A 72,089-nucleotide genomic window follows, 5' to 3' on the forward strand; every position below is an offset into this window, starting at 1 on the left:
ATGTTAGCAGTTTGCTCGCTGTCCTATTCGAACTATTCGAAATTCTTTATCCAATGATTTGTTCTATTTCTGACTCATGCCGCCAAACCCACACAAAAAATTAGCTATATAATTAGGATTTGATTAAACGTTCGATTTCATCCTATAAATTCGCAACACTTCACAGGTAAACACATTGCTACCCTTTTATTATGTTTCTTCTATCTTACAACAACTTGAGCAATTTGCTTAATACCCATTCCTTGTTTTCAAACTTTAGTTTCTGTATTCTTTCATGATATCCATGACTATTTGCTCAATCACATCAAACAAGTACATCTCAATGAGGACAACATGCATTCACATGGATACACGTCAAGTAGCTGCACATTTGCAAAAATAAGTATAATTTCCACATACATGTTCATAGAACTCTGTTCTTGGAACTAAACAGCCCTTTGGACATATCATATAATTTTTCTTTAAGCATAATAGATGACAGTGTTATTCATTTAGTACCATCAATGAAGCAATTATGCACATGAGACAGAAACTTTGTCAGGCGGGTCCACGGAAAGCCTGTGGCGGGGAACACCACCAGTGGGCTAAGCTACAACAACCGTAGCAAGTGAATCCGAACCACGTCTCAACCCACAACCTTAAGGCATTGGGTTCATGGGTTCTTCCACTTATATACTCTTTACTTAGCCTATTATCAACCAATGTGGGACTCGTTGCACTTGAATATCTCAACAATATCCCCCTCAAGTGTGAAACCCAACATTGATATGCTCTTCCTCAACCGAGTACCCCAGGGCCCAAGTACTCAAACCGCTTCCTAGGCAATCACCAGGCTAGCACGAGCCCAACCTGGCTCTGATATCACTGTCAGGCGGGTCCAGGGAAAGTCCCTGGCGGGGGACCACCACCAATGAGCTAAGTGGATCAAATACACTAAGTGAATCCGACATCACATCTCAACCCAAAACCTTAAGGCATTGGGTTCATGGGTCCTTCCACTTATATACTCTTCACTTAGCCATTACCAACCAATGTGGAACTCATCACAGTGTAGCTTAGCCCATTGGTGGTGTCCCCCGCCACGGGCTTCCCCCTGGACCTGCCAGATAATGGTATTAGAACCTGGTTGGGCTCGTGCTAGCCTGGTGATTGGCTAGGAGGCGGTTTGAGTACCTGGGCCCTGGGGTACTCGGTTGAGGGGGAGCATATCAATGTTGGATTTTACACTTGATGTAACGCTTGGCCGCTTCAAGAATCAATGACTATCCCCACATACTAACACGAGACTTTTCAGTGTGCTTTTTCCTCACTCGCACACTTCTCGGAAAACTTCCCAAGAGGTCACCCATCCCAGAATTGCTCCAAGTCAAGCACGCTTAACTATGGGGTTCTTCTGTTCCGGGATACCGAAAAGTAGATGCATCTTATTAGTATAGGTAGTACCAATTAATTCTTATAAGCTATCCCAAACTATGCAGCTCATACATGCACAGTCTTTGGAATCTCTCTCTTTCGGGTGTCGATTCGATTCATTCATGCATGTAACCCCCCGCTGAAAGCTTGTCAGGAGCCGCTCATTGTTCGTGCCTCTTTGCACCGACGATCACTCCCCGCCCTCGTCAGCGCTCGGGATGTTACATGCCCACCAGCTTTCGCCTGGTTCGTCCTCGAACCGCACCGTACTGGAAGAGAGGCCCTGCTCTGATACCACTTGTAACGCTTGGCCGCTTCAAGAATCAATGACTATCCCCACATACTAACACGAAACTTTTTAGTGTGCTTTTTCATCACTCGCACACTTCCCGAAAAACTTCCTCGGAGGTCACCCATCCCAGAATTGCTCCAAGTCAAGCACGCTTAACTATGGACTTCTTCCGTTCCGGGCTACCGAAAAGTAGATGCATCTTATTAGTATAGGTAGTACCAATTAATTCTTATAAGCTATCTCAAACTGTCAGGAGCCGCTCATTGTCCGTGCCTCTTTGCACCAGCAATCACTCTCCGCTCTCGTTAGCGCTCAGGATGTTACACTTGAGGGGGAGATTGTTGAGATATTCAAGTGTAATGAGTCTCACATTGGTTGATAACGGGCTAAGGGAGGTGTATATAAATGGATGGAACTATGAACCCAATGCCTTAAGATTTTGGATTGAGATGTGGTGTCGGACTCACTTGGTCTTTTTGGAGTAGCTTAGCCCATTGGTGGTGGTCCCCCAACAACGGTCTTCCTCTGGACCCTCCTGACAATGGTATCAGAGTCAGGTTGTGCTCGAGCTAGCATAGTGATTGGCTAGGAGACAAGTTAAGTACTTGGGCCCTGGAATACTCGGTTAAGGGAAAACATATCAATGTTGGGTTTCACACTTGAGAAGGAGATTGTTGAGATATTCAAGTGAGATGATTCTCACATTGGTTGGTAATTGGCTAAGTGAAGAGTATATAAGTGGAAGGACCCATGAATCAATTGCCTTAAAGTTTTGAGTTAAGACGTGGTGTCGGATTCACTTGCAACGGTTGATGTAACGTAGCCTATTGATAGTGCCCTCGTCACTCACAAACTTCCATGCAGTGGATTAAGTTTAAAATCAGTTGGCTACCAATGTTGCTAATGTCAAAGAAGATACCTTGGGTCCAAAAGAAACTCCGATGCCAACTCGTAGGTCAGTAGCAGCTCCAAGATCAATGATTTTGAATGTACGAGACCCTGATCCAACGGTTTAAAAGAAGTCAGAGCTTAACATGGATTAAGGATCTTTTTTCTTTGGACAAAGAAAATTGACAGATTCTCTTTCTCTAGACTGAAGAAAACTTAAATAATGCACTAGATGGGGGAATTCCTCTGTGAGATTATCTTATTTCAAGGGGTTTAACAAACTTTTAAGTCTTTAAGTCATTAATCATCTGAATTTGATACCAAAGGACAAGGTAGAAAAATCCACAATCAAAGGGATTTTCAGAAGTGATTAACGTATCCTTACTTCAGACCACTAGGCAGTGTTGTGTAATCACTTTCAGGAATTTGATACTCCTTTTAGCTTTAAAAAAAAAAAACAGTGTACAATTAGCACTCAGATTTCAGAATTATTAATTTTGTTTCAAATAACAGTACACAATAAAAGAGATTAATGTGGAATCAATATAGCTCTTCTACTTTAGCTAACAGCTTCAGCCACATCCAATGCATAGACTCTTTTAAGCATTTAAGCAAGTCGCAAGAATGGGACATATAAAGAGAATCTTGTAAGTCACAAGGAATGAACTTCATGAGACTTCTCTCTCTTTTTGGAATTTTATTTTTGTTTGCTAAGCAAGGGAGGGCTATCAAGTAGGAGCTCTACTAGGTGGAGGGTTGACTTGTGCTGATAAAGAGAACCAAAAAGGTAAACCTTAGATTTTTGGATGCATGTCCCTGTTAAAGATTCAGCCATGGCTGTTCAACCATGGTATATATGGTTGTTGTTGTTGTTGTATTATATATAGAATGAGGAATTAGAATATGGGTGTATCATATGTAATTGGATTTATGCCTTTGTGGTTCGGCCATGGATATAAAGCCATGGGAAAAATTGGCAAATTCAATGGGTGTCCACAGGTACCATTTTTTGTTCCCTCTTTCTATACGGTCACCGAGAGGATTTTCATGATATCAAGGATCAGATTAACATAAACAAGCAAATGTTATTAAGCATAGATTACCTTTAATTCAGCATCACCCCCCCCCCCCCCCCCCTCCGGCACCCCAATACCTCTTTTATTATCTTTCAACTCAAACAAGCTAACATGGCACTGGCAGTCCAAAATATCACGTCTTTACCATGTAAACATTTGCACAAACAGAATGACAGCAGTAGTAACTAACAAACGCCCCAAGCCCAAAATGAAAAGCAATTTGAGAACAGTAGTATAAAAGAGACAGTATTACCATAATGAAACACATGATGGATCAATATAAACAATCCACTGACAACAAAACCACTAAAAGGAAGAATTGTTACACCCTCCAACTTCAAGTTGAAATCAAAATTTCACTCAAACACAATCGCAACAAAACAAAAGTTTGGCCAAAGCTCATACTTGCTATAAAGCCAGAAAATCAACAAGAGATAAGAGATGGCCGCTGAAAAACACAGTAATATATAGAGAAACAAGCAATGACACAAGGAGGAAAATGAAAGATCTTTACTTGTTGGAAATCGACAATCACACAGAATTGAGAAAACAGAAAAAGAGATAAGAGTAGAGAGATTAGACACTGGTTCACCCAATATAGGCTACGTCCAGCTTGTCTGTACTATATTCACCTCACCGCCACTCGTTACAAGTCTCTCGGTTTACAAGATAAATATAAATAGGATTACAAACCCTAACAGCAGCTATTCATGGGCCCAAGCCCAGACGGCTAAGAAAATTACAATAAAACAGAGGCCCACAACAGTACCTAGCCTCTACGGGCCTAGGGGCGCTGCCCCCCGGACTCCCGCCCGCTCACTTGGGAGCGGAACCCCAGTTTCCTTTCTGCTGACCCCGATAATTATGGCCCTCATCAACATGCGAAGTATGAGCCATACCCAACATTCTCCCACTTGGTGAATGCTCCGCATGTTTCTTCAATCCCAATGCAGCTTTACACCATTCAAACTTCTCTGAAGTCACTGCCTTGGTCAGAAAATCAGCATTGTTGACCTTTTTGTCAACCTTCTCCAGCAATACAACCTTCTCTTCAATCTTCTCTCTGATGAAGTGGTACTGTATGCCGATATGCTTGGTCCTCGCATGGAAACCTGGGTTCTCAGCCAAGAAAATGGCGCTCTGACTGTCACACCCAACGATCATATCTCCTTGTGCAAAGCCAAGCTCTTTGCACAACCTCTGTAACCAAATAGCCTCCTTAACAGCATGTGTCAAGGCCATGTACTCAGCCTCTGTAGAAGATAAAGTGCTCTGCCTCTTACTCATCCAACTGATAGCTCCGCCAAATGAAGAAACAACATATCCACTTGTAGACCTTCTACTATCAATGTCACCTCCCCAATCAGCATCCACAAAGCATCTCAGCTCTAATAATGCATGTCCCCTTGAGCCCTTCACGCCTTCATAGCATAACCCAAGGTCAGACGTATCACGAAGATAACGGAACAAACGCTTCACAGTCGTCCAATGCTCATTTCCTGGCTTGGACATATACCTGCTCAATACTCCCACTGCTTGAGCAATATCAGGTCGAGTACAAATCATGGCATACATCAGACTCCCAACTGCACTAGCATAAAGAACTGACGCCATCTCTTCTTTTTCTTCTTCAGTCTTGGGACACTGGTCAGCCGATAACTTAGAACCAGTAGACATGGGAGTCAACACAGGCTTGCAGTCAGTCATCTTGAATTTCTTCAGAACATCTTCTATGTACTTCTGCTGACTTATCCATAATCTTCCTTTGTCACGCTCCCTCTTAATCTGCATACCCAAGATCACATTTGCAGTGCCTAGATCTTTCATTTCAAACTGCTTTGCTAGCAGTCCTTTAACAGTGTTGATCATCTTCAAACTGTTTCCAACGAGTAACATGTCGTCAACATACAAAGTTAGAATAACAAAGTCACCTTCTAACCTTTTCACATAAACACAGTGATCAACATCACAACGGTCAAAGCCAAGCTTCAGCACATAAGTATCGAACTTCATGTACCACATCCTCGGGGAATGCTTCAGGCCATATAGAGATTTATTCAGCTTGCAGACTAGCTCCTCTTTGCCTCTTGCAATGAACCCCTCTGGTTGCTTCATGAAAATAACCTCCTCCAAATCACCATGAAGGAAAGTCGTCTTCACATCCAGCTGCTCCACCTCTAGGTCATATGCAGCTGCTACAGACAAAACCAGACTTATGGAATTTAACTTTGCAACAGGTGAAAATACCTCACCATAATCAACCCCTTATGTCTGTGAATATCCCTTTGCAACCAATCGAGCCTTGTAGCGTTCAATCTCCCCATTGGCACCAACCTTCTTCTTGAACACCCACTTGCAACCAATTGTTTTTCGATCTGCAGGTAGATTCACCAAACTCCAAGTTTGATTTTTCATCAGAGATTTCATCTCTTCTTTCATAGCTTCCTCCCACTGTTTGGCATCCTCCGAGCTCCTCGCATGTTTTACAGTGCTCGGATCATCACCTGTAATACTAAATGCACAAACATCATCACTAGCACACAAGATATAATTTTCAGGTGTATACCTCTCAGATGGTCTTCTTTCCCTCGTGGATCTCCTCAGCACTGGTGCTTCAACCTCAGCCTCGATTTCAGGAAATTCATCCTCTAACTCGTTATATTCAGCAGCTTCAGAATTCAAATTTCCCAATTCAACTTGTGAGTTTATCGTATCCTCTTTCAAACCCACATCCAACTCCACCGTCTGTGACTTTTCAGGAGCTTCAGGAAAAATTTGATTCAACTTAGATTCTCTGAATACAACGTCTCTGCTGTAAGTTACACTTCTAGTATCCGGATTCCACAACTTATAACCTTTGATGCCATTCTTGTACCCAATAAAGATACACTTTTCAGATTTACTATCAAGCTCGCTTCTTTTCTCCTTGGGTACGTGCATATATGCTTCACAGCCAAACACTCTGACATGAGATACGTCTGGCCTTTTTCCAAACAATGTTTCATACGGAGTCTTCTCCTTCAAGGCCGATGTAGGAGATCTGTTCTTCAGATAACAAGCAGTAGCCACTGCCTCCGCCCAAAACTCAGCTGCCAAGCCTGTACCGCTCAGCATACTCTGTGCTTTCTCCATGAGAGATCGATTCAACCTCTCTGCCACCCCATTATGTTGAGGTGAGTAGGGCGTAGTCTTCTGTCTTACAATCCCATTGCTCGCACAAAACTGGTCAAATTTTGTTGAGCAGAATTCCCCTCCATTGTCAGTTCTCAGCACCTTGATTTTTTGATCAAACTGATTTTCCACCAAAGCCTTGAACTCGCAGAATTTATCGAACACTTCATCCTTACTGCGTAGAAAATATAACCACACATGTCTTGAAAAATCATCAGTAAAAGAAACATAATACCTTGATTTTCCATGTGATGCTACAGGTGTGAGGCCAACACGTCGCTGTGTATCAGGTCCAGAATCCCCTCAGCTCTTCCTCCTATGGAATCAAAAGATACCCGATTTTGCTTCCCTTGCAGGCAATGCTCGCAAAATCCAAACCCCATAGAGCAGCTCGGAATTCCATCCACTAACTTCTTTGATGTTAGAGTCTCCAGACCTTTTCCTTCAATATGCCCCAGCCTCCTATGCCATAACATAGCAGTGTCCTCCTCCGCCTGTTCTGAAACATAGCTTTCACCACTGAATACTGTGCTACCCAGCAGTTTCCACAATTTATCATGACGCTCTCCTCTTGCAATAACCAAAGCTCCTCGAGTCAGCTTGCAAGAATACTTGTCACTGCTAAAATTAATACCAGCATCTGCCAAACTACCAACGGAGATCAGATTTCTGGTAAGCCCCGGAATATGCATCACACTCGGCAGATTCTTGACTGTCCCGTCACTCATCTTCAGCTTTACCTTCCCACGCCCCACTATTGCATGAGTCGTGTCATCTCCCATTCTAACTGTACCGCCAGAATATGATTCATAGGTGCAGAACCATTCCCTATGAGGTGTCATATGAAACGATGCTCCAGTGTCAATAATCCAGCCATTACAGTCACTATGACTGTCAAACGCCATGTACAAGTCCCTTGTACTATCATCATCATCCTTCTTTGTACCCGAAGCGGAAGGTTGTGAATCATCCCGCTTCTCAGGACTTGCGCTTTTACTTCTGCAATTCCTTCTCAGATGTCCAACCTGTTTGCACCTCCAGCACCTCATTTCAAATTTATCACGGGACTTTGACCGTCCCCTCGATCTTTCTCTGTGACCAGACTTTGATCTGTCACCACTCCTCCCTTTAGCAACCAGAGCCTCATTGCTGGTACCTTCAGAACCTACCTTTCTCATCTCCTCAGACAATAGGCAGCAACAACTATCTCAAACGACAGTTTATTAACACCAGTACCAATTGACACAATGATGTGCTCCTAAGAGTTGGGCTGTGAACACAACAAGGTGCAAGCTTTGTCTTCCTCATCCAGGTTAATGTCTATAGACGAAAGTTGTGCACAAACAGTATTAAATTCATTTAAATGAGCAGAGAAAGAATCACCTTCGCTCATCCGCAGATTGTACAGCCTCCTTCGCAGGAACAGCTTGTTCACGAGTGACTTGCTCTGATAGAGACCTCCTAGCTTCGTCCAGAGATCCTTCGCGGTCTTCTCAGAAGTTACATTCACCAGAACGTTATCTGCCAGGCATAACCAGATCAGGCTTCGCGCCTTTCGATCGTCTCTGGTCCACGCCTTCAACACCTTCGACTCAACTTCACCTGACGTTTCATCACTGACAGGTTTCGTTGGTACCGATGGCTTATCATCTTCGATCACGTGCCACACGTCCCTGTCAACGAGCAGAGCCTCCATCTTCAGCTTCCATAACTCGAACCCTTTTCCTCCGAACTTTTCAACCTCGACCCGTGATTGGCCAGTCGACATCCTCTCCAGATCAATTTCGCAGTTTTCTCTATGCACAGCAAAAACCCAAATTGTGAAACCCCAATCTGTCACAGGAACCCTAGTCGCAGAACCAAAGCTCTGATACCAAATGTTAGAAATCGACAATCACACAGAATCGAGAAAACAGAAAAAGAGATAAGAGAAGAGAGATTAGACACAGCGATTTACCCTGGTTCACCCAATATAGGCTACGTCCAGCTTGTCTGTACTATATCCACCTCACCGCCACTCGTTACAAGTCTCTCGGTTTACAAGGAAAATATAAATAGGATTACAAAACCCTAACAACAGTTATTCATGGGCCCAAGCCCAAACTGCTAAGAAAATTACAATAAAACAGAGGCCCACAACAGTACCTACCCTCTACGGGCCTGGGGGCGCTTCCCCCCGGACTTCCGCCCGCTCACCTGGGAGCGGAACCCCAGTTGCCTTTCTGCTGACCCCGATAATTAGGGCTCTCATCAGCATGCGAAGTATGAGCCATACCCAACATTACTGTTGTGCCTCTGAAAGTTGTGCTTTGGCTCAAACCACAATGGTCGCGACGGTGTATTGTGTTAAGTGAGAGCTAGAGAGATTCCGATGTTAAGTGAAACCTGAAAAATATCCAAATGATAAGAAAGGGAGAACAAGAAAGAGAGAATGAGAGGGATTTATCTCCACACAAAAAAAAAAAAGAATGAGAGGGATTATGTGAGAAATTCACCGAGAATGATTGTAGTGTGACAATAAAGTAGAATGCTAGAAAAGAACTACATTATAGAGTAAAGATTTATGTTAAGCTTGGTGCACGTTGTATGCACACTTCAAAAATAAATAAATTGAAGTGCGGTGTTGACACTGTGAATGAGAAGAGATTTATAATATTTGAAATTTTATTATATATTATGAAAAAATTAATTGATATTTTATTAAAATAATATAATAAAAATTAAAAATAGATACCAAATAAATCTCATTGGAATATATAAGAGATTTTTAATTTAAAAATATAATAGTAAATATTTATATCTTACGTTTCTTTGCCAAATTAATAGGTATTATAATTTTTGTTTTTCATTGAATATTGAATGTTAAATATAATATATACTATATAAATTAAAAATATTATTTAATATCAAAACGTATGCTAACATGTCGAAATTTAACATTTTTTAAAATTAACATGTCTGTGTGTCATGTTGTGTTGTGTCCTGAGTCGGTGTCGGTGCAACGTAGATTTGAGTACCTAAACGAGGAACAAAACTTTAGTGTACTTGGGTACTTGCTTTTTCCAAACGTGTAAGAAAAAAATTTCACTCTTAAAAAAATTTCCTTGCCACTTTGCAAAATTTTCCACATTTGAGAAAAGGGAATGAGAGTTTGCTACGACAGTCAAAGGAAATCTAGACTTTGCGCATATTCAAAGCAAGGGTTACCCGAGAAAGAAGCATTAAGATATCTAGGATTAATATTGAAAAAAAGGAGAGAGAATGATTAAGATGTAAACTATAACTCCGTCGACCCAATTTGTTATTTTACTTTATGGTATTAAGCACAACTAATTAATTTAATAAACTGTGGAAGTTATACTCATTGATTCACAATTATAATTATAAATAGGTGAATAAACTTTTTCTTCTTACTTCATTAAACTGTAATTATTACTTGCACATCAAGTTAATTGCATATTATACGTAATTTATTCAACTTTCTTCCTTACAAATTACATATATGCTTACTTACACATTTTATTATCTATGTCTTACAAGAGAATGTCCTTAAGTTTAATCTTTCCTCTTAGCCATTGATTACACCATTATACCTACTCTATTCTTCACATTTACACACGCTCAATTAAGGCATTACAACTCTTTTTATTTTAAAACGTCTACTAATTAGGTTTCATAATTTTTACATCCAAGAGACAAGTTTTTTGAACATACATTTTTCTCTACATAAATTCCTTTATGTCTTAATTAATCAGAATGATTCTCATAAACCCTAATGTCTCACACTCTCACTTAGAACGTACATTTCTTGTTATCTAAGTTATCATATTACTTACATCCTTGGCATAGTATATCTTCTTAGCGATCCATTAACTAAGTTACTTATTTCATATCATTTTTCTAAATTCAATAATTTCCTAGTCATCCATTACATAGGCTTCACCTTATACAATATCTATCTCAAGAGACATTCATACATCCAACATGTATAAACCATATTGCCTAGCAATCCATGACATAGGCGTTACATACATAACATAATCTCAGTCAAGATAGTATAGGTAATTATGCCATATGTCCTATAACTGAAACATCACAAGTACTCAACACCATAAGCTTATACATACTCTCTAACAAAAGTAAACAAGCTTATTGCAACATGGTATAGACAACCTCTATGCTCATCACAGATGTAAACATAGCATGATACGATAAATAATAGTCATGTCTCAAATGGATATACAAATATCAAATGAAGGTAATGTAACATGCCAATATCTCTAGGTCGGCCTCTTGCCTTAAGGTGCAACCATACCATAAGTCTTAACACCTGAAAAATGGTCCCTAAATAGGGTTAGAAAACAATCTCATAAACTAGGGTTCTCGAAGGATTCATTCGACCCCAAGTTCATTTACAGGTATAATAAGTATCAACAGAATATAAAGGGCATAATGCTGGATATAAAAAAATGCATGCGACATGTGCAAATATCAATTTCTACTGGCCAGAGAACAATGTAGGTATTATGCACGTCTGCAACCTACCTAAATGTATAAGGATTCTCCCCATACCCTACACTCAAGCATCACCATCTCATGTAGGTACACATTGTAACCCCTTATATATATCAACACATTATGCCATAAATCATTTTCAAATATTATAAATATATATATATATATATATATATATATATATATATATATCAGTGCATAAATCATTTTCAAAAAATATACCATTCACATAAACCAATCCTCATGGAGTTTGGTGGAACAAGTAAGGGATTAACCCTGAGAACCAAAAGTTTATCCTTAATCGCAACATACTCCAATGTACTTTAAGTATCCAAAGAACCACAACCATAGGCCCTCACAAAATCACAAACTATTTTAAAGATATAAAGGCAATTAGTAAATATAATAATTTACGACATTCATTTCAATATTGTCTTTTACATAGTCATTCTTTACGTGGCGACACCAACTTAAGGTGGGAGAAACTAATTCAACTCTCTAAGGTCTCATAACCTTAAACATCACTTACAAGCACAATAGAGTCTATAAATCATTTCCTTGAAGAACAGTCCAAAGAAACTAACTCTATTTGCGAATACGACAATCATTTCCTTTAAGGTTCACAGAGATTCAAGCTATCATTTTTACACATGTTCTTACTAGTTGTCCTTTAGGTTATTAAAATTCAGAATTTATATAACTCAAAGCTTGCTTTTTTCGTTAAAACACAAGAGGGATGCTTGGTTTATACCTTGGGCTCACCAAAATAGAGGAAGGAGAGGACTTTGGAGGCTTTTAATCCCCATTCCAACATTGTCCTACCATGAGCACAAAAATAACGTGGTGAGGATGGGTTATTTCACTACAAAGGAAGCTACTTGATGGTCCAACGTGTGTGTAAGTGGCTCAAACCAACAAAATAAGGAAAGACAACCCTTAATCCTCACCAAAACAGAATCTATGACACTCTAAGAAGAGATTTTTTTTTCCCTTCAAGATGGTGGCTTTTAAGAGTCTACAATGGTGAGATGGTTAAGTGGTAAAGAAAGATGGTGTATTTCTTGGTTTTCATGGAGGAATAAGAGGATTTCTAAGAGCAGAGGAAAGGAGCAACCCTAAGTGTTGGAAGAAGGCACTCTACGTGAGTATTATGAAAAATAAGATGGTGAGTGTGTTTTTAGGTCATATTAGTCGATCTCACTTAATTTAGCCGATATAGACACATTCATACCACTCACTTAACTCTCTATTAATTTTGGACAACAGAGTCTTGTAAAAATCTTGGATCATTATCCACTAATTTATTTTAAGCTTCAAGTAATTTTACATACCTATATTTTCTATTGTTAAACACACAGAATCCTCACTTTTCATTGAAAGTTATCTAATTTTAAATAATTAGAATTTTCTACTAATATTAACATAACTATTTTTTTGTCATTTTAACTTCATAAAATTTATGAAAAAATAATCACTAATTATCTTTAAGATTCAGTTAACTTTGCCCACTGTATTTTTACTGCAAAACACTCATTATTTATCTTTTTCTTAAAAAGGTGATTTAATTCTACTAATTAGATTTACCATCTAATAATTCTCATTTAATTATTATCTAATTTCTAAAATCTCTATTTAACAGCGTAGTTCTTACATAAACCATTGAATCAAAGTAGCTTAGATGAAATGACATAGAGCATCAAGATTTTTGTGTGATCAAAAATCTCTCTTAGGCTAAAAGAAATTTTTTATAAATTAACAATAAGAAATATTAAAGAGCTGAATCATGATTAACATAGAATCAACATGAGCATAAATTGAGAGTAGCGGATATGAGGATGTTAAAATAGATTTGTGGTTACACAATAATGGATAAAATAAATAATAAAATTATTCAACGAGAGGAAGAAGTTGATCGAAAGAAGTTCTTAATTACACAAATTGAAAATACGAAAGAACATCAGATGAGATGGTTTGGGCATATTTTTCGAAGACTCCTAGATGCTCTCGCAAATTACTCAAAGAGAGGAAGAAGTTGATCGAAAGTTGAAACTTACTTGAGGGAAAATAGTAAGATAAAACTTAATGAATAAAGAAATAAATTAGAGAATATCAAGACAAAATGAAGGAAATCTAACATCTTTATGAAAAAGGGTAGATCCATAATTGCCTATGTTACACATGACACTTTTTAGTCATATTTCCCTATATTTAATTTTTCTATATATTTATATCTATTTATTCATTTACTTTTCAAACAATCTTTTTTTTCTTTCCATTTGAGCTTCTCAACCATCAACTCCAATTAATTCGGGAGAAAACAATTTTGATTTTAATGTTATTTAAGTTAACTGTATGCCAGGTCAAAGGATTTAATGTTTCTTATGTTGGAGAATATAATTTTATCTCTATCTCCTACATACACATATAAGTGTGTGGGGCTCATGTTTTCTCTTTCTATCTCTTCTCCTCATGGGTCCACATTGTAACACCTCGTATGCATCCAGTTTGTTATCATTATATATGGTATTTAGTACAATTATAATCGCAGTAATTGATTATAATTACGGATAAATTTTTTCTTTTTCTTTTCATTCATCACCATTGATGAATTATGCATTCAATTCTATCAATAATTTAATTGTAATCTTTACACATTACTTGCAACTCAAGCAATCTGAACACTTTATTCTTGAAATTTTCCAAAATATCAAAGTGTGACAAAATGATGATTTAACAACACTTTCACCATTTATTTATGCTCCTAGGCATACTTTCCAACTGGAAAGCACGGGCACGCAAATTTTTTTAAAATTTGCGTATCGGACACAGACACGTTCAGACACGCTCGGACACGCGTCCGACACGCAGTCAACATTTAGGGACACGTGGTCAACTCTCTGACACGTTTCGACACGTTTTTCTGACACGCAGTCAACTTTTTTCGACACGCGGTCAACGCTCGGACACGCTAGGACACGTTTTCAGACACGCTCAGACACTTTTTTTTTTAAATCTTAATTTTATTTTGTTAACTAAATATAAAAAGAATAATTTATAAATTAATTTTTTTTCTATTATGAAATTTGACATGAAAAATTAACAACGTACGAAAAATTATTTATATTTATATTTATGTTATGAGATTTAAATATTTGATTGGTTATATGATTTATTATAGACTCTTATATGTATTAAATATAAATTATATTATATATATTAAAATTTTTATTTAATATCAAAATGTGTCCCAACGTGTCAAAATATGACATTTTTTAGAATTAACGTGTCGGCGTGTCGTGTCGTGTCCCGTGTCCCGTGTCCGTGTCCGTGCATCATAGCTTTCCAACATAAAAAATGTCTAAATCATACTCAAGCACCACCAACTCATGATTTTCTCATAGCACTGTTCATGAAAACCCAACATTGAAGAACCTTGATAAAAACATGAAATAGGTTGTGGAAACTCACCATATACCAATCTAGAATGCAGTGGTGATGCTTTTCCAAGCTTCTATGGTGTTAGAACACCTCTATTTCCCCAAAACACAAAATCACTCTACACTTTCCATGGAGATATCTTTCACACCAAGACTCCTCAAGTGGTTTTGTTTGGATGGTTTTGTTCTCCTCAATTTACCTTCCAACACCAAAGTATTTTACCAAGCAAGGCAAAAGCTAGGTTTTAAGGTTGGTTAGCAATGGAGGAGGCTCACTTTTCGGGTTGAAGAAAATGAGGAATCGAGGAAGATGATGTATTTGGTCTTAAACTTCTCACTTAATCACTTAAGCAAACTTACTTTATGCTTTTTGACTCTCTTCTTAATAATTCCTTCTATGTCCATTCTCTTTTAATAATATCTACTAGACATAACTTAGTACTTAAAATGTGTAATTTACTCATAAATTTCACAAATTAGCTTCTCGTTAATTTATCTCAAAGTTTTCAATAATTAGAGATGGTAAAACGGGCTCGGCTCAGCGGGTCAACTCGCCCCACCCGCTAAACGGGGCGGGCTGAGTTTTTCAACCAATCTAAAAAGTGGGGCGGACTCATTTTTTGGCGGGCTGAGACGGGTCAGTGTAAAATAGGCTCAGGCTGACGGGCCAACCCGCCCAACCCGTCAAACGAGGCGGGGCGGGCTAAGTTTTTCAGCCTACTTTCAAAAGTGGGGCGGGACGGGCTGGTTCATTTTTTAGCGGGTTGATGGCAGGGTGGGGCGGGACGGGCTGCCCACTTTGCCATCTCTATCGATAATTATGACTACAATGCAGTTTTTACCGTAAACTTACAATAATTGTACTTTTACATTGAAAAGTAACTTAAATTACATTTAATAAAATTATTATCTCATATAAGGGAAAATTGTTTATCATTTTAAAGGGTGTAAAGTTATGTCATTTTAAGTGAGAGAAAGAGATAGATAAAGGAGAAGAGAGAGTGGGCAAAAAAATATAAAGTGCGGATCTCGCCTCTTTGTGAGAGTGAAATGACATAAATTGTGTCATTTAAAAAGACAAACATTTTCCCCCTCATATAATCATGATTAAATAATTAATCATATATTAATTTAACCATTCTCAGGTTAGGGTTATTAAACACATGGGCCTACATATATTATAGGAGATAAAATTATATACTATAACATGAAAAACATTAAACTCTGAGTCATATGTAGGTAAAATGTAATTCATGTTAGCAAATTGTTAAACAATTCGGCCTAATCGGATTAATTAGTTCGTTGGTCTGCATATATTATTTATTTATATAATTGAATTTCAAAGATTATATTGTAAATAATTTATTTAATTTACTTTTATTAAAAACTTAAATTATTTGTAGACAACTGCGTAAATAATTTAAAAAGACGACATGAAATTTTAAATTATTGTGAAGTGGAGCATCCGTTTTCTCGCCAGCTTTATTTTTTAACGGCTCTATTGGAGATATGTGTCTCCATCCATAGCATTAACTACTTAATGCGGAATTGCTCAAGGACCTCACCAGCTCTCTTCCCAGTGGTGATTCGAAGTTCCCTGAACTCTTCATATTTGAATGGACGATAGAGGCGTTCATGATTAGTGTCTACCAACTCTTTTGGGGCCTCAACATAACCATACCTTGATGCTAACATAAATGTACCAAATGAATGACGAGTGGTTGTTTCCTTACATATTACACGATGCTCCATATTGCGAAATCTTCCATTGCTCCATGCCTATATAAAGATACATTTCAAGAGCATGCATGAAATTTACGAATGCCAAAATAACATTTAATATAAGTCAAAGTGCTATGTATGCTTACATGAGCAACATCTCCAATAATGCAAAGGAAAGACCCTGATTTGGGAGGGATAGCCACAAAAGAGCCAGAGTCATCCATCATCTCAAGACCACTAACATGTTCATCATCTTGAAGCAGAGTTATGAATCCTGTATCTGAGTGTAGTTCTACACCTAATTCACCTACAGTTTCTGGGGTGAAGTTATATTTGACCATCCTAAAAATGGATGGCCAGTCTTTAAAATCAGAACCCACCACGCCAACAGACTCAGCCATCTTTTGTGATATAATTGATGCCAAGTCATGAATTGCTTGGCCATATGCTTCTATTATGTGCCTACCAAGCAATAAACCCAAACTAATCAACCAATGTTATAAATATAACTATATTTTATATTATATTTTTTAACATTTCTCCTTAATAAAAGTTTATTGGATTTGATAGATGAACAATGCATCAAGCTCCTATTTGTCTATGTTAAGAAATTTTATAATATTTAATCGTTATTATTTTTAATAAAATAGGAAAGGGGAGGAGTTACATTTACAGTAATACCACATAAAGAGCGAATTTATCTAAAAAGTTTAATTTATTAAGTGAAAATCACATTAATAATTCTACATTATATTTGTCTAATAGAAAGGTTAGTAATAGAAATGTTAGTATTTTATAAAGTTATTTAATTTAAGCATACCAACAACAAAAAAATGTTAGTTAATTTAGTTTTTTTTTTTTTTTCGTACGGGAGCCTTTTAGAGGTATTAACATAAATCTCTACTTAAAAATTTTTTGTTAATATTTTGCGAAGTTATTTGACTTTTGTGAGAACACAAAAAGGATAGAGGCGCCTTACTTTTAAAAATTGTACAGGTTTAATTGTGCTCTGCTTTTTTTTTCTTGTAATTATTTCATAGAGTAGTTAATGAAAATGTGTTTTTTTTTTCAAAATGTTAAAAATCAAAACATAAAATAGAAACAACTGAAATATATTTTTTAAATTTGATTCTCAAATTAAAAAGTAAATATAATTTTTAAGATTTTAATGTTTCTAAAGTGAATGTAGATAAGTTATCTACATTCGCCCTAAAAATGACGTCATTTTGGATTGAAAAATTAAAAAATTATAATGAAAAAGACTATAATAACACTGAAATAAATTATAATTACAAAAATACCTTGATTTTCGCCTCAAAACGACATCATTTTAGGCTCAATGTAGATAAGTTATTTACATTGACCGTAGAAAAAGCGAACCCAATTTTTAAACTACTTTTACAAAACAAGTATTATCAAATCATTTTATTTTATTCTGAAAATTAAAAAATATTTATGGAAACAGAATTCAAAGAGCTCCATGATCTTTAAATTTGATTCTAAAAACTAGGAAAATAGATATAATTTTTAGAATTATTTTTACAAAACGGATATTATTAAATAATTTTTTTTATTCTGAATATTAAAAAACTATTTTTGGAAATAGAATTCAAACAGACCCAATACACCTTTTAAGTTTTGGTTTATCTTTTTATAGAGGACACTTAAGAATACTTGTTAACAAAATCAAAACATGAAAGAATTGTAAAAAAATAGGATTTATTGAGAGAGTAAAGGAACCTGTGGTGGGGTGGGAGATCCAACTCAGAGCAGAAATTGTGAACTGCTTGTGGTGATGAACACATGTCATATATTCCTAAGCCCTCATATAGAGGACTTGCTGCACTTGATGGCACGTAGCCACTGCCACTGATGACGGCTTTGTTGCGCTTTTTTGTCTCGTTAGGAAGGTCATGTAGATATTTAGCCACGGATTTCATATCAGCCATGAGTGTTATTGAAATAGGGTGGTTGATGATTCTGAAACACCCACATTTCTCACATGCCTCTCTTACTTTCTTGCACTCCTCTTCCTCACAAAGTTGCCGAAAATCCACAACCGGAACGCTATCCCCCATCTATGGACATAATTTTCAATACGAAATTATCATGAATCATGATACGAAATTTTCAATATGTATTGAAGCTGACTCGTTTTCAAAAAAATTTCATATTCGTGTTGACAAAACTTACCAGGAAAACATATATTATGTTATAAAACAAATATCATGTTATATGTATATCTACAAACACAACACTAGCTCATATTAATTTTATTCCTTTTAAATTATTTGTGTTATGTCATATCGTGTCAACAAAACAATATTTGGGTACACAAATTATTTGTGCCTTGTCCACTCACATTATACGCAGGATAAAATTCATATATTGTTTTTATTGTTTCTCCTATTCTGTACCAGGAAAGTTGTATTTTCTTATCTCAATATATAATGTAATTATTCTCTCATTGCATACAGATAAAAGTAGTAATATTTTTCAATTTTGTAAAAAAAATTCTACTCTTATCCGTAAATTTTTTCCTTATCGAGAGTTAAGGGTCGAGAGGTTTTCACGTTAAATAATGTTTTCAGTTTCTAATTTTTCTTAACTCTGTTTTTTATGAGGTATATTGCTTCCGTATACCCAACATTACATAATCCGGATTGCATATTAAGTGGTCATACACTTCTTCTTTGGTCTTCCACTTTCTAAAACAACATTTACTACATAGACATAATATTCTGCCCACACTAGATTGTTAATTGGAAGGCATAATCTAAAAAACCATTCAACCCAGCTTCATACTTGGGTGCATTGCATGGCATTTTAATCAAAGATTTATACATCATTGAATACAATTAATGTTCATCCATTTAGCTCAAAAAGAAATGCAATGTGTTCATGTTTCATTACTAAATAATCCTATATGGGTAAGCGCTATCAAATCCAAGATTGTAAAATTCATATTTTACTATAGCCTTTATTCTTGATCTAGTAAAATTTCAACAGCATCTCCCCTTAGTTCACCAAGCACACAACGTAATCTAGATGATATTATCAACTAAATTAGATATGTACCCAGAGAAAAATGGAAAATACTATATGAAATAACATTAGTAGATTAGAAAAAAAAAAAACTATATATAGAATATTAATAGTGAATTTTCAATCCTAGACTGTCCACTTTGAACAATTCAACAATGACTTATATATTGTGCTTAAAACAAAATACAAGTCATTATTGAACAGGAAACAACGGGAAATATATGAGCATATAATAAAAAATGATTTAGGTAATAAAAAACAGAAAAATGATAATAAAAAAAAAAGAAAAAAAGTACAAGGTAAAAGAATGATACCTTGATCCTGATAATTATCGAACACTCTCTTCTCCTTTTATGCAATGGGACTTCAATTTTACAGTAGGATTTCAATATCTACAGACAACATATAATATAGAAAACATGATAACAGTTAGATGAAAAATTACATAACAATTTTTAAAAAAAACATTAAAACTTATTATAATAATAATATATCTACACTAACACTACCACCCTGTTTGCGAGGTTACTCTTGAATTAGAATGTTGGAATTTCAGAATGTAGCTGCACCATGGAGGTTTTAAAAAAAAAAATGCCCAAAGAAATCCAAGTGCAACAACTGCTCCACCGTTAAACTGATCCCATTTTCTAATGAAATAAGTTTGTATCACGATGTTTTATGAAGCTCAAAGCTGTAACAGTAACACGAAGAAGGAGAGATGGGTCCTCATGATTCATGAACTACAGACCGCAGATTCATTTATTATCAATTATTAATATTATGAACTTGGAATGGGGACACTGAATAAAAGACAAACCTCATTTTCTTATTTTCAGGTTCGCCAATAAATGACCAACCTCACTTCGGTCAAATCCGAATTTTATACCAACCTCACTTCGGTCAAATCCGAATTTTATTAATTAACATGATAATGTTAACGGTTTGGTGTTTGTCATTTTAAATGATATAAGTTATGTCATTTTAAATGACTAACCTCCTAAGCTCTCTTTTTTAGCTTTAGTTTATAAGTAGCTTCTAGCTTAAAAATAAGATAAAAGCTGTTTGGAAATTACATAAAAGTTTTAGCTTAAAAATTACTTAAAAGCACGTATTTCAAGAAAATTATCTTTCTCTCTATCTTTATCACTCTTCATTTAAAAAAAAAAACACACAGTTCAAGAAAAACATATAAGAGCTTAAAAAAAAGCTCCTCCTAAGAGCTTTTAATTTTCAGTTTTTTTCTTCGTTATAAAAAAAAGAGCTTTTCGTTATAAGAGTTTTTCTCAAAATCTATTTGGCCTAGCTTATGCTTATAAGTAGCTTTTAGCTTAAAAATAAGAGGATCCAAACAGGCACTTAAAATGACATAACTTTCTGTTATTTAAAATGACAAATATTTTTCGCTAATGTTAATAAATAAATAAACACTTCGAACATGTCAGTTTATATCTTACTACCATAACTAGTTTTTAAAATCTCTTAATTAAAGGAAATAGTATTAAAAATCTCAAACAGAACCTATGGGACGGCGACGTTTCAGAGTGGGTTCCCTTCTTTGACAAAGACAACGGCAGTACTTACTTCCCCATACTCAGAGGCCAATGCCACAAACTGAATTTTTTTTTTTTAGGCTAATCTGTCCTATTGTTACTTTCTTCCCCGCCCTTATATGACAATATCAACTCTACCTCTGTATGGGAACAGTTTGCATATTTACAAATCAAAGTTGACAAAAAAAGAAAAAGAAAAAAGAGAGAGTAGATAATTAGTAATAAGGAGTGTAGTGTTTGTAAAGATAGATTGCTCTATAGATACATGCGAGAGTAGGAATAACGGAATAAGAGAGCCTGCGTCATATTTCATCCCATTGTTTTTTATCTAATTAATAAAAGGGAAATGTAAGAGTTTTTTTTTGCAGCAATTAATTACAATTATGTTTTTATGGTAAAATATAATTATAATTTTAAAAGTTAATTTTTTTTTCTCATCTCGTAAAGCTGTCGGCTGATGTGATGGAGAAAAACAAAATAATTTTAATATTATAATTATCTCTTATCGGTAAGATAGTTGTAATTAATTGTTGCACAAAATTTAAAGGGTTAAATGTGTATCATTTTAAAGTACACAACATAAGTTGTGTCCTTTTAATTTCTTATACTATGTACTACTGGTATTACATAATTATATTAAGAAAAGTTATTTTTTTTCTCTATCTATGTCAACTGAAGTGACTGAGGAGAAAAAAAAAATAATTTTTTATATTATAATTATATACTACTCGTAGTATATAGTGTCAAAAATTAAAAGTACAGAATTTGAGTAATTTAAAAACGATAAACCTTTTTCCCTAAATATAAATTTCATTCAAGCATCATACAGCATCAAAGTAGACTTTTTCTAACCCCCCCCCCCCCCCCAAAAAAAAAATCCTTTTTGTAAATTGCTATTCAAATACAGAGCAACAGCAGAAATTTCTACACGATTCTATTGTAAAATACAATCATTAGATAAATGTAATTTACTTCCTTACAACGAACATTAACGGGTCGTTTGGTAGGAAGTATTTTCTCGAATTTTTAAAAAATTGAATTTTTTTAAATTTTAAATTTTCAGATATTATTATAAACTGAATGCAAAAATTATATTTTTGAAAATCGAGATTTTCAAATAAAAAAAATTTCTCCTATACGAAACGCCCCATGCGAAGAATGATTCCTACAAATTGGTAAAATTAAGTCTTACTTTTCTCAAACTTTTTCCCTGTATTTCTGTTCCTCACTCATTAGTCCTTTAAATCCTCACCCATTGACACTGATCATCTGTAAAATACACACACACACCCTATATTCCTAGTCTGCCAAATAAAATAAAAGAAGACCAACGATTTAGTCCTCAGCACCAAGCCTTAATATAGAACCAAGTGGAAAGAGAGGGACCGTACTATCATAATCAGCGATATCAGTTATAAAAACCCACTGAATATAGAAAGGATGCGATCTGAGTTTTTGGGATCGAGAGGGTTTCAGGGTTCGAGATTGATTGGAAGAATCTGAAGAGGAAATGAGAGGGGAAATGATGAGATCTGGGTGATTGGGAAGTGAGAAAATAAAAATAAAAAAGCATAACATATGCAGATCTAAAAAGCCATAACAGATGCAGATGTGAGAAAATTTTATTCTATGATTTTACCTTCTTACTGTTTTCACTTTAAAGCCATGACAGATGCAGATCCATTCACGCAAATCTATCAACGAAAGAACTTTGAACATTATTCAATAATAAAAAGGTCAGATTCACAAATGTAAAAGGAAGAAGATTTTCTTGTTAGGATTTAAGAAAAAAAACCTTAACGCTGCACTGAGAAAACTGAGTGGTAGGATTTTTTGTTATTCCCTTTTTATAGATAATTTCACAGGTTATGTTTATTTTATTTAATACGAGATAAATAATTTTTTTATAAAAAAAAAAAGTTAAATATCATCACTCTTTTTTCTTTCTCCTTTTGGTTGTAGATTCCGCTTATAATTTTATTTCTACATTGTAAAATAATTTTTTTCCTACAACATACACTTATAATTTTATTACTACGACATAAGATAATTTTTTTTCTACGACAAAAAATATTTCCCTATTTTCATGCATCGAATTGCGAAATAAAAAGACTGTAGGATGCCTTGTGGTTCATGTCATCCTTCTTGTTCCTTTCGTCATGTTTGAAATACAAAACTTTTTTGTGACTTGCGCGTCTTGTAGCAGGTTTGTTTTCAAATTAATATCACTTTAATGCAATTGACTTAACATGCGACGACTTGAGCCGAAAAAAAATTAAATTAATAAAATAGAAAAAAGTCGGTACCTATTTATGGGACTGGAAATTTCGCACCTACTTTTGGGCCCCTTAGAGGTTAGGTTGCTGGGCGCAACTTATCTCATGATACACCTGCTATAAAATTTTCAACTATTTAGTTTTACTGTAAAATTTCGAAAAATTATTATTTTGTATTCAAATATCTGAATTATGTGCTTTTATTTTAAAGAAAAGTTTATTAATACTCTGCTTACCAAAAAAAAAAAAGTTTATCAATACTCTTATTATTACATATGTTTATGTGATTTACAAAAAGATATTTTTTTTTTTCATATATGTTCCTGTGTTTTTTTATTTTTTATAAACTATAAGGACATATGTGATATACAAAAAATCATATGGACATATGTGATTATGTAGCAAATCACAAGAACATTAATAAATTTTTATCTTTATTTTATTCAACGAAATTTTTATCTTTATTTGCTGTAGCTATTCTTCTATATTAAAAGAATATGGAAGAATAGAATAGCTACAACAAATAATTGTATAAGTAATTATATCAATTAAAAAGTTATATCAGTTAGCTTAATTACTTCGCGAAGTACATGGGTCCCGGAAAATAGGACATCGCATTTGTGAATATTCATGTAAGCAATAAACCATTCTCTACAATTCTCTTAAAAAAATTCTCTTTTCTTCCAAGAGTTCACGAGCTTGCTACTATCGACCTTCCACTCAAAATCATAAATTCATCACAAACTTCTCACACAAATACAAGGTTCACTACCATCACCTGCACTTAAAAATTTTATCTTAAATTTTGCGTACCTTTTGGAAATCGACAGACATACAAATTGAATAACGAAAAAAAGAAAAGAAAAAGAGATTTGACACAGTGATTTACCTGGTCCTCTCGATGTAGATTACATTCAGCTTGTCTGTATTATATTCATCTCATCCTCACTCGTTACAAGTCACTAAGTTTATAAAAGAATATAAATAGAATTTAGAAAACCTTAACAACAGTTATTCATTGGACCAAACCCAAACTACTAAGTAAAAGAAAATTACAATATGTTATAGGCTCACAACAACACCAAGCCTCTACGAAGTCGGGGGCGCTACCCCCGGACCCCCGTCGGGGTGGCTCCCCCAAACCCAAATTGTCTTTCACTGACCCTGTCAATAAAGATCCTCGTCAGTATTCGAAGTATGAGCCATATCTAACACTTTGATCACCTTCCCACATCTCTTTTTATACAAATGCATAATTAACAAACAAAGACATTAATTGAAATCATAAATTTTCACAAAGTGGAAAGGTTAGAGATTTTAATTTAGGAACAGTCTCTTTGCAAAACCATACAAATATAAGACTACATACAAGAATTATCCTCACCCCTGTAATCCTTAGTTGGAATTTATTGAAGAGTAGTTTACTTTTTAATAGCTTTATTGATAAATCTTTCTCCATTTGCGTCACTAGTTAATGCAAAAATGCTCAAGGATGTCACTAGTTTTCTTCCCTTGTGGTGATTCTGAATTCCCTCAACTCTTCATATTTAAATGGACGACAGAGGCGTACATGATTAGGTTCCACAAGCTCTACCGAGGCCTCAACATTACCATCCCTTGTTGCTAACATAAATGCACCAAATGAATAACGAGTAGTTGTTTCCTTATATAGTACACGATGCTTAACATTGTGAAATCTTCCATTGCTCCATACCTATGTAAAGATATATTTCAAGAGCATGTATAAATTAAGTTTACAAAAACCAAAATAGGTTTTTATTTTATCCAAAGAAAATTTAAGCCTAAAGGCTATATATGCTTACATGTGCAACATCTCCAATAATGCAAAGGAAAGACCCTGGTTTAGAGGGATTGCCAACAATGAGCTAGAGTCGTCCATCAACTCAAGACCACCAATGTAACAGCCCGTTGTACACCAGTATTGTTAACATTGATTATGATATTAAGCGCAGTTACAATCACAGCAATTCATTTATAAAAATGAGATTAAACTTTTTCCTTTTTATTATGCGGACATTTAAAATAATAATAAAGCGTACTAAATAAAAGTTGTGACCGTAACTGAAAACTAATTGCGGAATAATAATATAAAAGGTCTAGATATCATATAATATTTCTCTCAAGTCACTAAGGGGTTCCCATAAACTCAGCCTAATTCTCACTCTTACGGTTTTAAACTATCTGAACATAGTTCTGTATTTCGGTTACTGAGCATAATCTGTTTATTGCGTACCTCTCATCTTTTAGTATGTTATTTTATACTTAATTATCTTTCTAACAATCTATCAAGCTCCAAAAAGTTCTCGTTTGCTCCGGTTATCACCGTTTGAAGTAAGACAAGCAAATCTGCCAGCCAACCTCAAACTGCACTCCAAACATCCCTCACTCTTTGAACGATTACGGACAGACCACTCTACCAATTTCTCTCAAATTTTTATATAGAAAACCAGACACCTCAAGCTTCAATTTGACGTATCATGCACCTAATTTGATCAAGAAACGAAGGACGAATAATTTTCCCAAAAACAGTCAGTGACAGCCCCAAGTGCATGGGACTTTTGGGCAGTCTGTGTTCTCTGGCTTCTACAGGGCAGCATGCTACTCCTATAGTTCTCAAACTTTGACACAAGGTAGTTGATATCTCGAGCTTCACAATGGTGTATGGCACGTTCGTATTGGACTTTTATGGAAGGAGATATGCTCTCCCAAAGTTCACTCAAAATCTGCCAATTTCTAGAAATTTTGCTAAAGTTTCCTTTGTTTTTCCAACATATCCCACTTTTTAAAATTGCATAATCTATCCTTAAATGGTACCTAATAAATATGGGTGGCACTCAAGGACCAGCAATGTCTTGGTGCTTTTATAGCCCTTCACAATTTATATTAAAAGCTTACTTTACAACTCATCAATTACATTATCAAATCTTAAACCATTTCAATCACATTAATTCCTTTGCATGCATTCTTTTGACATAAAACATAAATCATATCCTAGAATAGGCCTATTGTCCTTTCATCATAAAGCATCCTTTAAAATTACACAAGGTCTCAATATTACAAATTACAGTGTTTCTTTACAACATTTACATTAATCCTTCAAATATACATAATGGACCTCCAAAATAAATCATGAGAAATAATGGCTAAACTTAGACAAAATATGACATGAACAAAAATGACAAATAAATAATCCTAGATCACATGCAATGCAATGTTCATGTCTTAAATCTAGCCTAGGCCAAATGGTCCCAAAATGCAAAATAACTCCAAGTCCAAGCTCATCCTACGGGCCTTTTGCCCGAAGCTCCTATGTCACTGCCACTACTTGAAATAAAGTCCACAAAACGGGGTGAGATATATGGATATATCTCAGTAATCCAGATGTTCTGGAGATTACTCCACCTAATGGCTCACTCAGATGCATATCAATTATATATCACAACATTCAAAGAGGGATAAAGCAAAGGATTTAGTGAAGTAGGGGACATATGGAGTAAAATTACGACGAAGTTGGAATGGTCGATGCTAAAGCCACGCAACGTCCGACCTATTGGCCTTGACATATAGCCTACGGGTTCTCATCCAAGGAAGTGTTTCCAGAACATCAACCAAGGCACCCTATATTCATATACACCCGAGACTTCCTAGTGTGCTCCTCTACGGATGACACACCACGACCCCAGGTCAATTGGAACTCCCTCATGGAGACCTATCCAGTGGGAGTCTGTAACGCCTGAAGGCAACTGTCTACTGGCCAGAGACTCGGTACATCCTATGTACCACTAAACATACAATAATGCATGAACATGTTATACTATATTACCAACATCCACCTCCAACCACTACCCTCAAGGGGCATGGTCGAGCACACACGGGGATCAAACCTCTGTACCAAGGGATTATCTGATAAAATTCTTCTCGCTTAATAGCTCCAATTTAATACGTCCCCGAGCTTGGTACTTCAAGAAATGCCTACACATAGGCCATTTCCAATACAATTATAATCAACCCAAAAGCATATACATGCTCATTAAATATTCATGCATATAATCATGACAACTTACCAAAATCCTTTTGGTCAAGGACCAAAGGCAACCCACCAAGCTCAAAGCTCCAGATTTCTGTCCGTGGGAGGCAACCTACAATGATCACACAAGGATCATCAATTCATGGTGCAATCAACAAGATTTCAAAGCACCAAAATCCACCCTCCCCACATGTATAGGTTCGGCCATTTGGCCAAGAATTTCCCAAACAATTTTATTAATTTTATTTCATAGTTTCCATGGTTTCCTAAACTTACCATAACATTAATTCAAGTCCTCAAATCAATTTAAAACCATGCTAGCACAATCCTTCCTAATTTCCCTCTCATAGGCCGAATGCACACTCACACATAATCCAATATTTTTCCTTCCAATTTCACTTCACCACACCAACATACAACTCATTGAAACACCATTTGCCACCACACCACATCAATTACATAATTTTACAACATCAAACCTCACATGCCCTCACATGGCCGAATTCATCATGCTCATCAACCAAGGAGTATTCAATTCAATTTCACACTTCCACACATCAAACAATCCTATAATTAACTCATACAAACACTCCACGATTCAATTACATAATTTCATAATCATACTAATTCACAAAGTGTTGAATTTCCACATCAAATTTTCCTAAGTTATACAATTATTTTCTCAATATTTTTTATGGTTTCTATCACTCTAAAACATCATTCTAAGCCACTTTTATCTAATACATAATTTCAATTTGAGCTCTCTAACTACATCAATCACACAATTTAGCTTTAGGTCACCCAAATTATAAATTCACGATTCAACCAATAAAATGTGCTGAAACTTACTCACAAGCTAAGCCAAGGACTCCTCCAAGTGATACACAATCAAAAGCTTGAACCAACAACTGAAAAACTCCAAAAATCCCAAACTTGGCCGAGGCTTAGACGTGATTTTTCTCCCAATTTATTGAGTTTCAAGCTTCAATACTACCATGGTTGTGTTAAGAATGTCCTCTACTTAAAGTTTGATGACAAAGTTTGATGGATTTGAGTTAGTATTGAGTGAGTTTGGAGGAGGAGAAAATTTCAAGAAAAATGGCCATGGCGTTGGGGGGATCCGCGGGTTTGAGAGAAGGGAGGGGAGGAAGGTGATAATGTAATAGTGACTTTGCCATGTGGCAAGGTCCACTTAAGTGGGGTGGGTCCCACCGCCATCTCACGCTATTTAAATTACATCAAATCTCCCGCCTATTTCACTAAACGTCTATAATTTCTTAAACTATTTAGAAACTCTAATTTTTAACATTAAACATTGCCCTTTAATTTCCCTTGATCAGATGAATCCGGAGTTTTCCGGTCATTAGGAGAAATCACAGTTTTAAGCTGTTATGTGCTCTATGGGTGCCCCAAACTCTCTAATTTTCATCAATTTTCACTAGAAATCATATTTTCTAGTCCTACATACCATTTATAGCTTATATCCAAACCTAGAGCTCAAAATTCATTCAGCACGCTTTACGGTGCAACTGTACCACAATATTTTTATCCCGTAAAAATACTATTCACCAAATTTCCAGAAACTTGCCTAACCACACAATTTTTCGTTCTGAATCCATTTTTGGGATTAGTTTTTCTATTTGAGACCTCCTACTCAATTTTGCTTTCCTAGGGTTACGTGTTTGGAAAACTACCATTTTACCCTTCCTTTGTATTTTGGCTATAATTTCAAGATTTTCACTAATCCTACCTTTTAATCCACATTTAATATAAAAATATATGTTTTAGAAATACGAGGTGTTATATTCACCCGTCCTTTTAGAAATACGAGATGTTATATAAAAATTTATGCCAAGTCACGAATTGCTTGGCCATATGCCTCTATTTGGATGTGTTCATGATTTTTCAATGGCCAATCAGAGAAACCATCCACATGACGTGAAAGGGGATAAAAGAAAGAGAAGAACAGTGGCTGAAATGGCCTAAAAGGACACCAGACGTGCCCCCATGCTCCGCCTGAAGTGGTTGTGCATGGGCCTCACATGCTGGTACATATTCGACGTGTGGCTGACCGGTTTCAGGTGGTTCCTACAGCATTGTTTTCGCCTCTACACGACGGTCCATCCCCTAGAGTTTCATGTTGAGATGAGTTCGGGTGAAAGTGCAATGGACGTGACTGCTAGAGTTCCTAAAATTTGACTTAGGGTTTCTTGCCAAAGTTTGATATTTTGGTCCTTTGGGCCCATGGTTACCATAAAGTGGCTTGAAACAGAATCTATGGACCAAAATGAAGGAGCAAATGAGCTGAGAAGTTTTACTTTGCATTTTTTTATTTTTTTAAGGAACCATGGATTAAAGTCTAATTTATAATTATTTTATTTTGAATGAATTATATGATGTGATAACATGCTTGATGTGATAACATGCCATCTATAATAGGTGGTGTCATATTGATGCATAACTTGTTACTTACATGAGCGTAGTAGCGATTATGTCTTCAGCGACTAGTATAATAGTTATTATGAGATAATTTGGATTTTTAGATTATCCTCGAAAATTAATTAAAAATTATTATGATTTTTTCTATTAAAAAATATCTAGATTAATAATTGAATTAAATGATTTTGGATAATAAAAATCAAGACAAATAATCCAGGAAATTTCTTAAGAGAATTGTTTATTTTGTAGTAATTTGTGGGTCTTCTAAAATAGTCATGTATAAACGCAAGCTGCATACCACAATCATGTACCATGATTGTGTGCAGCACACATGACCGGAATTTAGGACCTTAATGATTTCAAAAATTTAGTAAATTATTTTACGACCCATCATTAGCAATGATTGGATGCTAAGGATAATTTTTGAAATTAAACAATGGTTACTCTCAATTGAACCATTCTAGGAAAGTGAAAAATTACTTATGTCGAATTTGAGGAGATTTAAATTAATTTAACCTCCAAGCGCAATATAGGACCATTAATAAAATAATCATGTGAAGCTCCATTGGATAAGTATGAAATGATTTTATTAGATTAAAACTAAATAATCATGGTGAATTAAGAAATTAATTTAACCTTCAGAGCATTGTGGGCCTATTAATAAAATAATTATGCAAAGCCACATTGGATAAGCATAATTGGATTTTATTAGAGCCTTAATAATTTCAAAATTTTAAAATATTTTACATCCTATTGCTCATCAATACTAAGTTATTAAAGACAATTTTGAAATTAAACAATGAATTCGATTAAGCTTATGAAAATTCTCAAATAAAATATTGAATGAATGAATGTTTTAAAATTAATTAATTAATTTTAAAACATGTGGGCTCCATTTGTGGGTTTATTATTGCAATGGTTATTACTGAAACCCCATCGAATAATAATAATCGAATTTCACTAGATTAAACCTTAATAATTCCAAAATTTTATAAAGTATTGTACGACCCATCGTCGACAATGCTTGGATATTAGGGATAATTTTGAAATTAAACAATGGTTAATTATATTTAACTTTGGTAAAATTGTTAGGCCTCCCATCGAGGCTCTAGCAATGGCATCGAAGGCCCAAATAAGAATTTTAGTTTTTACAAGTGACTTGCTCAATGTAAGCCTTATAAAGAAAACTGAAGGATTGTTAACAATAAACAAGAATAGTTATGAGAATCACTTTGTTTGTTTATTGCATTATTTGTTTGTAATTGTGTTCCTTGAATGTTTTTCAGAAAATAACTTCCTTCAATCCTATAGAAATGATTTTGAGTCAAAAACTCTTAAATGGTACCAACTATGAAAAAGTGGAAAGAAAACCTTGATATTATTCTAAAACATGAAAAGCTGAATTTTATCCTTACCATACCAAAGTCATGGCCACCTGTAGAGAGTGCGTTTGAGAAAATTAAGACGCATTACTCAGATTGGGAGATGACAGATATGGTAGTTCGTTGCTATATTATTGTCAATCTTTCCACATACTTGCATAAGCAAGTGTACATGGTTAAGAGTAGAGTAGAGATACTTCAAACTCTTAATGACATGTTTGTTGTGTCTAGCAGCTCTGCTAGACAAAATGCAGTTAGTTCAGATTTTTCTAAAAGTCTTCTTAAATCCAAAGAGAAACCTAAAGGTGGTAACAAGAACAAAATGGCTTGGTTATCAATTCTCAAACCAATTGCTATGAAGAAGTAGCAACACAAGTGCTTCAAGTGGGGACTAAAGGGACACTCTGAAAGAGAAATTGCCCATATATGATGAAAAGAACCAGACATGGGTAAACTAAGGATTGGTCAGTGGATGAATCATTGATTCAAGAACCACTGATTCTTTTTGCTACTCTTTGTAGTAGTTCAAATATGGCATGCCTATCAACAGTGGATAAATAAATTTTAAGCTTGAAAATGGGGAACTTGTTTCTGCATTAGCAATAGGAAGAGTTATTTAAAAGACTTTGGTTTTGGGTGAGTGTTTATTTATTCCGAATTTCAATAAGAATTCAATTATTGTTAGTTGTTTGGTTAAAACATTGTTTGACAATGCAATTGATTCCTTAGTTACATTCCGAAGTTCATCTTCGTCTTGTTTATTCTGGTACATTGTTTAAAAATCTTTATTACCTATGTCTTATATCAAATTGTATTCATTATGTTGAATTAAAAGGACGATGAACAAGAACAATCACCAAAGAAATAAAAATTTCAAATGAAACATATCTATGACTTTTATGATTAAGTGAAATTACCTCAAATAGGAAACATAGTTTAGTTAAAGGAGGGACAAAAATTTCCATAGCCTTTGAACTAAAAGCCACATGTAAGTCCTATTTGGAAGGTAAAATAGCTAAGTAATCTTACAAGAGCAAAGGGATTTCTGCAACTATTCAACTAGAATTGCTACACACTGATGTACATGGACCAATTAGCCTTCTAGCCATAAGAGGTTATGAGTACTTTATTATATGAATGGTTACTATGGATTTGAACAGATGAATCTAGTGCGTCATAAGTCTAAAGCTTTTGGAAAATTTCAAGAGATTTAAATCTGAGGCAGAAATGTATCTAGGTGTTTAAATCAAAATATTTTGGTCTGACTGAAGTGTTAGATACATGTCTGGTAAGTTCAGGTCTTACCTAATTTAAGAAGGGATAGTTTTTCAAAACTATCAACTCTAGGAATGCGTTGGTTGAATGAAGTTGCAGTATACAAAAATCAAACATTTCTAGACTTGGTGAAGTCCATGTTCAGTTATTCATTCTTTCCAATGTCGTTCAAGGGAGATGCCTAGGAGAAGACAATGTACCTTCTTAACGTGGTTCAATCAAAGTTTGTTGTAAAGACACTTAAAGAATTATGGAAAGCGTGCAAGCGCAGTTCAAACCATATTCGAATTTAGGGGGTGCTCCAGTATACATCATACAACAGTGGTCAAATAAGATGAAATCTTGTATGGCGCATATCTTTTTGCTACCGTAAGAGAACCGGGGATGAGATCTTATTTAGTCTAAAGGACAGATCATCTATGTGAGCACTCATGCGATTTTCTTAGAGGAGGACTAGATGAGAAATTATTAGCCCTTAAGTAAGGTTATTCTTGATGAGGCTTATCTCAGATCAAGAATTTTCATGATCTCTAGAAGCTCTATCCTATGTTCCCCTTGATTGTTCAAAGAAGGCAAAGATATATATATATACACACACACACACACACATATATATATATATATAGGAGATATAACTTTAGGTGAACAAACACGGGAACTATAATTGAAAATTTGACATGATAATATATAAGTAGAACTAGTAGAAATATTATCATTACATGTAGAAGAACAATATCAAGGAGTTGTTGAAGATTCACCATTTGACCCAATCTTGGATCTACATGTAGATACACAAGGTCTAGTACATTACATTTATAGTGGGAGAGAAATTTGTTAACTATCAAGTTGTCTCTTTTTGAGTGACATTGATCCCACTAGTTACGATAATGCACTAGAATATGTTGTTGATCAAGTGTTACTCAAGCTGTGAACCAAGAGGTGGAATACTTGTACTTCAACTCCGTTCGGTCCCTAGTAAAGGCACCAAGAGGGATAAGACTCACTAAGTGTATATGGACCTAAAAAGCAGAGATAGGATGGACAGGAAGGTGAAAACCTTCAAAACTAGCTTAGAGGCAATTTTTGCGAGACATTAAGCTTGAGTCTATCTAATATCTATTAGTTGCTGCTACATGGAGTTTTGTATTTAAAACTTTTAATATAGTGGGAGGGGCTACCATTGGAAGACTCCACCTGGGTTTTCTACGCTGAGTTTTGTCAAGCCTTTCCAAGCTTCGATCTTGAGGACAAGATCGTGTCTTCAAGGGGGAAAGAAACTGATATGCGCCCTCCTATGGAGATGAGTACCAGTACTGAGATGGGTACTATTCTTGAACAAGAGAGACAGAGTGATGAAGCTTCAAGGACGCGTGTGCAACGTAGCAAAGGAAAGAGGGAAAGAAAGACACCTCAATAGCTAAAGGACTTCGTAACACTAACAAGTGGCTGAGAATGCTCTGATTGAAGTGGGTGTTGGGCTGGATACGCGTAGCCCAAGTAGTTTAGTTGCATTTCAATTAAATAATGTAAATGGGCTTAAGATACACCTAGGCCCATTGTATGTTTCCTATGTAATTGTGTTTTGTTTTTTCCATATAGCACCGGTAGGGACCACAAGGGGGGTTTTCAGCGAAAATCTTGTAACAAACTTCTTCTTCCTTCTTGCTGATACCTTCTGGAGTTGCCGGAATCCTCAAATTTGTCGTTGATAATACCAATTTCTCAGTATTTGTTTCTGCGATTGTTGCTTAGATAGTTAAGTCTATTAATTTGGTGCTTTCATTGAGAGAAATTTCCACACACAAAATGGCGGAGGGAACTTGTTCAAGTGTGAAGACGAACATGATGGAGGAGTGTATTGCTAAGCTTGCACGTCATGAAGAACAGTTTAGTGCCCTTGGGGAACTGCTTCAGAGCATGAACCTTAAACTTACATTAATGGAAGCTAAATTAGATCAGAACCAGAAAAACAAATCGGAGGTCAAGGGTGAACGTCAAGAAGCAGGGTTGAGTACCTTCTTTGGCAATAATGCTTATAAGTCAGTTAAGTTCTCAGTGCCTCGTTTTGCAGGAGGAAACCCGGAACCCTGGATCCACAAGATTCACCAATTCTATGGGTTCCATAGTTTAACCGAAGGTGACAAGCTCACATTGACGTCCTTTCAGATGGGTGGAGCTGCCAAAGATTGGTTCCATTGGATGGAACGAAGCCAGAGGTTAACCACTTGGGATGCATTCGTGGTAGCGTTACGCTCGCGATTTTGTCCTTTCAAGTATAGGGATCTCAGGGGAGAGTTAGGAAGGCTAACACAGAATTCCACAGTAGAAGAATATCAGAAGAGGTTTGAAAAGCTATCCAATCAGATCATAGGTATAGATGATATTACCTTACAAAGTTACTTCAAGAACGGGCTCAAATCGGAGATAAGGAAGGAAGTTCGATTACATCTGCCTGAATCGTTGGAAAATGCCGTTGAATTAACTAAGGTCGTTAAGGACAAGTCGAATGATCGAGTCCCAACAAGATATGGATACCAGAAAAATACAATCAGTAATCTTGTGATTGTGAACCAGGCATGCCTGTTACCAACTCCAAACAAAGGGGTAATGAACACTGTCGAATCGTCAAAAGGCATCATACCCATCAAGCGTTGGTCTGAGACAGAAATGATGGAAAAAAGGGAGAAAGGACTCTATTATTATTGTGATGAAAAGTTGAACCGAAGTCATGTCTGCAAGGGGAATAAGTTTCTGATGTTGATTCAAGAAGATGAGGAAGATAAGAAAGAGGAGGATATAGAAGTCACAAATGACAAGATTGGAGGTGAGGAGGAATTACCTGGCATCAGCTTACATGCTATGGATGGGCAGTATTCTTCTAGTACACTAAGGTTGAAGGGAACCATCAACAAGCTTCATGTACAGGTCTTGGTAGATGGAGGGTCCACCCATAATTTTGTGCAAGAGAGGATGGTTAAATTTTTGGGATTGGAGGTAAAACCCATTGCTTAGTTTAAGGTGTTAGTAAGGAATGGTGTAAGTTTGGGGTGTAAAGGAGTTTGTCAACAAGTTGGGTTGGAGTTACAAGGACACAAATTTTTTTCAGATCTTTTTGTCCTTCCTATCCAAGGAGCAGAGGTGGTACTTGGTGTGCAGTGGTTATCAGAATTTGGGGATGTGACTACCAATTACAACCAGTGGGTTCTGAAATTTGCAAGAGAAAGGAGGATGATTGAGTTGCATGGAGAGCCACGGGTGCAGGTGGAACCAATTGAATTGCACCAGCTTCGTCGACTAAACAACTCAAATGTTGTAGCTACTTATTTTCAATTGCAAACTATTGAACACAAACCCCCACAGGAAACACACACTGAAGAGAGATGTCATCCCTTGATACAGCAAGTATTGCAGGAGTATGAAAATGTTTTTGATACACCCAAGCAGCTACCCCCCACAAGGTTGGAGGACCACCGAATCCACCTTGAACCTGGCACCAAAGCAGTAAACGTTAGACCATACATGTATCCTTATTTTCAAAAATATGAAATTGAAAAAATTGTGATAGAAATGCTAGATACAAGTGTTATTAGACCTAGCTTGAGTCCCTTTTCATCTCCAGCCTTATTAGTAAAAAAAAAAAAAAGATGGCACGTGGAGGTTCTGTGTAGATTATCGAGCCCTAAATCAAGTCAGCATCCCAAACCGGTTTCCAATCCCTACAGTGGACGAGATGTTAGATGAATTAACAGGAGCAATGATCTTCTCCAAAATGGACCTTCTTTTTGGGTGCCATCAAATCAGAATGGCTCCGAACGATATTTACAAAACTGCTTTTAGGACACATCAAGGACACTATGAGTTTGTGGTGATGCCCTTTGGTCTCACAAATGCCTCGGCAACCTTTCAAGGTATTATGAACTCAGTTCTGAAAGAGTTTCTACGCAAATTTGTTAGTGTTCTTTGAAGACATACTGATATATAGTAAGTCAGTATTGGAGCATGTGGGACACCTAAGGAAGGTCATGGAGTGCCTTAGACAACATCAGCTGTATGCCAAGAAGTCAAAATGCTCATTTGTTCAAGAGGAAGTGGAATACTTGGGTCACATGGTGGATGCAAAAGGAGTACGGCCAGATATGGGAAAAATCAAGGCAATCATGGAGTGGAGCAAACCAACCACCATTAAACAACTCTGGGGTTCTTGGGGTTGGTTGGATATTACCGCAAGTTTGTTCGCGGGTTTTCTCAAATTGCAGCTCCCTTAACAGCCTTACTACACAAGGATGTTTTTGTTTGGAGTGATAGAGCTGAGCAAGCCATGTTAGAACTAAAGGTAGCCTTGTCAAACCACCAGTTTTAGCACTTCCAGATTTCACTAAGAAATTCGTTTTGACTACAGATGCTTCTGGAATTGGGGTGGGAGCAGCGTTGAGCCAAGATTATCAACCTATAGCCTACTTCAGTAAGAAACTCAACCCTAAGATGCAACAGGCTTCCACCTATGTGAGGGAAATGTTTGCAATTACGGAAGGAATTTCTAAGTGGAGGCAGTATTTCCTAGGGGGACCCTTTATTATTAGGACTGATCAGAGGAGCATCAAACATATGATGGGGCAAGTTATACAAATCCCTGAACAACAACGCTTCTTAGTCAAACTACTTGGTTTTGACTACACCATCGAGTACTACCCTGGGGCTGCAAACAAGGTAGTTGATGCCTTATCTCGTAAGTCAGAAGCTGAGTCAACTCTACCAGCAGGAGAAGCATGCGCAATGGCCATCACCAAGGTAACTCATAACCTGATTGACCAAATTAAGGAAGAAGTTCAAACCAGTGCAGAATTAATTCAGTTAAAAGAAAAGATTCAAACAAGGACTGAAGGGTACGAACATTACACGGAGAGGGAGGGGCTCATACTCTTTAAAAGGAGAATCACACTATCTCCAAAGTCGAAACTACATACAGTCATTTTACATGAGTTCCACTCATCTTTGATTGGAGGGCACAGAAGAGTGAAGAAGACATTGCAAAGGGTACTTCCCATATACTTTTGGCCCAACCTGAAACGTGATGTCCAGGAATTTGTGAGGACATGTCTGATCTGCCAAGCAACTAAGTATCAGCCCTTATCTCCAGCAGGGTTACTTCAACCTCTATCAGTACCGCTAGCTATTTGGGAGGAACTGTCCATGGATTTCATCATTGGACTACCCAATTCAGAGGAGAAAACGACTATTTTGGTAGTAGTCGATAGACTCTCCAAGTACGACCATTTCATAGCTCTGCCTCCAAATTTCACAGCAACAAAAGTGGCTTTATTCTTTGTGGAAAACATTTGCCACTTGCATGGGATCCCTCGTTCGATTGTGTCTGATAAGGATAGTATTTTTGTTAGCAAATTATGGGCGAAATTAGCTCGTCTAAGTGGTACTAAGCTCTGCTATAGCACCGCCAACCACCCTTGAGACAGATGAGCAAACAGAGGTTACCAACATGGGCTTAGAACAGTACTTACGTTGTTACACTATGGAATCACCAAGACAATGGGTACATTACCTACCTTGGGCGGAATTCTCCTACAACACAGCATATCACTCCTCGATTAGGACTTATCCTTTTCAGATTGTGTATGGGAGAAACCCCCCACCATTACACCGTATGAGGGTACTGCTTCCTTTGTAGAGGCTGTTGATGAATTATTGACCCGTCGAGATGCAGTGATACGGCAGTTCCGAGAAACGTTGCACAGGACTCGACGACGGATGAAAATCCAAGCGGACAAAAAAAGAAGAGATGTACAGTTTAAGGTAGGGGATCTTGTCCTAGTTAAACTCCAGCCGTATCTTCAACGCTCTGTCTGTAATCACACCTTTTCAAAGCTGAGACGACGGTTCTATGGCCATTTCCCAATCACCGAGTGCATAGGCCCTGTAGCGTACCGATTGAATCTGACGGAACAATCTCGTATTCATCTGGTGTTCCACGTTTCGCTCCTTAAACAGTTTTGACAGAACCCCTCCTTCCATGCAGCACCCCTTCCCCCTATGAGCTGGGATAATCATACGGTCACCACGCCTGTGGCGGTGCTTCGTACCTGTGCCCTACAATATGGAAAGGAAGAAATTTTACAACTTTTAATACAGTGGGTGGGGCTACCATTGGACTCCACCTGGGTTTCCTACGCCGAGTTTTGTCAAGCTTTTCCAAGCTTCGATCTTGAGGACAAGATCGTGTCTTCAAGGGGGAAGGAAAATGATATGTGCCCTCCTACTGAGATGAGTACCAGTACTGAGATGGGTATTATTCTTGAACAAGAGAGACAGAGTGATGAAGCTTCAAGGACGCGTGTACAACGTAGCAAATGAAAGAGGGAAAGAAGGACACCTCAATGGCTAAAGGACTTCGTAACACAAACAAGTGGCTGAGAATGCTCTGATTGAAGTGGGTGTTGGGCTGGATACGCGTAGCCCAAGTAGTTTAGTTGCATTTCAATTAAATAATAAATGGGCTTAAGATACACCTAGGCCCATTGTATGTTTCCTATGCAATTGTGTTCTGTTTTTTCCATATAGCACTGGTAGGGACCACAAGGGGGTTTTCAGCGAAAATCTTGTAACAAACTTCTTCTTCCTTCTTGCTGATACCTTCTGGAGTTGCCGGCATCCTCAAATTTGCCGTTGATAATATCAATTTCTCAGTATTTGTTTCTGCGATTGTTGCTTAGATAGTTAAGTCTATCAAAGTCTCAATTATAAGATTTTATTTTGGGAGTTGAATATCAAGATATCTACAACAACCATAAAGGGTTATATCTACTAGCATGACTTGCACTTAAAATGTGTGATTTACTCATGAATATCTCAAATTAGCCTCTCATTAATTTATCTCAAAGTTTTCGGTAATTATAGCTATAGTGCAGTTTTGACGTAAACTTATAGTAACTGTACTTTTACAATGAAAAGTAACTTAAATTACACTTAATTAGAATATTATCTCATATAATCATGATTAAATCATTAATTGTATATTAATTTCACCATTCTCAGGTTAGTGTTATTATACACATGGTCCCTATGCACTTTTATTTTTGTGTATAAGATAAAAATATTTCTTACGACATGAGAAACATTAAACCCTAGGCCATATGTAGGTAAAACGTAATTCATATCTTTTTCCTAAAAAAAAGAAGAAGTTTTTTCCTAAAATAAAACAAATGTAATTCATGTTAGCAAATTATTAACCAATTCGGCCTAATCGGATTAATTAGTTCTTTGATCTGCATATTTTATTTATTTATATAATTGAATTTCAAAGATAATGTTTGTAAATAATTTATTTAATTTACTTTTATTAAAAACTTAAATTATTTTTAGACAACTGCATAAATAATTTACAAAGAAGGCTTGAAATTATAAATTTATGCGAAGTGGAGCATCCGTTTTCTCACCAGCTTTATTTTTTCACAGCTCTATTGGTGATATGTGTCTCCATCCATAGCACTAACTACTTAATGCGGAATTGCTCAAGAACCTCACCAGTTCTCTTCCCTGTGATGATTCGAAATTCCCTTAACTCTTCATATTTGAATGGACGATAGAGGCGTTCATGATTAGTGTCTACCAACTCTTTTGGGGCCTCAACATTACCATCCCTTGATGCTAACATAAATGCACCAAATGAATAGCGAGTGGTTGTTTCCTTACATAGTACACGATGCTTCACATTGAGAAATCTTCCATTGCTCCAAACCTATATAAAGATATATTTCAAGAGCATGCATAAAATTTACAAATGCCAAAATAAGATTTAATTTAAGGAAAAATTATTTGTCCTTTTAAATGACACAATTTGTGTTATTTCATTCTCACAAAGAGATGGGACCCATACTTTTATTTTTTTTGTCCACTCTCTCTCATGATTTATCTCTTTCTCTCACTTAAAATTACACAACTTTACATTCTTAAAAATGACACACATTTTTCCCCTTAATTTAATATAAAGGAAATTTAAGCCAAAGTGCTATATACACTTACATGAGCAACATCTCCAATAATGCAAAGGAAAGACCCTGATTTGGGAGGGATAGCCACAAAAGAGCCAGAGTCATCCATCATCTCAAGACCACCTACATGTTCATCATCTTGAAGCAGAGTTATGAATCCTGTATCTGAGTGTAGTTCTACACCTAATTCACCTACACTTTCTGGGGTGAAGTTATATTTGACCATCCTAAAAATGAATGGCCAGTCTTTAAAAGCAGCACCCACCACGCCCACAGACTCAGCCATCTTTTGTGATATAATTGATGCCAAGTCATGAATTGCTTGGCCATATGCTTCTATTATGTGCCTGCCAAGCAATAAACCCGACCTAATCAACCATTGTTATAAGTATAACTATCACTACAAGAAAAAATCTTATTAGTGGCAAAATTTTATGAAATTTTGTCACAAATTCCTACGTCGCAAGTAAATTTCGTCACAAATTCCTGTGTCGCAATTTTATTTGTGACGAAATTTGATTATTTGTGTCGAAAATTGTCATTTGTGACAAAAATTATGACAAAATTTTTTCGTCACAAATAAACTTTTTTCTTGTAGTGTATATAATTCAATAACATTTGTAAAAAATTGATTCAACTCAAAAGCGTAAGCTATTAAGTGAAGGTTACTCTTATGTCTCTTTACATAAGAGTCCATTGAGTTTGATCCCCTACTTGTCTATGATAAGAAATTTTATAATATTTAACAAGGGTTCGCTTTTTCTACAGTTACTGCAGATAAGTTATTTGTAATAAGTCCAATACGACGTCGTTTTGGGGCGAAAATCATGGTATTTTTGTAATTTTAATTTATTTCAGAGTTATTATAGTTTTTATAATTATAATTTTTAATCTTTCAATTCCAAAACGACTTTGTTTTGGAAGTAAATGCAGATAACTTATTTACAGTAACTGCATAAATATTTTTCTAATTTAACAATTTTTATTTTTAACAAAATAGGGGCGGCGAGGAGTTACATTTACTCTAATATCATATAAAGAGTGAATTCATCCCAAAAGTTTAAATTATGGGTTCACTTTTTCTACAGCCGACGTAGATAACTTATTTACATTGAGTCCAAAATGACGTCGTTTCATGGCGAAAATCGCGTTATTTTGTAATTATAATTTATTTCAGGGTTATTAATAGTCTTTTTATTATTAATTTTAATTTTTTAACCCAAAACGACGTCATTTTAGGAGCTACATTCACTCCAGAAACATTAAAGCCTTAAATTATTAAGTCAAAGTCACATTAATAGTTTTAAATTATATTTGTGTAACAGTTAATATTTTATAAAGTTATTTGATTTATTTATTTTTTTCGTACGGGAGCCTTTTAGAGGTATTAACATAAATCTCTATTCAAATTTTTTTGCAAAGTTATTTGACTTTTGTGAGAACACAGAAAAGGATAGAGGGGCCTTTTAAAAAATGGACAGGTTTGGTTGTGCTCTACTTTTTCTTTTAAATCATTTTATAGAGTAGTTAATGAAAATGTGTGTTTTCTATATTTTTTAAAAAGTTAAAAGTCAAAATATAAAATAGAAACTACTGAAATATATTTTTTAAATTTGATTCTAAAATTAAAAAATAAATATAATTTTTAAACTATTTTTACAAAACAAAATAAAATTCAAAGAGGTTCATGTTCTTTGAATTTGATTCTAAAAATTAAAAATTAGATGTAATTTTTAGAATTACTTTTACAAAAAAGATATTATTAAGTAGAATTTTTTATTTTTTATTCTGAAAATTAAAAAGTTATTTTTGAAAAGGGAAAGGCTATATTTATAAACTTTTTGTTTATAAACTCTTACAAACTACATTAGGTATGACCGGTTATATTTCAAGATCAAGAGTGTATAACTGGTCATACTTAGTTTAATTTGTAAAAAAAAAATTGTAAATGGATCATTCCCTTATTTTGAAAATAGAATTCAAAGAGACCCAACACACCTTTTAAGTTTTGGTTTATGTTTTTTTACGGGACACTTGAGAATACTTGTGAACAAAATCAAAACACGAAAGAATTGTAAAAACGAGGAATTTTTTGAGAGTAAAGAAACCTGTGGTCGGGTGGGACATCCAACTGAGAGCAGAAATTGTGAACTGCTTGTGGTGATGAAAACATATCATATATTCCTAAGCCCTCATATAGAGGACTTTTTACAGTTGAATACACGTAGCCACTGCCACGGATGACGCTTTTGTTGCGCTTTTTGATCTCTTTAGGAAGGTCATGCAGATATTTAGCCACGGACTTCATATCAGCCATGAGTGTTATTGAAATAGGGTGGTTGATGATTCTGAAACACCCACATTTCTCACATGCCTCTCTTACTTTGTTGCACTCTTCTTCCTCACAAAGTTGCCGAAAATCCACCACCGGGACGCTATCCCCCATCTATGGACTTGGTTGAGGGAGAAGGGTACAAAAGATCTCCTTTATATAGAAACAATGATGCGTAGAGACAGTGAAGCCACTTTTTAAGTTATGGGTGTTGGAAATAGACACACAAATTGAAAAACGAAAAGAGAAACGAAAGAGAGAAATCGACATTTTATCCTGGTTCACCTAATGTAGGCTATGTCTAGTTTATCTGTACTATATTCACCTCACTGTCATTCATTACAAGTCACTCGATTTACTAAGGAATATAAATAGGATTTAAAAAACCTAACCGTAGTTATTCATGAGTCCAAGCCCAAACTACTAAGAAAAATAAAATTACAATAAGTTAAAGGCCCACAATAGTATCAGGCCTCTACGGGCTCGGGGGCGCTGCCCCCTGCATCCCTTCGGGGCGGCTTCCAAGAACCCCCGTCCGCTCCCTTGGAGCGGGATCCCAGTTGTCTTTCTGCTGACCCCGCCAACAAGGGCCCTTATCAATATGCAAAATATGAGTCATACCTAACAATGTGTGATAATTTTTGTTGTGAGTGAAAACCAACTTGGATATATATAGTAAAGGGTATAGGGTAAGTGTTTGGGATATACGACGATAAGTATGGTCTGGTCTCAGTGTGTAAGCTTAGTACAAATGGCTAAATAGAATCTGATAGAAAGTGTCTTCCCTTGACACTGTAGATGTATTTATAATAGTCATCATGAGTGGTTATAGAGGAAGATTGTGGGCTTGGAGTAGCTCTTCTAGCGATGATCATGGCAATTATGATGATAGTGGCTTTGACGTTACGAAATGAGGAAGGATCGTGGGTTTGAGGCCACGATCTGGGAACATTGCCAAGGGCGTTAGACGGAAGTGTCATTCCGGGGAAGTGGCCTCAGATCCCTGAATGGGCCTGGTCTTTGGGCTTGAGCCCATTGGTCTCACCAGGTATAAACTCGGAACAATTTTCAATACGACATTATTATGATAGGAGAAATTTGTGTTGAAGCTGACTCGTTTTCAAATTTCTGTCATGTTCGTGTTAACAAAATTTAACAGGGAAAAAAATATCGTGTTACGTGTCTATCTACAAACACAACACTGGCTCATATTAAAAAAAATTGAATTATTTGTGTTATGTCGTATTGTGTTAACGTAATATTGGTAAAAACAATATTCGGATACACAAGTTATTTATGCCTTGTCAATCAACTCTCATAATAAGCAGCAAAAAATTTATATATTGTTTCTCCTATTATGTAGCAGGAAAGTTGTACTTTCTTATCTCAAAATATAGTGTATGTTGAGATATATAAAAACCATTAAAAAGCCCTCACCCACCAGCTTAAGTTTTTGGGTTGAATTGGTTCTTTACATGGTATCAGAGCCTCGTGTCCCGGGTTCAATCCTCGCCGCCCCCCACTTTCTTTCAAGTGGAATTTCTTTGTTCGCACAGGTAGGTGGGCCTGTGCATTGTCCACTCTTCAAGTCCAGTGGGCTCTCGTGTGAGGGGGTGTGTTGAAATATATAAAAATCATTAAAAAGTCCTCACCCACAGCTTAAGTTTTTGGCTGAATTGATTCTTTACAATGTAATTATTTTACAATGTAATTATTCTCTCATTGCATACTGATAAAATTAGTAATATTTTTCTGTGTAAAAAATTTCTACCCTTATCCCTGACTTTTTCCTTATCAGTTAATTAAGGGTCGACAGGTTTCCACGTTAAATAATGTTTTGAGTTTGTAATTTTTCTTAACTCTGTTTTTTATGTGTTATACTGTCTTCGTATACTCAACATAATTGATAATCCCCCCTTCATGTAAGTCATAATATTAATCTTACACCTTATTTATATCTTCTTCCTCTGATGAAAAAAAAAAATTGAAGAGTGGAAAGTATGTTTTTCTCTACATTTTTTTTAAAAAGAAGGTGTACGCAGGATAAAAGATAGAAAGAATAATGTATAAGAATAACAACATTCTTATATAAGTGGAACAACAACGAGAAATTAATTATCAATAATCCATTTTATTTTATGGGTTTGGTGTTTGTCATTTTAAATGACATAAATTATATCATTTTAGGATAGAGATAGACACAGAAAAACGAAAATCATAAGAGAGAGAAAGTGGGTGAGTTTTTTTAATTTAAAATTCAAATTTTCTGTATCTGTATCTCTCTTAAAATAACATAACTTTCTGTCATTTAAAATGACAAACATTTTTCCCTTATTTTATTTTGCTTTTCAAATGTTGTTAATGTAAGATTGGCGAGGGACATAAATCTAGCGAACCACGAGTTACACGGACACGATCTAAATTCTCCGTGCAGACCTGCTGATTTGTTTTTTGCTAGAGCATAAGGACGAACAAACTAACGTGGAAAATTCCTCGTATAGGGGTTGCTATATGCATGTGATGACATATAGAAATTTCATTGCTAAGGAAATAAGAACTATAACGTGTTAGTAATTAAGTTGACATGTATAATTAATATATTTATGTAAACATCTTTAGTGATACGATGCCATGCACATCTTAAAATTTTTTATAATTATTGTGAGGTTCAATCCATTGTAATTTTTCTTGTTTTAATAAAAATGGGCTAAACTATGATTTATATGGGAGTGCAATATAAATTTCATTTAATTAAAAAATCCTTTAGTTTGGAACTGAATATCTATAACACTGATTATGGTGGATAATAGTGTAGGGCTAACGATAAGTCCATAAATATTTATAAAATCATATTTAATATATGCGTTCTCCGTACAGACCTACCGATTTGTTTTTGCGTTCGCGTAAGGACGAAAAATCTAACGTGGAAAATTCCTTGTACAGGGGTTGCTATATGCATGTGATGACATAGAGAAATTTCATTGCTAAGGAAATAAGAAACTGACGTGTTAGTAATTGAGTTGACATCTATAATTAATATATTTAGGTAAACAAGTTGATACAGAATATATTTTCGGTACTAATGTTGTATCAAAGATTTAGTGCATCCCATTAATGAAAATATTACATGTCAGCTAAAATACTTTTTTCTGTCAAATTTTTTCTCTCTCCTCTGATGTGTAAAGGTCTCATTCATGGGATGCACTGAATCTAAGTACAACAGAAGTACCAAAGATTTATTCGTTGATACGAGGCGATGCACATCTTAAAATTTTTTATAATTAGTGTGAGTTTCATGAATCCATTGTAATTTTATTTTTTTTTAATAAATATGGATTAAGTTATGATTCATAGGGGAGTATATGATATAGAGTCCATTTAATTAAGAGATCCTTTAGTTTAGAATTTAATATTTATAACACTGATTATGGTGAGTAATAGTATATACAGGGCTAACACTTATGAAAAATAAATTAGGATTAATAAGTTTGATTAGGTGTCCTTTGTATTTACAGTATGTTGGGAAAACAGTCGTTCCACAACTTGTCTCATCGACAGTTGTGAACAAAAAGTAATGTAAACTTTAAAGGAAGATCATCATGGTCTTTCAAACTTTGCAGAAGTATTAGAGCAAGCACAACAACATCTGAGATACCAAAAATCATGTCTTTAATATATAACAAGTAAGCCTAAACTTTTTGGTATTCTAACTTCATATAATCTTATGTTATAATATCTTACATTTGGCGCATCAGAGTCTAAATTATATAATTTATAACTCAATTATTTATGGGTTTTATTAATCTCATGTTAAAGGAGATAGTTATCTCATGTCATAGAGACAAATTAGTGGGCTCCACACCTGAAAAAATAACAGAAAAGAAAAAAATGGCACAGTTATCGAAGAGTGTGTAGGAGAGAAAACTTGTCTCATGTGACATGAGAATAGTTTTTCGACAAAAAAATTAAAATATTACTATTTTAATAAATAATTACGAATACATAGTTGTTTCGAAATTATCTACGGATCTATTATACTCATTCACGCCCAAATTAGACATGACTCTCAAGGCATTCAAGTCTAATTTAGGCGTGAATCATCTGGTGTTGACACGTGGCAAAAAAAGTCAACTTACGAACCGTAAAACTTTGGAAAGCCATAACTTTTGACTCGGGTATCCGAATGAGGTAATTCTTTTTTTGATTCCACATAACTTTTTGAGATCTACGCAATAACATCTCATTTGATATATTTTATCTCTCACAAACACAATTCAAATTTGCAATAATTGTATTATATAGTGTATTACCAAAAAAAAATTAAAAAAATTTTATTAATAAGAAAAACAAAATAAAGATTTAATTTGTGATTTAAACTCAAAAATCAATTTGAAAAATATGTATTAATAAAAGAATAATTAAATAAATATTCTAAACACTTGGTATAATATTATATAAATTTGTATATATTTTAATAATTAAATAAATAACCTTGCACACTATTTTTTTTCAAACACTTGGTAGAGAAAAAAATTAAAATATTGCTTTTTTAATAAATAATTACTAATAAGTTGCCGTTTTGAACCTAATTACGAATATATTGCACTCATTCATGCCCAATAATGGTACTATAACATTAAATTCAAAACTCAAAATTCAAATAACTTCCAATAAGTTGATTGCATTTTGTAAGTTGATTGTGTTTTGTATTTAATAGGAGATGATTGCGTTGTAATTTTATGAGTTGGTTATAGATTGTCGCCAATTCAAATAAATTTGCTGGTGGTTATTTGAATTTTGAATTTAATGTTATAGGAGTTGATTGCATTTTGTATTTAATAGGAACTGATTGCGTTTTGTATTTAATAGGAAATTTGGTGCCATCTTATTTATAGATGAGTTAATCCACTTGGTGCCATCTTTATAGTATCATTGTTGTAAATTTGAATTGTATTTGTGAGAGATAAAATATATCAAACGAGATGTCATTGCGTAGATCTCGAAAAGTTATGTGGACTCAAAAAAAGAATTACCTCATTCGGATACCCGAGTCAAAAGTTATGGCCTTATAAAGTTTTACGGTTAAACTATTAATTTTTTGTGCCACATGTCCACACCAGACGAGTCACGCCTTATTTAGGCGTGAATGCCTTGGGAGTCACGCCTAATTTGGGCGTGAATAGTCATGCCTAATTTGGGCGTGAATGAGTGCAATAGATCCATATATAGTTTCGGAACAGCTATGTATTCGTAATTATTTATTAAAATAATAATATTTTAATTTTTTTTGCCATAGTTTTTCCCATTATTTATTATGAGACATGATTAGACTTTGGGATTGTTTTTCTAAGAGATCAAAATCAAAATTACAGGGCTTTTTAAGCATGATTTTCTAAATTCATGAAATTATTTTTTTTATTGTGCAATATAAAAAGGAGCTCTGTATTCAAAACTGATTACAATTTTTAATCCGAATTGTTATTCCCTTTTGATTGATATTTTCGTGCATCGAATTGCGAAATAAAAAGAATGTATGATGCCTTCTGGTTCATATCATTCTTCTTGTTGCCTTTTGTCATGTTGGAAATCCAAAACTTTTTTTGTCACTTGCGTGTCTTGCAGCAAGTGTGTTTTTCAAATTAGTAGCATTGTAAAGCAATTGACTTATTATGCGACTTGAACCGAAAAAATAGAAAAAAGAAAATAAAAAAAAGTTGCATTTTGAAACTTATTTACGAATGTATAGCAATTAGTCTCGCCAAAAATGAGATGGGACCGGTCGCGCCTACTTTTGGGCGCATTAAGGGCTGGGTTACACCCTATTTTTAGCACGACTCACTCCGTGATGACACGTGACACATAATTTTCAACAGTTTTACTGTAAAACTTCGAAAGATCATAACTTTTGACTCAAATGTTCAAATAAGGTGTTTTTTTTTATCCAATGTAACTTTTCGAGATCTACACATGATGAGCTTCCAGCTTGCTATGTATAAAGGGTCAAAATTGCGCATGAAATTGATCTAAATACAACTAAAAGAAATGAAAATTGTGATTAAAGTGTTATTTTACTCTCAATAGCATTCTCATATGAAATTCTTGTATTTTGTATGGATTTCGATCCATTAGAAGAAGCTCAAGTTTGAAAGCTCTAGAAGAAAAGAAAGTGATAGAGTCAAGTAAGCTGGTGTTTTTCATCCCTCTATTTCACGGCGCCAGTAGTGCCAACAGGGACGCTAGAAGCGCCAAACCCATTGAAGTTATTGTCTCACGGCTCTAGTAGCGCCAGATTAGAAGTAGAAGAGCCAACAAGCTTTAAGCCCTGGTCCTTCGCGCTATAAGTGCCACTTTGGCACCTGGAGCGCCCCAACCAGATGAGGATACAGTTTCGCAGCGTTAGAAGCACTAGGTTGGTGCTATTACCTTACAAGTTACAACAATGATTGCATACAATGTGTGTGCAAGATGTCTTGTTCTTCCTAACAAAATCAATTTCTTTTTTAGGACTACGTGTAGACATAATCACATCAGAGTTATGATCAGAATTATTATCAAGATGATTAATCTTGCCTAGTTCAACATGTAATACACATTCAGAACTGACTTCAGTAGGCAAGTCAGAATCCACAGGCAATGCAGAATCCACAATCAAATCAGTATCAACATTATCAACCACATCAGGAATCACATTAATGAATGAAATTGAATGCTCAACTTGAACTCTAGAATGCTTTATGGCATCGAAGATACTAACATTCACATTAATATCACCAAATTCCATGGAAAAAGTACCAGCATGCACATCTATCTTAGTCTTGGAAGTTTTCAAGAAAGGCCTTCCTAGAATGAATGGGGGCCTATTGTTAGGAGATTCACCCTCCATGTCTAAAATGTAAAAATCAACAGGAAAAATTAATTAATTCACCCTAACTAAAACATATTCAATCAAACTAGTAGGGTGAGCATTACTCCTATTAGTTAACTGAATAATAACACTAGTGGCATGCAAAAGACCAAGACCAAGAGAATCATAAACAAATTTAGGTATAACATTAATAGAGGTACCTAAATCTAACATGCAATCATCAAATTTATAATTCCCAATAAGGCAAGGAATAGTAAATGTCCCTAGATTTTTGCACTTCTCAAGCATAGGTTGGATGAGTGTTGAAACATTTTGGCTCACGCGTACTAGTTCGTCCCCCTTCAGCAGCCTCTTGTTGGTGCATAACTCCTTCAAAAACTTGGCATATTTGGGAGTATGCTTGATTGCATCTAAGAAGGGAATGTTAACTGCAACCTTTCTGAACGTCTCTAGGATCTCCTTCTCTTGTGCTGCCTCTGCCAACTTCTTGGATTTGATGGCTCTCTGAAGGAAGGGAAGAGGAATAAGAATTTCAGGCCCATTATCAACTTGCTGCTTCTCTTGCGTTGTGTTTTGCTTAGCTTGTCTGTGTTCCCTTTTTCTAATGTTGTTTCAATCTCATATGCAGCTTGCTTGGGCTCTTCCAGTTGCTTGCCAGACCTCATGGATATAGCAATGATATTCGGATTAGGAATTGTCTATGAAGGAAGGGAATTATTAGTACCTTGAGGTTAGAGCTGCCCCAATGATGTTATTCATTGCCCAATCTGCGTTTGCAAATTCTGAATGATGGACCCAGTACACTGCTGAAACTGCAGATTGCTTGTCGCAAGCTGCTTTACCAAATCTTCTAGTGAAGGACCGCTACTGGTCTGCTGCTGCACTGGTTGCTGCTGTTGCTGTTGTTTTGGGGGTGCATATTGTTGGAAATTATGCCTCTGATGTGGAGGCGCAAACTGCTTTCTCTGTTGGTAAGAGGGAAAGCTCTACTGCTGGTACTGAGGCTTAATAGAGAAGACTCCTGCTGCAGCTACTGACTGGTCTACTAGAAGAAGGCTCTCTTGTGGAGTGAGAGAATGCACTGTCTGTGTCATTTCCAGTTTTCTCACTTGTAAAGTCAACTCGCCAAGCCTAATTTCTATTCTCTAATTCTCTGTGCTTGACGCTATTGCTGGTTTTTTCTGAGTTCTTGACTGGGGGCGTTTGAACCCGGAACACAGCATAACTGTTTTCTCTGGTGTCGAATTGTTGCGCATTAGCTTCCATATTCGTTATCATCTCTGGCCACAGCAGGTGTCTTGTCAACTAGAACTCCACCACAAGCTGCAACTATTATACTCATGTCCATGGGTAACAGGCCTTCATAGAAATATACAATCAGTAGTTGGTCTGAGATCTGGTGATATGGACAGCTGACACGAGCTGTCGAACTCGCGCAAATTAAAAATTATTTTTTTAATTAGGGTTCAGAAAATTTGCAGTAAAGTGGAAACCCTAAGTCGTCTCTCAAGGAAATTGTTTTGGTTAAAATCGCTTATGAGAACAGAAAATTAAAAGGGGGGTTTTAGATTTTGATTCAATAATTAAAGAGGCAGAATATAAATTTGGAATAAAAATTCGTAATTAAAAATAACCAACCTAAGGTTTGGGTTCCATGGACGTCTTTCCTCGGATAAGAAGATATCAGAATCGTGATTGATTTGTCAATCGGATCAGAATCCTTATTTTCAATTGACAACCCTCTCTAAGCGATCGCTTAGCATTTGATCAAAGACGATGCTTCTACTCATACAATCGCAGAGTATCAGCCCGCTTGATTTAAGGTCATAGGGTCAATCAACCTAATCATCAAATCTGATGATTAATCCCTTTCCATAATCGCAATCGCGAACCTCAGATTGAATATCCACGATCGCACGATATCAATCTGAGTTGGGAAGGGAAACAAAACTGATTTGAAATAAACGCAGATCCTCAAGACCAATCCATGGAATCCATTACCCTTAGGTTGATTAAAAGATTCTTAGCCTCGCATGGCTAAGATAAACATAATTGAAATGAAAAGAAGAAGAAGAAGAAAAAAGATGAAGAACGCAATTGAATAAAAACTCAGAGAGAACTTCTCTGTTGTAAAAACTGACTCCCAAGGGTTTCCTAGAGTCCCCTTTAAATAGCCGTCACGCAGGACGGCTAGGGTTTCATTGCTTCAGCCCAAACATAAAATAAAAAAACCGAATAAAATAAAATGAAACAATAAAACTTTGCTTTGGGTCACTTAAGTAATTGGGTTTTAATTTAAATTACAAGCCCAATAGTCAAACAAAACTGTAGCAAAACGCGTCCAACTTGGTGTCCGAAATCGACCAGCTTCTAGTCCGAATTGGGCTTAGAGCTCTGCATAAGAATTGTAGCTCTCTGTGTTATCTGAAAAACCCAACAAGAACGGAGTCAATCCGACAACTATGGACCGAGATATGGCCAAAATACAGAAGTAACGTAAAGCTGAAAAATTCTGACGAAAATAAATTAAACCCAATTAAAAACTAAAAACCTAAATTAACTCTAACAATCATTATTTTATTCAAATAAATCCTAAAAATACTAATCAAGAGTAACAAATAAGTGTAACAAAATATGTGTTATCAAATTCCCCCACACTTATCTTTTTGCACTCCTGGGCAAAAACTAAAATTGAAAGTAAATACTAAGATCAACCAATCCTTTCTAACAATTACCAAGCATACAGAAAATATACAAAGATCACAAGTCTTCTACAGATAAATCAATCAGGACAGAAATTCCCTAATCTCAAATCACAAGACCTGCTAACTGCATAAAAAATGGTTCCTCACAAGATGCTCTCAATTTTTCTCTCAAGTGTATCAGTTAATTCAGTATATCACTCAAATCAACTCAAGAAAATCATCCTACCATAGGCTTGCTCAAGTTCTACTTCTCCACTGCTCATAAATCATGCATGCACAAATCAAGAGGGCTTTATGCAGGGTTGTAATGGGGCTGAGGTAAAGGTATGGATGAATATGGAAGAGAAAGCTAAACATCCCAGAATTTTACAAAGAGCAAAAGTTAAGAACTAAACTAAGAACATAAAACAAAGATACTGAAAAGATAAACACTTTTTTTTCTTTTTCTTTTTTTTTTTTTTTTTTTTTTGTTTTTTTTTTTTTTTTTTTTTGTTTTTTTTTTGAAGAAGTAAAACCACATAGCAGAAATGAATCAGATAGTCACCCCCCACACTTAAACTTTTGTCCGTCTCGGGCAAACCCCCACACTTAAACACAGCATCACAATGAAACCAATGCTCAGTAAAACTCCAGGGTTTGGAATTAATTGGTTTTTCACTTAGGCTTGTAATGCGGCTTAAGAAATAAAAGATATAAAGGCTCAAAGGGGCTCACCAAGGGATAATACTATAAAGGACGGCTATCTGGCTAAAGTGGGTACATAAAAGAAAGAATGCCTCAATCATATTCATGCATGCAAGTGAAAAATGCAGTTTCAAAAAGAACAGGAGCAAGTTCTAGAGGACAACAATCAAGAGCAGAAACACACAAGAAAGAAAGCATGGCCAGAAGATATGCCATGTATGCGGGCTCAAAACCTCACAAGGGTAAACCAAGTCATGCAATCAACAGCACAGAATCAATCAACAGGTAGTTGTAATCCAAGAATCGAGATCAAAGCCCAACAGATTTATGCTATCAAACACTGTGATCTATGTCTACTCTATGTACCACTCAATAATTACCAGAAAGAAAAGGAAAATCTACCTATGAAAAAATCATAGACTAAAAGAAAGAAAGGAAAAGAAAAATGAAAATGCAAATAACAGAAAGAAAAGAAAAAGAGGGAAGAGAACTCCCTGAACTCCCTAAGGAGAATAAACAGCATCAAGCAGACTCTCAAACTGTTCTGAGCTCTTGCTGGAACCAGTTCATTTTTCGGATTTGCCATTACAGTCACTCCAGACTTCTTGGGAACCACTTGAAACGGGTTGACCCACCAGCTATCTGAAATGGGATAAATGATGTCGGCCTATATCGGCAATGTCAGAAGTTTTTCCTCCCACTCAGGTAGAAGGGTCTTGGCCACTATCACAGGTAACTGCTCATTTTCCTCCAGATATGCATACTTCAGATGGTCAGGTAGATCCTTCACTTCCAACTTAAGTGGTTGCTCAGTGGATGGGAGAAGTCTAGTGGGTGCAGGTTCTGCAGAAAACACATTAACATCTATGCCTGCAATCAAATTCTCAGAAATAGAACCTTCAATAATTTCAACAGGCAACTCAGAATTCAACACCAATGCAGAACCACTGTGCAAATCATCATTCAATACATGATTAAAATCAGAACAACACAAAGCTATCTCAGCACAAGCAGTACAGTTACTACTATCGGTACAATCACATGACAGAGCAGAATCAAGTAATGATGATAATTCTGGATATTCAGCAGTTAAGTCAGTAGAGATATCATCCATCATTTCATCAATTACATCCATATAGAAAATAGAATGCTCTTCCCTAGGAAATTTCATGGCATCAAAAATATTAAAATTAACCATGCTATCACTAAATTCTAAGGAAAGAGTACCAGCATGCACATCTATCTTAGTCCTAGCAGTTTTCATGAAAGGTCTACCAAGTATAATTGTACTACTAGGAATCTCACCCTCCATCCCTAAGACATAGAAATCAGCAGGAAAAATCAGATTGTTCACCCTAACTAATATATCTTCAACTACACCAGAAGGATGAACACTACTCCTGTTGGCTAACTGAACAACAATACCAGTAGCACGCGAGGGACCAAGACCAAGAGACTTATACACAGATTCAGGCATAACATTAATGGATGCTCCTAAGTCTAACATACAATCATGAAAAATAGAATTTCCAATAATGCAAGGGATAGTAAATGTCCCTGGATCTTGGCACTTCTTGGGCATGGGCTGGATGAGTGCTGACACATTCTGGCTGACGCTGACTCGTTCATCTCCTTTCAGCCTCCTCTTGTTGGTGCATAACTCCTTCAGAAACTTAGCATATCTTGGAATTTGCTGAATCGCATCCAAGAGTGGGATATTGACCTCTACTTTTCTGAAGGTGTCAAGAATCTCTTTATCTTGAGCTTTTGCTGCTTGCTTTTTAAACTGAGTGGCTCTTTGAGGAAAAGGTAACGGGATGTGGACATCAGAAGTATCAGTATTTTGCTTCCTTGAACCAGTGTCACCTCCTTGAGATGACTTAACAGCAGATTGGTTTGGTTCCTCCAGTTGCTTGCCAGACCGCAGAGAGATGGCACTAACATTGCCGGTTCCCTTTGGATTTGGAATTGTCTGTGATGGAAGGGAGCTACCACTTGCTTGTTGATTCTGACTCATTGATGTTGCAAGTTGGCCAATCTGTGTTTGCAGATTCTGAATGGAAGACTCAGTCCTCTGCTGGAACTGCAGATTGCTAGTGGCCATCTGTTTCATTAAATCCTCCAAAGAAGGGCCATTGCTACTAGCTTGCTGCTACACTGGTGGCTGCTGCTGCATTGGCTGCTGAGGGGCAAATTGTTGAAAATTTTGCCTCTGTTGTGGAGGCACAAACTGCTGCCTCTGCTGGAATGGTAAATTTTGTTGACTCTGATATGGGACATTTTGCTGATTCTGGTTCCATATGAGGTTGGGATGATTCTTCCAGCCAGGATTGTAAGTGTTGGAGAATGGATTATTTTGCTGCTGGTGCTGGTGCTGTGGATTTTCAGGAAAAACTGCAGCAACAGACTGGTCAACTTGGGAACCGCTGTCATGTAAGGAAGGACAAGCATCCGTGGGATGAGAAGGATCACAACAGATGCCACACAGGTTGTTTGTCTGTTGAGCAGAAGGTTGCACTGTCTGTGTCACTGCCAACTGCCTCACCATTGATGTCAACTCATCAAGCCTGTTCTCTATTCTCTGGTTATCTGTGCTTGATGCTCCTGCTGCTGCCACTATTGGATTTTGCATTGGAGAAGTTTGCACTTGGAACACTGCACTGCTGCTTGCTCTAGTGCCAAATTGTTGAGCATTAGCAGCTATCTCAGCAATCAGCTCCTTGGCCTCATTAGGTGTTTTATTGCTCAGGACTCCTCCACTAGCTGCATCCAGAAGGTTCCTATCCATAGGCAGCAGCCCTTCATAGAAGTAAACAAGCGGGAGATTGTCTGGAATTTAATGGTGTGGGCAGCTTGAACAAAGCCTTTTAAATCGCTCCCAATACTCATGCATGTTCTCCCCATTAGCTTGCCTTATGCCACTGATCTCCTTTCTGATTGAAGTGGCCCTGGATGAAGGGAAGAATTTCTCCAGAAATAATCTGGCCATGTCATTCCAGCTTACAATGGAGGAAGGTGGCAGGTAGTACAACCAGTCCTTAGCTCCATTGTCCAAAGAGAAAGGGAAAGCACGCAGCTTGATTTGTTCCTCATCCACCGCTGTTGGCTTCATAGTGCTGCAGACTATATGAAATTCCTTCAGATGTTTGTGGGGATCCTCACCTGCAAGACCATGAAACTTGGGCAGCAAGTGTATTAGTCCAGACTTAAGCTCAAAAGGTACAACAGGATTAGTATAACGAATACACAAGGGCTGCTCATTATCAACATTAGGAGCAGCCAATTGCTTAAGTGTTCTATCACCCATGATTTCAGAATCAAATAAATGACCAAACGAATAAACACTATGTAAAGGACTCGAACAAACAGACTCGATAGACTCAACAGACTCTAAGGTATGCTCAGGAACAACTCTACTGTAAGTCAACCTACGAGCTCTACTAGCAGCATGCAATGATCTATCTATCTCAGGGTCATATGCATATAAATCATCAACACTGGTATTACTCCTAGTCATGCATCATAGGCAAAGCATACAGCAGTAAAATCACGAAACGTATGATAAGACACAAAAAAAAAAATTTTTTTTTTTTTTTTCAGAAACGAAAATTAAAGAAAAAGAAGATGATCAAGAATCAGAAAACGATTTAGACCGATGCAATTTCCCCGGCAACGGCGCCAAATTTGACACGAGCTGTCGAACTCGCGCAAATTAAAAATTATTTTTTTAATTAGGGTTCAGAAAATTTGCAGTAAAGTGGAAACCCTAAGTCGTCTCTCAAGGAAATTGTTTTGGTTAAAATCGCTTATGAGAACAGAAAATTAAAAGGGGGGTTTTAGATTTTGATTCAATAATTAAAGAGGCAGAATATAAATTTGGAATAAAAATTCGTAATTAAAAATAACCAACCTAAGGTTTGGGTTCCATGGACGTCTTTCCTCGGATAAGAAGATATCAGAATCGTGATTGATTTGTCAATCGGATCAGAATCCTTATTTCCAATTGACAACCCTCTCTAAGCGATCGCTTAGCATTTGATCAAAGACGATGCTTCTACTCATACAATCGCAGAGTATCAGCCCGCTTGATTTAAGGTCATAGGGTCAATCAACCTAATCATCAAATCTGATGATTAATCCCTTTCCATAATCGCAATCGCGAACCTCAGATTGAATATCCACGATCGCACGATATCAATCTGAGTTGGGAAGGGAAACAAAACTGATTTGAAATAAACGCAGATTCTCAAGACCAATCCATGGAATCCATTACCCTTAGGTTGATTTAAAGGTTCTTAGCCTCGCATGGCTAAGATAAACATAATTGAAATGAAAAGAAGAAGAAGAAGAAAAAAGATGAAGAACGCAATTGAATAAAAACTCAGAGAGAACTTCTCTGTTGTAAAAACTGACTCCCAAGGGTTTCCTAGAGTCCCCTTTAAATAGCCGTCACGCAGGACGGCTAGGGTTTCATTGCTTCAGCCCAAACATAAAATAAAAAAACTGAATAAAATAAAATGAAACATTAAAACTTGGCTTTGGGCCACTTAAGTAATTGGGTTTTAATTTAAATTACAAGCCCAATAGTCAAACAAAACTTCAGCAAAACGCGTCCAACTTGGTGTCCGAAATCGACCAGCTTCTAGTCCGAATTGGGCTTAGAGCTCTGCATAAGAATTGTAGCTCTATGTGTTATCTGAAAAACCCAACAAGAACGGAGTCAATCCGACAACTATGGACCGAGATATGGCCAAAATACAGAAGTAACGTAAAGCTGAAAAATTCTGACGAAAATAAATTAAACCCAATTAAAAACTAAAAACCTAAATTAACTCTAACAATCATTATTTTATTCAAATAAATCCTAAAAATACTAATCAAGAGTAACAAATAAGTGTAACAAAATATGTGTTATCAACTGCTCGCACATAGTCTCTTGAATCTCTCCCAATATTTGTGCAGGTTCTCCACATTCGCTTGTCTTATGCCACTTATTTCCTTTCTGATTGCAGTGGCTCTTGAGTCAAGGAAGAACTTCTCCAGAAACAATCTGGCCATGTCATTCCAACTCACAATATAATATGTTGAAGGTAGTAAAGCCAATCTTTAGCTCCACCATTTAGAGAAAATGGGAAGGCTCTCAATTTGATCTACTCCTTATCAACTCCTTGCGGTTTCATTGTGCTGCAGACTACGTGGTACTCCTTCAAGTGCTTATGCGGATCCTAACTTGCAAGACCTTGAAACTTGGGAAGCAAATGGATTAGACCATACATAATCTCAAAAGATGTATCAAGTTCAGGATAACGAATGCACAAAGGTTCACGCTCGGGTGTAGCTAACTGCTTTAAGCTTCTATTATCCATATTTTTATTTTCTGAATTATTGACAATACTATTAGAAAAATAAAATCTACTCTGTTAGAAGAACTAGGAAAATCAGAAGAAGAAATAGAATCAAAATTCTCAATATGTTCAGAATGCTCAGACAGAGAATCAAGTTCAGTAGTGCTACTATAACTTAACCTACAAGCCCTCTTAGCAGCATCCAGTTGTCTCTCTATCTCAGCATAAAGTTCAAACAAAAGACTGCCACTCCTCCTAGTCATGCATCATAAGGCAGTAAAGCAAGCAAAAACACTATAATCATACAAAACATACGAAATATGCGTAAAACATTAAAAATTGGCCAAAATAAATGCAAAAACACTATCAAATGATTTTTAGAAAATATGGAACCACCACACACAAAGTTTCACCCTATCTAGGAACCTAAAAATCAACTAAAAAATTTTCAAAAATAAAAAGGTGATCTAAACGATGGAATTTAGCCAAAACAGGGCCTACCTCGTCACAATACAGCTGTGATGAATTTTGATCAGAAGGTTCTTCTCCTTTGGCTCAACAAATTTTAGCTCAATCGGAGTAAGTCTGATAAGTGCAAAAATACCTCATACGTCCTGAAACGACCAAAAACAGCAAAAACGATTAGTAAATGATTGAATTTTGCAAAAAAAATGGTGGGTTCACTCCCTTTTGGGCAAAAAATTTTCCTCAAAAGGTCGAATTCCTTTGGGAATAGAACTCTTGAAGGTGATCTAGGTAAGAGGGTCATCTTTCCAATTGCAAAACACCCTAAATTATAACCAAATTTATCGAATAAGTAAAAAGAAACAAGAAAGAAGTAAGAGAGGTTAGGAGACACAATTAATCTACTTTATCTACTATCAGTATTAAAGAATGAAAAAGAAAGAAGAAGAAAAATTAAAGATCGTTAAAGAATGATGCAAATTCCCTAGCAATGGCGCCAAATTTGATGTAAGCTGTCGAACTCACTCAAATTAAATTAACCAGGTGTATAAAATATTTGTAGTATAGTGAATAACCTGAATCGTCTCTCGAGAAATTTGCAAGGTAATAAATCGCTCAAATTAAAAATAAAAAGTAAACAGGGGGTTATGCGAATAAAAACGGAAAACATAAACAAGGATTTAAAAAAAATATCAATTTAAAAACAACCAACCCAAGAATTAGGATTCCAAGAACATTCATCATTGGACAAATAATTATCCAAAATTATGGTTGATACTAAACAAACCAAAATCCTTGCATTCATTTAGGAATCCCTCTCTAGACGATCGCTTAGTGTTTGGTCAATACGGCGCGTCAAATCGCGCAATCGCAGAGTATCAACTAACTTGATATAAGGTCATTGGATTAATCAACCTAAACGTTAAATTTAATGTTTAATCTCTTTCGTAAGATACAATCGCAGACCTCAGATTCAATATTCGTAATCACACGATGTTTAATCTAAGTTAAGAGAAGAGAAACGAAATTGATGCAAAAGGAGGCGCATGTCCTCAGTATTCAAAGATGGAATCTTTAATCCTTTGATTGATTAAGGAACGCTTATCCCAGCATGGCTAAGTGCAAAACCATAATTAAAATTAAGAAAATAAAGAAGAACATGAAGAACAGAGAAATGGAAACAGAAATTATATTGAATCCTAAAACTATAAAACGTGAAACAATAAAATGAAATCTGAAAAAAAGCAAACAAGGTTTCCTAATCGCCTTTATATAGGCTCTACAATTCTGACCGAAAATAAAAAGAAACAAAACGTAAATAATGGATTTGGGTCTCATAGACATTGGATTCCCAATTACAAACTTAAGCCTAAATAACTAATTAAAACTGTAGCAACTGGTTATGAATTTTGGATCCAACTTTGACCATCTTCTTGTCCTAATTTGGCTTTCACGTATTCATAACATTTGTAGATCTTTAAGTTATCTGTAAAATGAGATAAGAACGGGATTAATCGGATACCTATAGCAAAAGTTATGCTTAAAATACCAAAGTGGTGTAAATATGGTACAAAATTCAAAATAAACTCAAATAAAAACCCAACATCTAATTTAACCCAAAGACCAATATTTACACACAGAACAGTCAAAAAATCACTAATCAAGAGTAACAAATAAGTGTAATAAATATCAATTATCAGTGTAAGAACCTGCACCGTTAATTTAAGAATTTAAATTAATTAAATGTGAATTTTGGAAATAATTTCATAATTGACCCTTATAATTATGAGAAGATTTAAATAATTATCTTAAGTGATTAATAATGTTGAAAGTCGCTTTTCGGACAAAAAGTGCAGATACCGGTTCTGCCCACGGTATAAATGCGTACCGATGAAGTATCCCAGAAAATTATGAAAAGTATGTATATATCACTAGAATAATATCTAGGACTAGTATAACAAGTTTGGTGTCAAAATAACGAGTACTAGCATCAGAACTGATACCGGCTACGTAAAAGCGCGTACCGGCAAAGTGCTGAGAAAAATAAAATAAAAATATGAAAAATCCTAGAAAAATGGCTAGGTTCAGAATCCAAAGTTTGGGATAAAAATGATAAGCGTAGCTATTAGTGCTAATACAGTGTGCTTAAAACTTAAACAACTATAAATGCTTAATGGCACATGATCTTAGGTCATTTCTGGTGCCTCCTATGTGAGTGTGGTGCTCATCTGCTGCCACCCTCTTCCTTGGTCACCATTGCTTGAAAACCTCTCAAACTTTCACCTTTCTTGTTAATCTTCTTCATCTAAACACTTGACTTGGTATGGGTTAGCATTGTGAGGGAGATGAGTGCTTCATTTCTGACTTTCAGCCACTGTCTTGGGAGGGTGTGGGCTGAGTACCTTGGCTTGAGTTGTTGAAGCCATTTTCTTGGTAGCTGGTACTCCAAGAAGTAATCTTTGTGAAGAAATGAACCATCTTAAAGCTCATTTTCGTGTACCCTTGGAGTCAGCACCTTGGAGCTGACTTGAGAGCTCCAAAAGCATCATTTATCTCTGTTTCAGAGCTTGGGGTATGTTCTTGAACCTTTGATCATGAGTTTCTTTAATAAAAGTGGAGTCTTGGCATGTTTAATGAGATGATTAAGTAACCAGCATGTGTCTTGGTCTAAATATGCCTAAAAATGGATTGTTGGACGTATAGATGTGTTAAAAACACAACATTGGAAGGATATCTTCGCGAAATGCAGAAACTGCATTCTGTCGCGAAATATCCGGATATGATATCCCGATATGGGGCTTGTGATATGATATTCGGATATGGATATCTAGATATTGATATCCGGATATGGCCCCGACAAATATCTGGATATTCTGGGAAAGTGCGAGTGGTGTACTGTTCTGTTCATACAGAACTGTATTTGGGCTTTGTGGACCCTAGATTGGCTAAGTTAAACCTCTGTAATAATTGAACTAAGCCAGAATCACTTAGATTAAGGGCTTAAGGCTTTAGGAGAAGCTTAATGGCATGAAACGATAAAGAGAACGTTGTCATTATGTCATGAACTCTTAAATTATAAATATTGATATGATCGCTGGTCTAAACATATTGTGAATGTGCTGTTTGTGGACCTTCAGCTAGTGTGGACCTTTGGCTTGGATTGATTGCTTAAGAGGTAAGCTTTCGTGTCATCGGTGTTGGTTCCACCATACCTCATGGAGGAATGGTTTATATGCATGATGTGTTTCCATGTATTGATATTTGAAATGCTATTGAGTTGTTAAGTGCAAGTGCCTTATGATATGTATGTGTTGTTCCACCTAGACGGTAAGCCTGAGTATGTAGCGTCATACAAGATGGTGATTCTGTGGGTGGGTGCAAGTAGCGTCTTGCACTGATTGTGGGTTGAAGGCGTATGTAATTTGTAAGAAACCGCACCGTTAATTAAGGTATTTAATTAATTAATTATGCAAAATTAGGAAATGATTCCATAATTGACCCTAATAATTATTATGAGGCTTTAATAATTATAGTAAGTGAGTAATAATGCTGAAAGTCGCTTTTCGGAAGAAAAATGCAAATACCGATTCTGCTAGTCGGTATAAATGCGTACCGAAAAAGTATCCCGGAAAATTATAATAAGTGTATGATAATTACTAGAATGATATGTAGGACTTGTAAAACGATTTTCTAGTCCAGATAATGAGAACTGGTGCTGGAAACCGGTACTGGCTTTGAAAAGCGCGCACTGGAAATGTGCTCAGAAAATTATAAGAAAAATATGTTAATTCTTGGAAAAATGTGTAGTTTCAGATTCCAAAGTTTGGGATTAAAATGCTAAGCATAGCAACTAAAGTTAATATTGTGTGTTTAAGTGCGTTTGGGCTATAAATACCCTTATTAAGGGCACATTGCCCTAGATACCAGATTTTGCTACGTGAGTTGTGTTGGTGGCTGACCAGAAACACAGCCTTTGGGTTTTCTCCTTCCTTTTCTTCCTTGATTCTTCACTTTTTCTCTTGTAAACACATTGGGTGAGTGTGAATAATCCTTGTGAGTGAGAAAGAGACTTCATTTCTGAGTTTGGCTTCTCTCTTGAGAGGGTGAGCTTGCTGTTTTCACGTTTTGGGAAGGAGGGAGCTTTCCTTAGGTGTTTTGAAGCTTGAAGGAGCTTCTTTGTTGTGTAAAAGAACCACCTTTGTGCACTATTTTCGTGTAAGTGAGAGACAGAACCTTGGAGCTGTTGTGTGAGCTCCAAGAGCACCCTTTTTCTGAGTTTGAGCTTTGGTAAGCTTCATCACCTTTGATCTTGAGTCTTTAAGTTTAAAAATGAAAGCTTGATGCATGTTAAGGCTTAAAGATGATAACTTGTTGTTGGGTAATGTTGAACACACCTAGAAACGCATGTTTAGGTGCTTTAAATCGTTAAAAACCCAACCTTGGAAGGATATCTTCACGAAATGCATTTTCTGCATTCTGTCGTGAAATATCCGAATATGTGCCCGATGAATATCCGGATATGTGATATTCGGATATGGGTTTTGAGTATCCGGATATGGGATTTTGGATATTCGGATATTGAATATCCGGATATAGTCCCGAGGAATATGCGGATATTCTGAGATTTCGAAGAACAGTAGCTGTGCTGTGAGGACAGTAGGCTATTGGGGGTTTGTGGACCCTAGATTGATGAAGTTGAACTTCTGTTTTAATTAAGTTAAGTCAGAATCGTTGTGATTAAGGACTTATGGCTTGGTATGGATCCTTAAGACGTTAAACGTATGGAAAGGCGTTGTCTTAATATTGTATGCTTGTGGTGCATGTTGTTGATGTGTTGTTGGTCCATAACAGATTGTGAATCTGCTGTGTTTGGACTTTGAGCTGTGGACTCTTGGCTTTTGGAGTTAGCTTGCAAGGTAAGCTTTCGTGTCCTCGGTTTAGCCATGTTGTGGTTCCACCATGTCCCATGGGGGTATGGTTTATGCATGATGTGTACATGCTTTTGGAATATTTGATATGTTGATTGAACTTTACATGTAATGGCTTTTAATATGCATGTGTTGTTTCATCTTGACGGGAAGCCTGAGTATGTAGCGCCATACAAGACGGTGTACCGGGGTGAATGCAAGTGGTACTTGCACGGTGTGTAGGTGATAGACGTATACATGCACTGTCTCTGGCCAGTAGATTAGTATTGACACACATGACATGATTATCTGCTGCATTGCATTGTTTTAGAAATGATAAATGATAAACTGCTTTTGAACTTATATTGCAGCTGTAAGTGAGCTTAGGGTGGAAGATCCTTGAGGACTCACTGACTTACTGAGATTTCTAGATTAGATATCTTACCCCACGTTTGGGGAACGCTTATTTCAGGATCAGGTAGTATGGGTACTGATGCCTCAGGCGGCAGGAGGTCGGAGCTTAGTTGATTATGTTGTTTCTGCTTATTTGTTAAAATGACTGGATATTGATGCTGATTATGTTTTATGCCTTTTATCATTATGTTGTTGTTGAGACTAATGTTGGGCATGTTGCCTTATTTGAGTGAGCATGTGGATTGTCCATGACACTTTCTGTTAGTACTTTTAGATTGGAGTTGTATAAACTGCTAGATGGTCCGGTCTACATTGTTGTAGTTCCGTGACTAGAGCCACACTTATTTTATCTATGTTATGAGGTATTTCAGTTAGCTGTTTTATTGCAATTACATACAAGCGATGTTTTATTAATTAATTATTAAGCAAGTTGGTAATGTTAATGGCATCATAATTGAAAAGAAAAAGTAATTCCGCATTTTTAATTAAGCGCAGCTTAATACGATATTATGATAACATTGCCGGATATATACGGAGTGTTACATTTATGGTATCAGAGCAATGGTTCGAGGGAAAAACCTGTATGTATTGCAATTGCTAGGTTGTTTGGTTGTGTCTGTCTTTGTGTTTACTCCGTCGAATTTTATTATGATTCTGTATATGTGATCGCATTGCGTGGGCCTGATCAAATCATAATTTGTGTAACTTGTGCGAGTCATGGCAAGGTCCGGGAGAATACGAGAGACTTCTGAGGATCAACTCGATCCTATCCTGACTGCATTGGCTGAGATGCAGGCGGCTAGATTAGCCGATCAGGAGGCCACTAGACTGGCCAACGCGGCAATGATGGAAGCTGTTCGCGAGGCGAACCGGATAGCCGCAGCTGAGGTTCGTTAAGCGAACCGGAGGACCACTGAGGAAGTCCTCGAGGTGAACAGGATAGCGAACATGACGATGATGAGAGTCATGTTGGAGGAGATGAGAGCTGGTCCTGCTGTTGGCCAGGCTCCACCACCGCCGCCACCACCTCCACCGCCTCCACCTAGTGTTCAGGAGGAGAGGCATAGTCACATCGGCAGTGCTACTCATGCCGCTGAGACGGGGGAGCCCCTTGTGGGGATTGCTGAGGATCGTGATGTGATCAATCGCCGGCTGAATGCTTTCAGGAAGCATAAGCCACCTGTGTTTGAGGGGTCTTTGGATCCTATTGCGGCTGCGAGATGGTTAGAGTCGCTGGACAAGATTTTTCGGGTTATGCAGTGTACAAACCCACAGAAGCTGATGTTCTCAACCTACATGCTGGAGGGCGATGCCCATGAGTGGTGGACGCACACCTCTCGTGCTTTTGAGAGGCAGGGTCGTGTCATGACGTGGCCATTCTTTGAGGAGTGCTTTCTGGGCCGATACTTTCCCTATGATGCGCAGGAGAGGAAGCATGGAGAGTTTGATCGTTTGGTACAGGGCTCGATGTCTGTTGATGAGTACCTGGCTAAGTTTAATGAGCTAGTGAAGTTTGCACACTTCCGGATGGTTCCTCCTACTCCGTTGTTTCTGGCAGCTAAGTTCCGCAGGGGACTTAGTGAGGTGATTGCTGAGCATCTTGCTGGTGCTGCTTCAAGGGATTTTGGTACACTGGTTCAACAGTGTAAGGACATCGAGGATGTTTGCGTGGCAACCAAGGCCAAGAGGGCCAAGGTTGAGGAGAGCAAGGGAACAGGTGGTTCCACTCCTGCTCCTACTTCTTGAAAGGATAGGAGGTTTGCTGATAAAGGCAAGGGAAAGCAGTTAGCGACTAGGCAGGCGCCTGGTCAGTTCAAGAGAGTTGTTTCACATCAGGGGAGTTCTGCTAGGCCTCCTACCACTCCGAGATGTTCGGGATGTGGGAAGGAGCATGTGGGACGCTATGCTACGGGGCAGTTGCTGTGCTTCAAGTGTGGCAAGGAGGGCCACTTCTCTAGAGATTGTCCGTCGTCGACGGCGAGGGCTGCAGCTGTTCAGGCAGTTCCTTTGCAGATGGTTCTGATGGCATCTTCTTCGGCACCTACACTGCAGTGCCACCTTCTGTTGGAAGAGTTTATACACTGGATAGGCAGCAGTCGGATCGCGCTCCGAACCTTGTCAGAGGTATTGTGTCTATTGGCGACTCTTTTGTTGATGCTATCTTTGATTCTGGGGCTACTCATTCATTTGTTTCTACCCCGATTGCTTTGGGGCTTGAGTTGCCCAGTGCTGTGCTTTCTCCACCGTTGCGGGTGACTACCGCCACCGGAGAGATTTGTGATTCTACCACTGTACATCGCGATGTAACGTTTCAGTGGGATGGCCGTGAGTTCTCGGTAGATCTGATAGGATTGCCGATGGCCAACCTTGAGATTATTCTGGGCATGGATTAGTTGTCTAGAAACTGTGCATTGATTGATTGTTGTGCAAAGCGCGTGGTGATGTCTCAGTGTGATTCCACATCTAGTTCCTCGCCATACATTTCACTGCTGCAAGCCAGGAGAGCGTTGCGAGCAGGGGCATTGGGTTATGTCATGTTGGGTGGTTTGGTGAGTGGGACACAGGAGGATATCACTGGCATTCCTGTGGTGGGGGAGTTCCTTGAGGTGTTTCCTGAGGAGATTCCTGAGTTTCTGCCACAGCGGGAAATAGAGTTCTCCATTGACTTGTTGCCCAGTGTGGGGCCGATTTCTTTAGCTCCTTATCGGATGTCGCCACCGGAGTTGACTGAGCTTAAGAAGCATATTGAGGATCTTTTGGCGAAAGATTTCATTAGACCGAGTGTGTCTCCTTGGGGAGCACCAGTTATCTTTGTGAAGAAGAAGGACGGGACAATGCGATTGTGCACCGACTACAGGCAGTTGAACAAGGTGACAATCAAGAACAAGTATCCCCTTCCTCGGATTGATGATCTGTTGGATCAGCTCAGGGGCGCTTGTGTGTATTCCAAGATTGATCTCCGGTCCGGATACCATCATATTCGGGTGAAGCCGGAGGATGTCCCGAAGACCGCGTTTCGTTCGAGATACGGTCATTTTGAGTATTTGGTGATTCCGTTTGGACTCACAAATGCGCCGGCAGTGTTCATGGATTACATGAACAGGATTTTCCAGCCGTATTTGGATCAGTTTGTGATTGTCTTCATTGATGATATTCTGATCTACTCCAAGACTAAGGAGGAGCATGCGGAGCATCTGAGGATAGTTCTACAAGTGCTGAAGGAGAAAAAGCTTTATGCTAAACCTTCTAAGTGTGAGTTTTGGCTCAAATCAGTCAAGTTTCTGGGGCATGTGATTTCAGCATATGGAGTTGCAGTGGATCCCAACAAGATTGAGGCCGTGTTGGATTGGGAGTGACTCAAGACAGCTACGGAGGTGAGGAGCTTCTTAGGTTTGGCAGGTTACTATCGGAGGTTCATCAAGGGTTTTTCCACGATGGTTCTCCCTTTGACTCGCCTTACCCGAAAGGAGACTCCATTTGTGTGGACTCACGAGTGTGAGGCGTGCTTTCAGGAGTTGAAGGAGAGATTGACTTCTTCACCTGTGTTGATCCTTCCTGATCCTGAGGAGCATTTTGAGCTTTATTGTGATGCTTCTAGAAAGGGGCTGGGTTGTGTGCTGATGCAGTCTGGTAGAGCTGTCGCTTTTGCTTCGAGGCAGTTGAAGCCTCATGAGGAGAACTACCCGACTCATGATTTGGAGTTGGCTGCGATTGTGTTTGCTTTCAAGATTTGGAGGCATTATCTTTTTGGTTTGAGGTTTGTGGTGTTCAGTGACAACAAGAGTTTGAAGTACCTATTCGACCAGAAGGAGTTGAACATGAGGCAGAGGAGATGGATGGAGTTCATAAAGGACTGCGACTTTGAGCTAAGGTATCATCCTGGCAAGGCTAATGTGGTAGCTGATGCTTTAAGTCGGAAATCCAGTAGTTCATCCAGTTTGCTACTTGGTAACTTCAATGTGGTTGAGAAGTTCCGCCACTTGGCAGTGACCGCTCCGTGTGCGAGCGTACTTCTCGGGTTGGAAGCATCAGATGTTGTGAACGAGCTGCTAGAAAAGATTAAAGAGGCACAAGTTCAGAGAGAGTGTTTGGATTATGTGAAGAACCAAGACGGTGTGTCTTGGAATGATGATGGATTACTTTTGTTCCAGCGGAGGATTGTGGTTCCTCGAGGTCCGTTGACAGAAGAGGTTATGGCAGAAGGCCATAAGAGTCAGTTTTCTATCCACCCTGGTGCTACTAAGATGTATCAAGACTTGAAGAAGAACTTCTGGTGGCCGGGCATGAAGAAAGATGTTGCTATCTTTGTGTCCAGGTGTTTGGTTTGCCAGAAAGTGAAGATTGAACACCAGAAGCCGTCTGGTAAACTTCAACCTCTTGAGATTCCGCAGTAGAAATGGGAGAGCATTTCCATGGACTTCGTTGTGGGTCTGCCGAAGATTTAGGTTGGCTGTGACTCGATATGGGTCATTGTGGACAGACTGACGAAGTCTGCCCATTTTCTTCCAGTGAAGGTGAGCTTCACTACAGAGCAGTTGGCCAAACTGTATGTTCGCGAGATTGTGAGGCTTCACGGGGTGCCCGTGAGTATCATCAGTGATAGGGACTCGAAGTTCACATCTCGGTTCTGGGAGGCGCTGCAGGGAGCTTTTGGTACGCAGTTGAGATTGAGTACCGCCTATCACCCTCAGACTGATGGACAGACTGAGCGGATTATCCAGACCTTGGAGGACATGTTGCGGGCTTGCACGTTGGAGCAGGGCTCGACATGGGATAGGTACCTTCCATTGGTAGAGTTTTCTTATAACAACAGTCTTCATGCTAGCCTGGGCATGGCACCTTATGAGGCGCTCTACGGTAGGAGGTGTCGTACACCTACCTGCTGGTCGGAGGTTGGGGATCGTGAGTTGTTTGGCTTGGATTTTGTCCAAGATACCACCCTGCAGATCCAGATGATCAGGAAAAAGCTGAAGCAGGCGCAAAATCGTCAGAAGAGCTACTACGATGTCAAGCATCATCCATTGGAGTTCAGTGAGAGTGAGCACGTGTTTGTGAGACTTTCACCTGTCACCGGTGTTGGACGAGCACTCGGAGTGAGGAAGCTGAGCCCGCGGTTTATTGGGCCATACCCGATTCTTGGTAGAGTAGGACCTGTTACCTACCGGCTTGAGTTCCCTCCGAACCTGGCCAACATCCACGACGTGTTTCACGTGTCTCAGCTTCGGAGGTACATAGTAGATCCTTCGCACGTGGTGCAACCGGATGATGTGGAAGTTCGGGAGAACTTAAAGACTCCCGTAGGACCACTACAGATTCTCGATCGTGGCGAGAAGCAGCTGAGGAGCAAGATCATTCCGATGGTCAAGGTGCAGTGGACCGGAAGGACTCCTGAGGAGTGTACTTGGGAGCATGAGGACGAGCTTCTTCGGCAGTACCCCGAGTTTCGACCAGGTATGTTTCTGATTTTGAGGTCAAAATCCTAAAAAGGTGGGGTGAATGTAAGAACCCGCACCGTTAATTAAGGTATTTAATTAATTAATTATGCAAAATTAGGAAATGATTCCATAATTGACCCTAATAATTATTATGAGGCTTTAATAATTATAGTAAGTGAGTAATAATGCTGAAAGTCACTTTTCGGAAGAAAAATGCAGATACCGATTCTGCTAGTCGGTATAAATGCGTACCGAAAAAGTATCCCGGAAAATTATAATAAGTGTATGATAATTACTAGAATGATATGTAGGACTTGTAAAACGAGTTTCAAGTCCAGATAATGAGAATTGGTGCTGGAAACCGGTACTGGCTTTGAAAAGCGCGCACCGGAAATGTGCTCAGAAAATTATAAGAAAAATATGTTAATTCTTGGAAAAATGTGTAGTTTCAGATTCCAAAGTTTGGGATTAAAATGCTAAGCGTAGCAACTAAAGTTAATACTGTGTGTTTAAGTGCGTTTGGGCTATAAATACCTTATTAAGGGCACATTGCCCTAGATACCAGATTTTGCTACGTGAGTTGTGTTGGTGGATGACCAGAAACACAGCCTTTGGGTTTTCTCCTTCCTTTTCTTCCCTGATTCTTCACTTTTTCTCTTGTAAACACATTGGGTGAGTGTGAACAATCCTTGTGAGTGAGAAAAAGACTTCATTTCTGAGTTTGGCTTTTGTCTTGAGAGGGTGAGCTTGCTGTTTTCACGTTTTGGGAAGGAGGGAGCTTTCCTTAGGTGTTTTGAAGTTTGAAGGAGCTTCCTTGTTGTGTAAAAGAACCACCTTTGTGCACTATTTTCGTGTACAGTGAGAGGCAGAACCTTGGAGTTGTTGTGTGAGCTCCAAGAGCACCCTTTTTCTGAGTTTGAGCTTTGGTAAGCTTCATCACCTTTGATCTTGAGTCTTTAAGTTTAAAAATGAAAGCTTGATGCATGTTAAGGCTTAAAGATGATAACTTGTTGTTGGGTAATGTTGAACACACCTAGAAATGCATGTTTAGGTGCTTTAAATCGTTAAAAACCCAACCTTGGAAGGATATCTTCACGAAATGCAATTTCTGCATTCTGTCGTGAAATATCCGGATATGTGCCCGATGAATATCCGGATATGTGCCCGATGAATATCCGGATATGTGATATCCGGATATGGGTTTTGAGTATCCGGATATGGGATTCTGGATATCCGGATATTGAATATCCGGATATGGTCCCGTGGAATATCCGGATATTCTGGGATTTCGAAGAACAGTAGCTGTGCTGTGAGGACAGTAGGCTATTGGGGGTTTGTGGACCCTAGATTGATGAAGTTGAACTTCTGTTTTAATTAAGTTAAGTCAGAATCGTTGTGATTAAGGACTTATGGCTTGTTATGGATCCTTAAGACGTTAAACGTATGGAAAGGCGTTGTCTTAATATTGTATGCTTGTGGTGCATGTTGTTGATGTATTGTTGGTCCATAACAGATTGTGAATCTGCTGTGTTTGGACTTTGATCTGTGGACTCTTGGCTTTTGGAGTTAGCTTGCAAGGTAAGCTTTCGTGTCCTCGGTTTAGCCATGTTGTGGTTCCACCATGTCCCATGGGGGTATGGTTTATGCATGATGTGTACATGCTTTTGGAATATTTGATATGTTGATTGAACTTTACATGTAATGGCTTTTAATATGCATGTGTTGTTTCATCTTGACGGGAAGCCTGAGTATGTAGCGCCATACAAGACGGTGTACCGGGGTTAATGCAAGTGGTACTTGCACGGTGTGTAGGTGATAGACGTATACCTGCACTGTCTCTGGCCAGTAGATTAGTATTGACACACATGGCATGATTATCTGCTGCATTGCATTGTTTTAGAAATGATAAATGATAAACTGCTTTTGAACTTATATTGCACATGTAAGTGAGCTTAGGGTGGAAGATCCTTGAGGACTCACTGACTTACTGAGATTTCTAGATTAGATATCTTACCCCACGTTTGGGGAACGCTTATTTCAAGATCAGGTAGTATGGGTACTGATGCCTCAGGCGGCAGGAGGCCGGAGCTTAGCTGATTATGTTGTTTCTGCTTATTTGTTAGCATGACTGGATATTGATGCTGATTATGTTTTATGCCTTTTATCATTATGTTGTTGTTGAGACTGTTGTTGAGACTAATGTTGGGCATGTTGCCTTATTTGAGTGAGCATGAGGATTGTCCATGACACTTTCTGTTAGTACTTTTAGATTGGAGTTGTATAAACTGCTAGATGGTCCGGTCTACATTGTTGTAGTTCCGTGACTAGAGCCACACTTATTTTATCTATGTTATGAGGTATTTCAGTTAGCTGTTTTATTGCAATTACATACAGGCGATGTTTTA

The 72,089-nt window shown here is 37.0% G+C and overlaps 3 protein-coding genes across 4 annotated transcripts; all 3 read right to left on the reverse strand.

Moving 5' to 3' along the window:
- Positions 1 to 16,196: 16,196 nt before the first annotated feature.
- On the reverse strand, positions 16,197 to 22,925 carry LOC133303801 (2-oxoglutarate-dependent dioxygenase DAO-like). 2 transcript variants are annotated; one of them, XM_061503777.1, is made up of 6 exons: positions 22,905 to 22,925; positions 22,749 to 22,803; positions 19,874 to 19,951; positions 18,255 to 18,592; positions 16,661 to 16,976; positions 16,197 to 16,571 (listed from the first exon to the last, which is right to left on the reverse strand). In XM_061503777.1, the coding sequence occupies exons 4-6, from the start codon at positions 18,590 to 18,592 to the stop codon at positions 16,326 to 16,328; spliced, it is 900 nt and encodes a 299-aa protein (XP_061359761.1). In that variant the 5' UTR covers positions 19,874 to 19,951; positions 22,749 to 22,803; positions 22,905 to 22,925; the 3' UTR covers positions 16,197 to 16,325. The 2 variants fall into 2 exon arrangements, with proteins under 2 accessions (XP_061359761.1, XP_061359762.1); XM_061503778.1 differs by lacking the exon at positions 22,905 to 22,925 and having other exon boundaries at positions 22,757 to 22,786.
- Positions 22,926 to 40,033: 17,108 nt separating this feature from the next.
- LOC133303793 (2-oxoglutarate-dependent dioxygenase DAO-like) lies at positions 40,034 to 42,978 on the reverse strand. Its single transcript, XM_061503769.1, has 3 exons — positions 42,641 to 42,978; positions 40,564 to 40,879; positions 40,034 to 40,279 (listed from the first exon to the last, which is right to left on the reverse strand). The coding sequence occupies exons 1-3, from the start codon at positions 42,976 to 42,978 to the stop codon at positions 40,034 to 40,036; spliced, it is 900 nt and encodes a 299-aa protein (XP_061359753.1).
- A 10,807-nt stretch (positions 42,979 to 53,785) lies between these two features.
- On the reverse strand, positions 53,786 to 55,906 carry LOC133303794 (uncharacterized). Its single transcript, XM_061503770.1, has 3 exons — positions 55,277 to 55,906; positions 54,734 to 55,090; positions 53,786 to 54,574 (listed from the first exon to the last, which is right to left on the reverse strand). The coding sequence occupies exons 1-3, from the start codon at positions 55,904 to 55,906 to the stop codon at positions 53,786 to 53,788; spliced, it is 1,776 nt and encodes a 591-aa protein (XP_061359754.1).
- Positions 55,907 to 72,089: the final 16,183 nt, after the last annotated feature.

This window comes from Gastrolobium bilobum, unplaced genomic scaffold (assembly GCF_033153095.1).
Source record: "Gastrolobium bilobum isolate Gb01-03AN ecotype WA unplaced genomic scaffold, APGP_CSIRO_Gbil_v1 utg23138, whole genome shotgun sequence".
Taxonomy (NCBI): Eukaryota; Viridiplantae; Streptophyta; class Magnoliopsida; order Fabales; family Fabaceae; genus Gastrolobium; species Gastrolobium bilobum.

What these genes read in the sequence shown, in the direction of transcription:
- LOC133303801 (XM_061503777.1), bottom strand. Translation starts at nt 18,592, where the DNA reads ATGGGGGATAGCGTTCCGGTTGTGGATTTTCGGCAACTTTGTGAGGAA. An exon ending in GATCTCCCACCCCACCACAG is followed by an intron (nt 16,977 to 18,254) that starts GTTCCTTTACTC and finishes ATTGCTTGGTAG; the next exon opens with GCACATAATAGAAGCATATG. An exon ending in TTATTGGAGATGTTGCTCAT is followed by an intron (nt 16,572 to 16,660) that starts GTAAGCATACAT and finishes ATCTTTATATAG; the next exon opens with GCATGGAGCAATGGAAGATT.
- LOC133303793 (XM_061503769.1), bottom strand. Translation starts at nt 42,978, where the DNA reads ATGGGGGATAGCGTCCCGGTGGTGGATTTTCGGCAACTTTGTGAGGAA. An exon ending in GATGTCCCACCCGACCACAG is followed by an intron (nt 40,880 to 42,640) that starts GTTTCTTTACTC and finishes ATTGCTTGGCAG; the next exon opens with GCACATAATAGAAGCATATG. An exon ending in TTATTGGAGATGTTGCTCAT is followed by an intron (nt 40,280 to 40,563) that starts GTAAGTGTATAT and finishes ATCTTTATATAG; the next exon opens with GTTTGGAGCAATGGAAGATT.
- LOC133303794 (XM_061503770.1), bottom strand. Translation starts at nt 55,906, where the DNA reads ATGGATAGGAACCTTCTGGATGCAGCTAGTGGAGGAGTCCTGAGCAAT. An exon ending in CAATGCAGCAGCAGCCACCA is followed by an intron (nt 55,091 to 55,276) that starts GTGTAGCAGCAA and finishes CTTCCATCACAG; the next exon opens with ACAATTCCAAATCCAAAGGG. An exon ending in AAGGAGATGAACGAGTCAGC is followed by an intron (nt 54,575 to 54,733) that starts GTCAGCCAGAAT and finishes TCTGTGTATAAG; the next exon opens with TCTCTTGGTCTTGGTCCCTC.